At 31.9% G+C, this 71746-nt stretch overlaps 7 protein-coding genes and 3 non-coding genes across 11 annotated transcripts in view; 3 read left to right on the top strand and 7 right to left on the bottom strand.

Annotated features, from left to right (window-relative positions):
• LOC133691296 (lysine-specific histone demethylase 1 homolog 3-like) overlaps window positions 1-5613 on the bottom strand; it is an 8942-nt gene extending 3329 nt beyond the window's left edge. The window contains exons 1-4 of the mRNA XM_062111741.1: window positions 5445-5613; window positions 3185-5231; window positions 2263-2404; window positions 1-2122 (exon numbers count right to left, since the gene is read on the bottom strand). The exon at window positions 1-2122 is cut by the window's left edge and continues 197 nt beyond it. Coding sequence (XP_061967725.1) covers window positions 1-2122; window positions 2263-2404; window positions 3185-5124 — 4204 coding nt within the window. The 5' untranslated portion in view covers window positions 5125-5231; window positions 5445-5613. The remainder of the gene's footprint in view (window positions 2123-2262; window positions 2405-3184; window positions 5232-5444) is intronic.
• A 15169-nt stretch (window positions 5614-20782) lies between these two features.
• Window positions 20783-24198, top strand: LOC133691519 (aldehyde oxidase GLOX-like). Of its 2 annotated transcripts, XR_009841702.1 has the most exons (3): window positions 20788-22629; window positions 22852-23016; window positions 23856-23991. XR_009841702.1 is itself a non-coding variant. In XM_062112057.1 (2 exons), the coding sequence occupies exons 1-2, from the start codon at window positions 20960-20962 to the stop codon at window positions 23986-23988; spliced, it is 1803 nt and encodes a 600-aa protein (XP_061968041.1). In that variant the 5' UTR covers window positions 20783-20959; the 3' UTR covers window positions 23989-24198. The 2 variants fall into 2 exon arrangements, 1 of the variants encoding a protein (XP_061968041.1); XM_062112057.1 differs by lacking the exon at window positions 22852-23016 and having other exon boundaries at window positions 20783-22629; window positions 23856-24198.
• A 1555-nt stretch (window positions 24199-25753) lies between these two features.
• LOC133690767 (histone H3.3) lies at window positions 25754-26757 on the bottom strand. Its single transcript, XM_062111031.1, has 4 exons — window positions 26598-26757; window positions 26357-26433; window positions 26188-26278; window positions 25754-26095 (listed from the first exon to the last, which is right to left on the bottom strand). The coding sequence occupies exons 1-4, from the start codon at window positions 26667-26669 to the stop codon at window positions 25925-25927; spliced, it is 411 nt and encodes a 136-aa protein (XP_061967015.1). The 5' UTR covers window positions 26670-26757; the 3' UTR covers window positions 25754-25924.
• A 5276-nt stretch (window positions 26758-32033) lies between these two features.
• LOC133692267 (protein BASIC PENTACYSTEINE6-like) lies at window positions 32034-35291 on the top strand. Its single transcript, XM_062113084.1, has 4 exons — window positions 32034-32191; window positions 33495-33544; window positions 33728-33902; window positions 34029-35291. The coding sequence occupies exons 3-4, from the start codon at window positions 33834-33836 to the stop codon at window positions 34968-34970; spliced, it is 1011 nt and encodes a 336-aa protein (XP_061969068.1). The 5' UTR covers window positions 32034-32191; window positions 33495-33544; window positions 33728-33833; the 3' UTR covers window positions 34971-35291.
• Window positions 35292-37210: 1919 nt separating this feature from the next.
• Window positions 37211-37295, bottom strand: LOC133693037 (small nucleolar RNA R38). The gene has a single exon (XR_009842050.1). It is a non-coding gene; the product is annotated as a small nucleolar RNA R38 (small nucleolar RNA).
• An 89-nt stretch (window positions 37296-37384) lies between these two features.
• LOC133693047 (small nucleolar RNA snoR20a) lies at window positions 37385-37472 on the bottom strand. The gene has a single exon (XR_009842060.1). It is a non-coding gene; the product is annotated as a small nucleolar RNA snoR20a (small nucleolar RNA).
• A 70-nt stretch (window positions 37473-37542) lies between these two features.
• LOC133693045 (small nucleolar RNA snoR64a) lies at window positions 37543-37619 on the bottom strand. Its single transcript, XR_009842058.1, has one exon. It is a non-coding gene; the product is annotated as a small nucleolar RNA snoR64a (small nucleolar RNA).
• Window positions 37620-39979: 2360 nt separating this feature from the next.
• Window positions 39980-46784, top strand: LOC133692263 (uncharacterized). Its single transcript, XM_062113080.1, has 16 exons — window positions 39980-40438; window positions 40536-40597; window positions 40691-40758; window positions 41886-42007; window positions 42330-42435; window positions 42562-42613; window positions 43191-43308; window positions 43417-43447; window positions 43548-43571; window positions 43727-43851; window positions 44357-44438; window positions 44826-44948; window positions 45032-45085; window positions 45199-45268; window positions 45846-45879; window positions 46137-46784. Exons 1-16 carry the CDS (start codon window positions 40240-40242, stop codon window positions 46487-46489), a joined length of 1623 nt encoding a protein of 540 aa, XP_061969064.1. The 5' UTR covers window positions 39980-40239; the 3' UTR covers window positions 46490-46784.
• A 159-nt stretch (window positions 46785-46943) lies between these two features.
• LOC133692264 (cytochrome P450 83B1-like) lies at window positions 46944-49512 on the bottom strand. Its single transcript, XM_062113081.1, has 2 exons — window positions 48571-49512; window positions 46944-47832 (listed from the first exon to the last, which is right to left on the bottom strand). The coding sequence occupies exons 1-2, from the start codon at window positions 49462-49464 to the stop codon at window positions 47191-47193; spliced, it is 1536 nt and encodes a 511-aa protein (XP_061969065.1). The 5' UTR covers window positions 49465-49512; the 3' UTR covers window positions 46944-47190.
• A 19987-nt stretch (window positions 49513-69499) lies between these two features.
• The window catches only part of LOC133690592 (cytochrome P450 83B1-like), a 2350-nt gene continuing 103 nt past the window's right edge, over window positions 69500-71746 (bottom strand). The window contains exons 1-2 of the mRNA XM_062110816.1: window positions 70911-71746; window positions 69500-70321 (exon numbers count right to left, since the gene is read on the bottom strand). The exon at window positions 70911-71746 is cut by the window's right edge and continues 103 nt beyond it. Of these exons, the coding sequence (XP_061966800.1) occupies window positions 69674-70321; window positions 70911-71746 (1484 nt within the window). The 3' untranslated portion in view covers window positions 69500-69673. The remainder of the gene's footprint in view (window positions 70322-70910) is intronic.

The raw sequence follows: 71746 nt of genomic DNA, 5'->3' as shown, positions 1-71746 counted from the left end.
TGGACAGCTCAACTGCCTCAAGTCTCTTTGTTATGTCTCTGACTTCATCCCGTTCAACCTCTGAGTGTCTCTGTGCCCCCTCCATTGCCTCTACTTCTGCTGTATAATCAGTTCCCATACTCAATATGTCAATTATACGCACTGCCTCCCGGAGCCCACTCATCATAGCACCACCAACCGTGTCTGGATGCTCCTTGCAGGTGGCTTCACCCGCAAAAAAAACACTGTTCTCAACAGGCCTGCCTAATATATCATAGTCTTCTCCAGATGATCCAATGGCAACATAGGAATAAGCACCGTAGCTGAAAGGATCCCTGCCCCAATCAGTCACCACTGATGCAACTGGATCAGGTACCAAAGACTCCCCAAAAAGTTTACGAAGAACCATTAGTGCATGACTTACATGATCAGATGAGCTCATTCTTTGGCCATCGATCGCTGCCTTGCCAACTACTAGGGCTATAAGAACAGGAGCCCCAGCAGTTTTCTTGACATTCCAAAACATAAAACAGTGACCCCTCTGGTCAGTTTCCTCAGCAGTCGCACCGAAGTAATCCACAGAATCATCCCAGAAAACAACTGGAAATTCAAGGACCACTTTATTAAGAACTCCAAAACCAAGTCGCTGAATGGAAGAACGTTTCCATTGGGGTAATGGAGGGGAAAACTTGATGGTTTCTGCTTTCAGGCACCCAAGAGGGACAGTAATCAGCACAGCATCTCCCAAAAACTCACTGCCATTCAAGGTGCAGACTTTGACTTTACTCCGATGACTTTCGTTTGCTCCTGCATCTTTAATGCCATATGAGATATCTGTGACAACATGGTTCAAGTGAATGTGAAGTCCTTCCCCAAGAGCCTCGACAACATTACTGTAACCTCCTTTTATCATACAATGAGCTCCTCCAAATCCTCCATAAACATCATCTTGATTCCAGTAGGGAAGAGAAACTTCCTTGAGAGAAGCAGCACAGCCATACTCTAAATGAGCAAAATGCCAATCCATAACCCTCCTCTCAAGGGGACTCAGAATCTCCTCTTTGGAACTCCTCTCATGAGCTCCACCATCAACACTACAAGTTTTCGAATCATATAATGTATCCACTGCAATTCCTGATTCAGTTTCATCAATAGTGGGTCCAGGATGAGCCATGCGACGAGTCTTCAGTGCATAGTTTAAACCATCCTCCAGAGACATTTTCATAGCATGCTGCCCTTTCTGAGCAATAACCAATACCATGTCATCAAGAAGACTGTTGTATTCAGATTCCAATTCTTCATCCAGATCTGTAGGAACTTTTTCTCTAGTCACAACATCATAAAGAGGACAATCACTATTTAGCAGAGTCAGCTCAAGGCCCAACTGAGCACAAATCAATGAGGAAGGGTCTGGTCTTCTTTCAGTAGTCACATCAGCCTCAACTCCAGTTATAATACTAGCCCCAAGATCTACAGGGACCGAAAGAGAAGAACGATCTGTATAAACACGACCACCTATTCTACTTCGAGCCTCAAGTATAATGGCAGAAAAACCCTGACGTTGCAAGTGACGTGCAGCAGATAAGCCAGCAGGACCAGCTCCAATGACAATTATTTTCTTTCTGTCTTCAGAATCACACAGCAATTTATGACTTTCTCCTATATTGGCACAAGAGTTAGATTTAACACTCTGCAAGTCATCCCTTAACTCTGGGGTTATGGAAGTGACCACCGTTCTGCCATCCAGCATTGTGCAAGATGGATCAGTACTCAAAGGATCCAAGCTGGCCAGTCCATTAGGTAACTTTGAATTGCTAGCACTATTTTGCTGAATACCAGCAGCTGGTAATTCTTCATATTCCATGACATTGGGTAAATCTGGTGTCATTGGAGTAACAAGCTCCCCACTTTTCAAAGCTTTTGATGCCAGGTCTTGATTATCCACTGAAACTCCATTTTTTGGCTCCAAGGAATTTTCAGAACTTTTAACCTGGCCAAGGATAAAGGAGACCCCATCCTCTAAATCAGCTACTGAAGCTCCAGAATTTCCCTCAAAAGTTTTTTTTTCAACAAGTTTATAATTGTGATTGGTACTAGGTTCTGCTCTCTCTTTCTCAGAAGCAATTCCAGCATTTATATAGCCCTGTCAACACAACATGAGCATTTATATGCCAGACATGATGTAACTGAAACCAAAAGACCAGACATTTATTTATTTATTTATGGGGAGGCATCAGCTGTGAACGTGCATGGAAGAACAAAATCAAAAGTAGCATAACTTACACTATGATCAAGAAATCCATAAATTTGCCTTATTAGAGAAGCTCGAGGTGATTCATCCTGGGAAGGTATCTCAGTGACTCCACAGTCTGCAAGAGGCAATATACGGCTAATGTCTTTGCTCCAAAGACACAATATTCGATTCCTGGAACACACCAAGGCAGACGAGTAAGCAATGGGAAGAGGGGCACAGTCCATAGTCCACTATGGGTAACCATAAGCCATCCCAAGAACATGTTGGGGAGAACAAGAAACTAGGAGGGTGACTAATTCTAGTTTTTGAAACAGGAAGACTGTAAAGAGCCAAAATATTAAATATAATAACCACAACATCGATGCTCTTAGAAGCTATGCTATAAAAACTGCAAAGCAAACTGAGATTATCATGATATTTTATTTCAAAGAAATAGGAGTCTAGCAATTGGCCAGTCTATGATTGCAATATGCTTTCTTAACAGAAGGCACCTTCCACTGGATATAATAACTGTCCATAAAATAGCATGTCCAGTTCAAACATACTATTGTATAGAGCAAGAAATAGCAACAAGTGAAAGATGGACACGTTGTTGACTACGTGTATATCCCAGCATATTCCAGCACATAAACAGGAATAACACACCAAGATTTCATGATCTTTTGCTCTTGTTGGAATGATACTTAACAGTTGATTCATAAGAGGTGGAGGGTGGCTATTAGTTGTGTATGCAAAAACAACGATGTAAAGCATACACGGAAATAATCAATGCCACTGAAACATAAAAGGAACCATCGGTGTTCTGTCAACTTGCTAACACCGAAAATAACAAAAGCAGCTCTTCCAAACTGTAACTGGAAACAAGAAAAGGAAAGAAAACACAAAAAGAAATCTGTACCGGAAATGTAATGTATGCAATGCAAAGCTTGATGTCAAAAATAAATAACTAACCTGCACTCCAGATATTCTTGAAGCCCACCTTTGCGCTTTAAGACCTCCTTAAATTTTATCTTTTCAACTGGACCTGCTGCACGGGCTTTCAATCCAGCTGAAACTGCTGCAATCCCGCCATTTTCAGCCTCCACACTATTTGAAGAGGAATCAGACTTCTCTCTGGTTCTAAGAGATCGGTCACTTTCAAGAGCATGGTCATTTTCCAGAAATTGTTGCTCATTTATCAGAATCTCCCAATCAGCATCCCCTTCATAAGCCATGTCTCCAAGTCTACGTTTTTTGGCCTTCCGCACGGCACGCTGGACAGCTGCTAAGTGACCATCTTTAATATCAGAATCTGGCACCAACACTGCATCTTCCAGATAACTTTCATTTTCTTCAGGAGTTACAGATGGAGGAGACAGCCCATTGGCCTCTTCATTGATGGACAGATAATCTAAGGAGTTCCCATTGTGGTTTGTGTGCAAAGATTTATGGACCTCCCCGGATATTACAGTGACAGGAGATAACCTACCATCAGATATTTCAACATTTTCCTTTTTAGGAACTGAATCAAGATCCTGCAGTTCATTTTGACTATTAGGGCTAGAGGAAGCTGAAATTTCTCTTCCGTCTGAAGATAACGAAATTTGAGGTTCTGCATTCGATATGCATGCAGCTGAAACATCCTTAGATTGTTGTTCTACTGCATTCAAGGAGCTTGCTTTACTCACAGAACAAAGCCTTAACCCATTCTTTAGAGTGTGTGTTTCCAAGCCGTCATTATGTCCTGAAGCAGAATGACTTTCATTCCAAATCCTATCTGAACTACAAGGTTCCACCATAGGTTCCTCTTGAGTATTTGAGATGCAAGGGTCCTGCATTTGTTCATCTTCCATCACCTCATCCTGAGATGAAAATGCTGGTGATACAGGTGCAGAAACCTCTGCGGTAACTTCTGAAGATTTACCGTGTCTCTTGTCATCGGATTTCATAGTTTCATCCTTCGTTGCAGGGATCCATTTAATTCTATCAGAGTTCTCATTTGTGAAATAGGAAGTTTCACAAAACCCATTATCAAGCCTCTGGTTTTTCTCATGCAAAATTTGTCTAGAGCTAGAATCTAACAAACTCAAATCAGCAACTGTGTGAAAACTGTTTTCAGCTTCCAGATCTTTGCAGACCACACTTGAGACAGAACCTGATCCAATTGTCCTCGCTGCCACATCCTTTGAACCCCCAGAACCAACTCCAGATCCAGGGCTCAACCTGTCATCCAAACACTGAACCCTGTTAATTTGTTTAAAACTTGAATTTGCACGAGACTTCCTTGCCAAACCCGATTGCTTCTTCTGAAAAAAGGCTGATATCGAATCTTCCAACTTTCCATCCAAAGGCTGATTTGAACTCTCACCAGGCAACCAACTTTCCTCTCCTTGATTCTCTAATAAAGCACCCTGGGATTGCAAACCCTCCAAAACATCATCACCCACAACATCACCCCCAGTTCTCACTCTCTTCCCATCAATCCACACTTTCCTCGCCCTCTCCTTGCATTTTTGTTCTTTCTTCTCCACATTCACATCCAATAACCCATCATCATGACTAGCACTTACAGATCCCAAATCCTTCTTAGGACCTTTCAACTTCTTCTTAAAACTCGCAAGTGTATCATCCATCCCCCCCAGATCCTCATCCTTAGCTTCCCTAACTTCAACCTTCTCCAAACCTACCTTAGCTTTTTTAGGGTTTCTAGGTCTCTTCAACCTGAACAAAGACCCAATAGGCTCATTATCATCAGAATCAATACCAGCCTCAATTTTCTTCCCCAAGAATTTCTTCTCCTCTTTTTCCATCTCTCTACTAACCCTAGGTTTCAACAAATTCTGTGACAAACCCTTCTGTAACCCTAACTTAACTTCCAAATCATTACAATTTGACAAATCATCACTTTCCATTTCTCTATTATCAAAAAATTAAAGCTCATATTTTCCTCAATTAACAAACTAATGCCATCATTAACTTGCCAAGACAAAGCAACAATCCAACCACGACATATCAAAACCTAAACATCCAAAAAAAGCAACAAAATTAGAAACATAATCTCTCGAATGCAAGTAATTATCAACAGCCTTCCCTTAGTCTAAGCAGAAAAATTAACGAGATTAACAGAAAAGGATGAAGGATTTTGAAGCGAGTGATAAACAGTGCTGCGTGTGGAGAGTGGAAAAAAATAAAGAGAAGCGGGGAGAGAGGGTGAGGGGGAGGGAAATCAGACCTGAGCGAGTAATGGACCTTTGACAGGGAGGAGGGAAGTAGCGGTAATGGATTTGGCGAGGGAGAGTGAGATGCGTACGTTAGCGTTTAGTTTTTCTTTTTCTTTTTTCTTATGTTACTGGAATCGGGGCTTCATATACTGTGCCGCGATATTAAAGTTCGCGAAGGAAAATAACAACAATGAATGCCGAGACGGTGAGTTTTTGTTTTCGTTCTTTCTTTCTTTTGTGTTTTTTGGGGACATTACGATTGGTGTGTTGAGGGACTTGAACTTGGAAATTAGTATGGGCATTTGGATTGTTCTTTTTTGCTTTCCATGATTCCTAATGTTATTCCTTCTATTTTTTCCAACTTTTTTTATATTTTCTTTTTTATTTTAATATTTTACTAATAATTATAATGCCTAATTTAGAGTTTTATCCAATTCAAGACTCAAATTATAAATTTATCAAGTCAAGTCAACTCATGGTTTGTTGAGTTAATTTATATTTTTTATTAAAATAATATTATTTTAAAGTTTTTTTTTAATAAAACCTCAAAAACAAAATAAAATAGTTTGGGTCAATAAAAATTAATTCAAAATCAAACAAGATCTAATCTAGACTTCGAGTCAAGCCTAAAGCAACCGTGGACATATTGACCGTTCAACCAAGTTTCGTGACTATACTTGTGTTGGGTTTTTCAGTTTTTTTTTATATGTTTTGCATTTATTTTTAAATAATTACTGTGCCGCTTGTCTTGAGGTTTTGAAGAAGAAATTGTTAGCAGCGTGGAAGAAATTTTTAGCAGCGTGGATGAATTTGGGCGGTGGTTGCCAGGGAAGTGATGGATGATTTTTTTTATAAGTGTTTTTTATTTAAAAATATTTTTTATAATTTTTTAAATTAACATATTAAAATTATCAAAAAAAACTCTAAAAATATATCAGTTTAATAATATTAAATATACCTTTAAAACACCATCTCATTGTACAATTTCAAATAGCAATTTTTTTTAAGATCAGTGGGTGTTTGAGTTTTATGTACTTCTTAATTGCTTTAAATCTTTAAAAAAATAATATGAAAACTGCTGCTCCCTTCTAACACAGTCCTTTGCTTGAGCATGATTTTATATCAATTTAAATACAACCTCAAAATGCTCACTCTAAGCACGGTAAAAATCTGATATAAATGTTAATCTATGCTTTTACGCACACTAATGCTCAGCATTCAGGTATAGAAAGATCATAATCTAAATAATTATGTAATTTATAAAGCAATTTATTTGATATGAGAAGTTTATAATATGCTCCAAGCTTTATGATATTATTAATTGTCTATCATTTATCAGTTTTAATTTTGTAATCCATTGTTTATTTCGAGTTCAGACGTTTATATTGTAAAATAAAGTACAATTTTCCTACAGTAAAAAATTATTATTATAGCCTGACTGTCATCATATTTATTGTTCCGTGTAATATTAAGATGTCAAAATCTTATTGGAGAAAATCCATGGCCACATGCCCAGTTCTAAAGGATATGCCAGCTTACTCCAGTTCGGTATTAACACATACCCCGTTAAGTATGGGTTGGATATTGTAATATATGGTAATTTTAAAAGTATTTTTTATTTAAAAATATATATTAAAATAATTTTTTTTATTTTGTTATTATTGATGTTAACATATTAAAATCATTAATATCAATTTAATATTTTTTTCATGCGAAACGTGCTTTTAAAACACTTAATTTTAGTTTGGTTGTTTTTTTTTTGTTTTTTTTTGCTCTTTTATCGGATTTTTTATAATTTTTAATTTTATCTTTTAAATCAAATTTATGATTTTTGTTATTTCGATGACGACGACAACAATAATAATAGTTATAGTTTTTATTTTATTCTTTAAATTAATTTTGTGATTTTTTTTCAATAATAACAATATTTATTTTAGTTTTGTCATTTTTATTTTTATTTGTTTCCTTTGCCTTTTATGAGAGTTTTTATAGTTTTTAATTTTTACCATTCAAAACAAGTTTATAATTTTTATTATTTCAATGATAATAATAATAATAATAATAATAATAATAATAATAGTGATGATCATTAATAATGATAATTGTTGTGGTTGTGGTGGTAATAATATTAATAATAATGGTGATAATAATAACGATACTAATAATATTATTAATAATACTACTAATGATGGTGATAATGTTGGTAATAGTGGTAATAATAATAGTTTATTGTGATAGCGGTAGTGGCAATGATAATAATAATTGTGACAATAATTGTAGTAGCAGTAACAACAACAATAATAATAATAGCAGCGACTACAACAACAATATTAATAAAAATGATAATAATAGAAACTATAGTAACAATAATAGTAAACCTATTAGTTTATCATGATGGTTATAGTTGTTACGATATTAATGATTATGGTGATAATATTAATAGCAATGATATTATGATAATACTATTAGTGACAGTTAAAATATTTTTAGTAGTGATATTAGTGGCGACAACAATAATAACAATAACATTAATGCTATCAATAGTAATAGTAATAATATAGTAGTTGTGGTGGTAATAATAGTAAACAATAACAGCAATAATATTTGTAATAGTGGTTGTGATAATAACATCAATAATAATAATTACAATCATGATTGTAATAACAATAAAAGTAGTTATAACAGTAGTAATAATAATGACGAGAACAAGAATCATAACAATACTGGTTGTAGTGACAATAATAACAATTACAACAATAGCATCTAATAATGATAACGGTAACAATACTAACAATAATGATAACGATATTGTTTAATGATAATAGTAGTAATGGTGATAACTGCAATGATAATAATAGTGACGATAATAATAACGATGAAAATATTAACAATTATAATAATAACAGTAATATTTTATTATTCGATATTAGATTTGTTGAAAATTGAGTTTTATTAATTTTTTATGCATGATATTCCAATATAATATCTCAAATTACGAGTCTGAAAAGTTGAAGTGGATTGATATCTTATTTTATTTATTGTTTTATTATTATTATTTTAATTCTATCATTTAATATTAATTTTTTAAAATAAAAAATGATCATCTAGGTTTCTCTTGTGTATATAATTATGAACTTTTGCTAGATAAATATCTAATATCAAAAATTTAAAGATCTATTTTATTACCCGGATTTATAGCATTGCAAAATAATTCATGCACTCTTAATATTTTTTATGTTTTTTAAAACATGACTCAACCCACCCGTGGCAGAACACGCGTAAATTAACTAGTATTACCTTAAACACGGCTTGAAACACGTAAAAACAAATAAGATGTGCACAATGAAATTCAATCGGTCCAAAATGTCTAAGTGCGTGCTGATCCCTCCTTGTGCAGCCGACATGCCTTCTGCTTCATAAGCGACACGTTATTTATGTCTAGTAGATGGCAATAGATGCTCTAAAATTCGGATGATTGTAAAACTTTGAATATATTTAAATAAAAACATTAAGTATTAATTAGCAAGACCCGTTTAACATCGTAATATATTGGTTGTTTTTTTAAATATTTTTTATTTTAAAAAATATTCAAAAAATATTTTTTAAAATTTTTTATACTAACACTTCAAAATGATTTTAAAACAAAAATAAAAATAAAAAAAACAAAGAAAAAAATATAAAAATATTTTTTTAAAAAAATACTCTTGAAATATAAAAACAAACGGCCTTAAGTATTAAGTATATCAAGCTAAAAGATATGAGAAAAATATTATTTCATCGCGCTCATTAGCACTATGAATTACAATGATAATTTACAATATTGTTTTTTTTAAAAAAAAAATATTTTGATATTTTTTTCCTCTTGATTATTGTTTTTTTTTTAATTTAGTCATTGTATAATGTGTATATTGAGATTTAGAATTGATAATTTATTTTAATTTATTTTTTATATGATTGTCACGATATCAAAAAAATATCTCAATATCGGATTGATATTAGAAAAATATCTCAATATCGCAATATGGTCTATTTTTAAAAAACTTCAGTTAAATTTTTTTTTAAAAAATAGGCTATTAAAGTTTGTGAATTGAGTTTCGTAATTTGTTTTATTTTATTTTATATGAAGTTATCATAGCTTTTAAAAAAATCCAAGTATTGGTTTGACAATTGATTTTGCGATTGTTTATTTTTGTTATCATATAGTGGAATAAATAATATTTTTTTAAAAACAAGCTATTAAATATAATGGAGGATGAGATCGTGATATGTTGGATCAACCTATATCAACTCTTAATTCAAGTCATGAGATCGTAATAACCCTTTATAACATAATTTTAAACAGATTAAGAAGCTGGGTTTGAATCAATCAAATATTATAGGATAAAAATGAAAAATAATATTTAATTTTTTCTAAAAAACAACTCAAGTAAATATAGAAAAATATCAAGTTTACGACTCGAGTCATGAAAATAGAACCTCCTGTAAAAAAAAAAAAAGTTTGATCATAAAAAACTCATTGTCAAAGTACAAAATTAAGAAAAAATCAATTAAAAAAACAAAGAAAACAACTTGAGTAAATTAGGTTGAATCTGCTAAATCCACAACCAGAGTCATGCAATCAGAATAATTTCATAGAAAAAACCATGTTTTTTTTTTAAAAGGTCAAGAAAAAAAATAGCCATCTCACTATGATCTAATTTTTTTTAATTGATGTATGATGTTTTTAAAATAATTTCTTTAGACTTTAATTTTGTTTGAATGAAGGTACAAAAATTTAAATTAAAACCCTTTAATAAAGGAGGCTTAATAGACTATTTTCTAGGCCCAAAGCAAGGACAGACTTGGGCACCTGCCCATTTAAATTATTTATTTTTTCTTCGTTGGGTGAATGTCGCTTTGTTGGCCTAGCCAATTTTTTTTAATAAGCGATGCAAATAATGTGTTGTTTGCATTTTTTATTTTCAACGGCTCTCCCAATAAAAAAACTGGGTTTAATGCATTTAAACAACAACAATAAAAAATCATTGAAAAAAATAAAAATTAACCAAAAAGTCAAAATTTTCTCCATGTTGGATCTACTTTTTCATGCCATCAGATGGCAAAATACCACGCAAGCTAAAATACTCTCATCAAGTAGAATTTATGAATATCATAACCGATCTTTTTCATGGTTAGAATTGATATTAATAAGACAATAATAACTCTTTTTATCATTAAAATCCAACAACCTTTATCTCTCATCTTTCTAACCATGGGGTGACAAATAAAAAAAAATAAAGTCTTGTATTATAATTAAATTTTATAAATCTACAGGGACTGAAAAGGTACCATTAAAAAGGTAAATGGATGAAAGTGAACTTTGTTGCTCAAACTTTGAAATACCTATTTATTATTCTCGCTTAACAATTTAACTTAACTTGATCTTAGACCTGGCACTAGAAGAGCGAAATAAATAAAAAAAAATTTGTAAATAATAAGATTACAATGTTTTATGAGTTTTATTAGGAGATTCACAATGAATTTTGAATGATGAATTCCCCACTCCTTTTAAAATCTTGCTAATAAGATTCAAATCAAGAATCTTAATTTCACAAGCATAGAAATAGATATCATTCTTTTATAAATGCAGGAAGAGAAATACAATTTTAAGGGATATTCAATTTTAAAAAAGGAACTATCAAAACTGGATCATGGAGCTTTGGCAAGTGTTACAGTTGAATGGAGGCGTGGAAAAAATAGGAAAACACACAGGTATAAATTTGTGAACATAAAGGAAAATACAACAACTCTGCTGTTTCTTCATGGGCCAGGTATTAGTCCAGTGTTCCCTAAGGCCCATTTAGAAATGATCTGCCATGGACAAGCTAGTCTATGATCCAGGCCGAAAAATGAAAGCCCTTTTTGATCTTTTGTTCTAATGTTCACAAATGTTCTCTGCTTACGGAAAAATCCACGCCGAAGGAGAATTCCGTGAAGTAGGTCATGTCCGATCACCGTTATCAAATCCATAGAAATCTGATAATTTGATAGATAATATATACTTTAAAATTACACTAAAACTTTTTTTTAAACAGTGAGGGCAAAATGCCCTTTCTAGTAGAACCAAAAGCTATTTATTTAAGCACTTGCGAATTTATTTTAATGCATGATCCTATAAGAAATCTGAAATTAAATAAGCTTGAGCTACTGTACACTCCGACCACGTGCAAGTGTGATCACCTGTGTACCTCGAGTTGTCAGGCTTTTCTTTATGATTTATTTTTTTGAAAGTAACTGCTCAACTGTGTGTGGTGTTCATGACTGTGTCCATGAAATAAAAGAAAAAGAAAAAAGAAGCTGTTCATCTGAGCACCAAGGAGAAGAAGCAATTTGCAAATTATTTATGTAATTCATAACGCGTGCAAAGAATAGATGATATCTTGGAAATGTTCACACAGACAATATTCTGTTTTCTTTTCGGCAGGCTAAAAGATTCGGGGTTGAAAACTTGAAATATCGCAGCTAAAAAAAAGAAAAAAAAGGAAAATAGTAAGCTTTCTGACATGACTTCTCTTTTATTCTCCTATTTTTGAAGTCCACAAGACAGCAAATACGCGTAGAATGCCAGGAGATCTCAGATGATCTATTTTTCCACTCCAGGACAAGAAATATGTCTAACCAGTACTAAAATGGTGGCAGACAAGTATGGTTTTTTCTTAACCTTATCGTCACCGTTGTGACAACTGACGGATTGTTCGAGCAGGGAAGGTTATCATGAGAAATTTCTGGTAGAACTTTTAATTGGTATAGCTTTTGCTGTGCTCTGAGGCACAAATGAGCAGTTCTCTGCTATTAAAAACCTAACAAAACGTCTGAAAACGCAAAGGATATCTCCCTGTAGCAAAGAAGGCACTTTATCGTTTAGAACTTGGATCTTTATCGTTTAGAACTTGGATCTTGGATCATGGCGTCGAGCTAAATATCCTTCCTCCACAACACAAACTTATTTAGCATTTCAGCTGGATACACTCTACCCGGAACGATAAATTTGGTGAAAAGCAACTTGAAAGCTAAGCCATCACCGTGCCTTAATTATAAAATGTTGCTGATATGAAAAAATAACCCCTTAAAAGAATTCCCAGAAATAATATGAAGCTAGAGAATATGGTAAGTCGGTTGTCACTGGATGTCATCATGATAATTCAAGTCTTTAATTCTATCTTGTAGCCATAATCAAATCTGGAACAAAAACTAAAATGCAACAACTGGCAGGTCCTGGTTCGGTGCTCACTGAGGCCCATCGCAATGACCAGCCATGGCAAGCTAGGTCATCATACTTTAGGCCTTCCCTTCTCGATCTTTTGTTCTATTAGTTCGAAAGGTTTCCACTTCCTCTTGAGCAGATAGCCAAAATCCCAAGGGTGTAAAGGAATTCTATTGTCCGGTCGAATGAGTAAAGAGGGATTCCCTTATAATAATTTAATTTAATTTCGCCAAACAAAAAAAAAATGATAATAATAATAATTATTATTTTATTTTATTTTATCTTATTTTATAATGCATCTGGGAAAAGACTAACACATTATTTTTATTATTTATACAACGAATGCCAGACTAGATGATTGCTCGGAAAAAGTCACAACAAAACTTTGCCAGGCTACGGATAGAATATTTATAATCACTTAGAACATTACACTTGATTGAAACATTGTAGCTCAAATAGAAAAAGAACGAAAAAATTGATTGAGGCGACTTCTGACAGAGTATACAATACGCGTAGAATGTAAGGGGACCCGAATATCAATGATCTGTTTTTTGTTTTTCCACTCTATGCTTTTGTTCTGGGACAGTGGTTTGAAGTATTTTTTAAAATATTTATTTTTGTTTATATATATATATATTGATGTTAATATATCAAAATTATCAAAAAAAATATTAAAAAAATCAATTTAATATTTTTTTTAAAATTGAAAAAACTTTTAAAAAGCAAATAAACACGATTACATATTCACTCCCAAACACCTCGTAACACAGTAAAATCCATGCCAAACCAGTACTAAAATTATAGCAGACAGGTAAGGTTTTAACTTCTCAAATGCTATGGTCTTTGACTTCGCAGAGTAAGGAATTAAAGCTTTATCATGAGAAAGTTCCGGTGGTGAGCAAGAATGCATCACTTATAATCCTTTCTAATTTGATTAACTTTTGTTTTAATTTCAATGAAGCATGAACTAGTAGCCGTATCAGCATTATGGGTGTTTCACCGTGCTGCCAAAACTATTTGTCTGAAATTTAAATTTTTTATTTTAAATTAATTTTTTTATATTTTTAAACCGTTTTAATATGTTAATATTCAAATAAATTTTATTATAATAATAATAAAATTATTATTTTAATATATTTTCAAACAAAAAAAATATTATAAAATATAATTCTTCCCTCCCCGCGCATTAATTAAGCTGCCGAATTCCTCACATGTGAATTAGCACATTGTTCTAGGACCACGGCTGCATTGATTTTAATAGTAACAGGTATCTGTAAACCAATTGCCATGACTATGATATCTAGCTACCTAGAACGTGCTTGCTTGTCTGCTGCTGGACTGTAGTGTATCCTTCAATTATGATATAGCTTTTTATCTAATTTGTTTAGTAACGGGGCAAGCAAATAATACACGATACATACACATCAAAATATTTGAAAATATTAATTTAAAAATATTTTAATTATTTTCAAAAATATTTATCACATGTGAAAACAAATAAGTACGAGATTCAATAGATTGCTGGCAGCAGAGTCAAACAGATTGACAACATCGATCGACCTTCCACTTCTTTTCTGCCAATCCTTGGTAGATAACACGTCGAGGATTGCAAACCAACTGAAATGTTGCCAACAACGTAGCCATTGGCCAGCAAGGAGCTGCAAATTATCGCCTTCAAATCAAGAAGCTATCTAATCCTGATTAGACACCGATTTTGAAAGGGAAGCAAATTATAGCCTCATGTTTATGTTCACTTTGTTTGATTAATCTTATATTAATAAAAAAATATCCCATGAGGAATTTGTCAGTGTATGCTTTGAGGGGATCAAAATGTCCACGCGTTCAAAGAAACAGGTGATCAAGGGGGCCAAGCAGATTTGGGAGAGATATAATCCAATCAAGCAACGTACGTGCAGCATTGAATTTGATTCACATGCTTGCATGATAATTGAGAGAGATGTGAGAAGAACAATCAATGGCTTACTTGATAATTGAGGCTGTCGTGAAAAGAACAGCTAATGTATTTTAGTCAGATTAGAAATGAATAAGCTAGGAAGATGTTGGCATATAATGGGATTTTTTTATTATTATTGAAAAGAAATCCCTTCAAAGTAAAATGAAAAATAATATCCCTTTAACTATCATTTATCACAAGGTTAGCAAAATTATTGAGAAAATAGTATTTACAAATAATATCTGGATTTTGATGAACCTCGAATTTAATTTTTTCTTTTATTGTTTATCTATTTTTCTAAAAAAAATTAGACTCGGAAAACAATTACTCATATTTATTTCTCTAACATTATACAATTTCTTAATATAAATAAATAAATAAATATAAAAAGAGTTTAACGAACTACTAAATCCAAACTATACATTTAGGGGTGACTGGTTTTTTCCCTGCCTCTTGTTAAATAATTATAAATTTTAGCTCCTTTTAAATTAAAATCTTTTTCTAATTTCATCTTCAAACCTGATATCCTGGATCCGCACCTTCACATGTGTGTGTGTATGCCGCATTTTTTCTTAACCTTTTTTTTATTATTATAAAAGTCAAACCGGTGTAAACTTATGAATTAGTGTGGAGATCTTGGAGCAGTAGTGTTAAGATTTGCAGTCCTTTTTACTTTATTAATTCTGTCTGCAAATGTTTCAGGAAAACAAGTTTGTCTGCAGCTGCAAGAAGCATAAATCAGAAAGAAAAAAAAAACGAAGAGATACCTTAGTTAGCTAAAAGACCACCTCGTCAAGGATGGAGGAGCTCGTGTTCTTTACAGATTGTCATTACAGCTAGGCTAGCAATGCACCGAAAGAGATTCGACAAGCCTTTGATAAATACACTTGCATAAAGGGAAACTTTCCACCCAGATCATTCCTTCATTTCTTGGTCGACAAGTTTTGGTCTCCATTTACTTAGTCGAAGGACCCATGGATTTTGGGAACCAATTCTATTTCGCAAGAATAGGACCGCATGTGGGATCGAATCTGACAAGCAAGCAAATTTATACTTGTCAGCTTCAGTACGGGTTTTAATCCGGAAAAAATCCGAGTTAACGAGTAATCGAATCAGCTCACAACCTTGATGGATAATTCTTTTTATCAAAATAAAATTATTTTTTTATATTAAAAAAATATTAATTAAACACACATTTTCTCGAAAAAATAGCTGTAGGATGAAAAATAAAAAATAAAAATAAATATTTAAAAAAAATGATTAAAAATAAACTAGACATGTAATGTGACAAGTTATTTAGGTAATGTTTGAGAGTATGGTAGCGGTTGTTTTTTATAGTATTTCTTGCTCGGAAATACATGAAAATGATATTTTTTAAAAAACATTATTTCTTACATTATCACATTAAAAAAACTAATTTCAAGAAAAAAAATAAAAAAAAATCATGAAATATAGTTCCAACAGTGGCCCTAAAAAATCAATAAAGTTTATATCTTAAAGTGTACTGTGAAATGTGAATTATTAAACATGCGTTTTCGTGCTTAGAAGAGGTTTTGGGATTGGAGTAGAATGTGTTTTTTAAAATATATTTTCAGTTAAAAATATATTAAAATGAAATTATTTTTATTTTTATTTTTAATAACAAAATCATTAGAAAATATTATAATTTTTTTTTCAAGTCAAAAGTATTTTTAAAAAATATCTAAAAATATAAGAAAAATCCATGAGAAACGCCTTAAAATCTTCAGTAAAACGCAACTGATCACTGGCTCCATGATTCATGTGGATCGAAATCCAAAAGGTCAGACATACATGCCCACGGTACAATCTGTTTTTCATTTAGAGCACCTGCACTCCATAAATCAACGAGAAACTAACCAAAGACCCATCACCACAGAAGGAACAAAAACAAGGTTAATTTCCTAGCATGCAAATAAAAATGCTTCGTCTTGCGATTTGTCGGGGTGTTTTAGTGTCCGTTTAAAAACATAATTAAAACATGTTTTTTAAAAAATTAATTTTTTATATTTTTAAACCTTTTTAATATATTAATGTCAAAAATAATTCTTAAAAAATAAAAAAAATATTATTTTAATATATTTTTAGGTGAAAAACACTTTGAAAAATAATCGTTACCACACCCCAAACACCCTCTTAATATATATATATATATATATATATATATATATATATATATATATATATATATATATATATATATATATATATATATAAAGACAGGTCGATAATTTACATGAAAGAAAACATTGAGATTTTTTAACATCGGCCAAAATCTGGAAGAACAAGCTAAGGTTGAAATTTAAGATATCTTTTAAACCTAAAATTTACCATCATTAATTATAAAAACTGATGACAATAATCAAACTTGAAACATTATAAATAAATAAATCCTTTTTTTATCATCTAAATCAGCTAATGATAGAAGATTACCAGCGAATATTACCAGAATCATCAAGCGTTTTGACTGATTTACCTTATCCTTTGTTTTCCTTTACCATCCCTTTTGTTTCCTTTACCTTCTAGAGGAAAAACAATTCGGACATGGAAAGCACCCCTGCTATTGTTCGATGTAATCAAGAACACGACTCTTTTCTTATTCTTCGGATCTTGATAAAAAAAAATACGACTTTGAAATGGAAAGGCCAACAAATAATACGTACGGATATGTATTGTACACGTATGAAAAGGGCCAGCGTTAGAGTTTTTTTCCCTAGAATTATGCCTTTGAGGTTGTTAAAATATTATCTTAAAGTATAATTTTGCTGGAAATTTTATATTAATTTAGATGTAAATCCTAGAAATAGATGGAATTTAGAAGGAGAGGGAGAAAGAAGATAGAGTTAAAACCTTTAAGGCAAATCTTAATAATTTTTATCTAACTATATAGACCGCATCAATTTTATCACCAAATAATTTTTTATATCAGTTTTATTTCTAATTTTTTTTTAAAAAATCAATTAAGGACTTTTATCCATTTTCAAGACTTTTCGTTCAAATTTTACTTTTTATTAGCAAAAAACAATGCTATTTTATGGGAAAAATAATATTTTGAGAATAAAATCATTATAAACAATAGTTTGGGTGTAAAATTAAGACTATGACAATAGTTTGAGGATATATATATATTTGAGGTTTGCTTAAAAATCTATTCAAGAGATCGACTAGATGTAAATATTCCATTATGATTTTCCTTAAAACCATAGATTAATAAATATGGGCAATTATCCCTTCATCAAACTAAAACTCCTATACCATTAATTTTAATTTTATCTCCAAATAACTTTTTGTATCAATTTTATCTCTAAACTTTTTTAAAAAATAATTAATTAAGGACTTTTTCCCATTTCTATCAAAATTTTATTTTTTTTAGCAAAAAACAATGTCCATTGAGTATTTATAATAGAAGTTCTTAATTATCGAGAAATAAAAACAGTTTAAAGCTAAAAATATTTTAAAAAATAGTTTTGATCTAATTAAAATCAAGACTAGGACAATATCCTGATGACATTTTGAGACTTGGTGTAAATATTCTATTATAGTTTTCTCTCATCTTCGTGCCGTATCGGTCTGTCACGTATGAAAATGAAACTCGTAACTATAGAATAAATATCGGCAATTATCAATCTGAAACTTGTATTATTCGCCGTCAAGCCTTGTTCTTTATGATGAAGGACAAGACTTTGAAATAAAATATTCAACAAGAAATGTTCGTATTTATTATTGAAATTAAAAGGGGCAAAAGAGAAGCCATCAGGCTGTTGGAAATTAGAATATTAAATACACAGTTTAGGAACATACGAAAAGAATATAATACTTCCATATCATCAAGGACGTCAAACAAAGAGTAAAGTAATATGATAACTTGGAATAAGGGATTTATTTCCCTGTAATTTCAAGTTTAAATTCTGTAATTATCAATATAATAATTATTAGAAAGTTACAAGATTATTAACTTTAAAATTTATAAAATTTATTCAAACACTTACATTAATAAAATAAAAAAAAAAGTAAAGTATGCACAGGCAATTCCACAGCTACAAACAAAAGAGACTGCCTCCTTGATCACTGCACATTGATACCGTAGCAGCCTTCCCCTGGCCTGTTATCGAGATAAAATGAACACAAAGAAGAGGCACGTTCATGAAGCGAATTCTATACACTTAGAAAAAAGAATTTGCTGCGAAGAAACGATCGAGATTTGCTGGAAAAAAGAATGGTGAAAAGGCAAGAGAGATACCATTCGATAGTTGCTGTTTCTGCTCAAAGCACCTTTCCTGCACGAGTGTTACCAGTTCAAAGCTTTAAAAAAACTTCTTGAGGCAGTCTTCGAGCGCGTGGACCCAGTTCGGATCACTTGAGAAAGATGGGTCGGAAGAATCATTTATTTATATGGGGGATTTCGACAACTCTTATTTAAAGTTTATTTTGTCACAAATCACACTCGAATCTCAATCCAAACAACTAAGCAACTTTCATCATCTCATGACATCAATTCAATTTAGAAATTTTATAAAGGCCAGACAGATAGTAGTTAATGTTTTCCCACTGAAAACGAAATGAAGTTTATTAATGTTCGACTTTTAGGACGAGGATAGGCCATGATTGGAGTCGACAAAGGTTCACTACGAGCATATTGGTCAGACCCGGCTCGGGTCTAACTTGGAAAAATGCTTGTATTATTACATGTGAATTATATTTATCATAAGAATATCATGATATTTAAAAAAAAAAACACTTTATTCATGCAAAGATTTTGATTAATTTTAGCAAGATCAACATAGTTGAACTAAATTTAATTGGGTCAATATCTTATATAGTTCAAATTAAAATCTAATTCTAATCAAGTTTTAAATTATAAGTTTTCTGGATTAACTTATCATTTCAATCAAGTTTAATAATTAATAGATCAATGTATTTCATGCTATAAACTTTTTTTTTATATATAAAGTCCATTACTAGAAGGGACCAAGAGAAAGGAAGTTCATTATAGAAGCTCATCAAAAACCAAATCTAATCCCCCTTCTATTTATACTCACAACATGAAGGTCTGACAAAATATCATGCCCACTCCCCCTTCTATTTATACTCACAATTGAAAATAACATGTGCTAATATCATTTTACATGAATAAAACCTTGTAAATTAAATTATAAAAGATATGCAAAAGTAAATACATCTCTATTAATTCCAAATGAAAACTAATATTTAAAAAATAATCCTCTTTTTTTCCTTACAGAAACCCTATTATTTTTTTAAAAATTAATATAGTTTGATCCCGTACACTGAATCTAATTAATGCTAATTGAAACTCATGACAATGTATTTAAGAAGAGCACCCTACTATCTATTAGGGTTGTATGTTATACTCCCTACTTTTTCTATTTTTTTTCTTAAAAAATTATTATAGGATTAAAACATTCAAGTATTTTTCTAAATATTATCTATTAAAGTTCATTTTGAGAGGGATAATGTATTTTTAAAAAATAGAAATAAAAAAAATAATGATATAACAAATCAATATTCAAAGACCTTAATCTTTATGAAAACTAAAATACGACAATATCTCTATCCCAAGAAATTATTGACTTTCTATTTTTTTTTCAAAAATTATCACATGGTCAAAACATTAAATATTTTACTGAAATACTACTGATTAAAGCTCATTAAAAATTATCATATGGTTAGAACATTAAGTATTTTCCTAAAATTAATACTAATGATTAAACTTCATTTTACGAGAGATAATATATTTTAGAAAAAATGATTTAAAAATGGTGACATGACATATCAGTTAATAACCATCGTAAATTAAGAAAAATTAATGACAATATCTCGTCTTTAAGAGATTTGTAACTTTCTATTTTCGTGGATCTCAAATTTTTTTTTCCCTAAAATACACCTGATTAAAGCCCATTCCACTACCACTAGAAAAAAAAAATAGAAACATATGTACGAATAAAAATTATGATACCATATATTAATTAATTAATTAATTACATTCTTATAATATATGTGTAAATTCATGACAATCTGTTATCTTTCACCGCTTGCCTCTTCAATTCAGGTCCGATCCCAAATACACCCTTCTGCTCATCTCCAACTCGATCAAAAGTGGGGTATCTTGGCTTTCAAACAAACTCATCGTTTTCACTGAACAGATTACCACCAGAATCATATCCCACGCGATATCAAAGCGTGTGGTAACTGGTAATCTCTCAGTTCAGTCCAGGTCCAGACAACCTTATTATTTATAAAAACACCCCACATCCGACCAAACCATCATAACTCATCACCACAGACAAAAAAACATGTCCCAGCCATCAATGCCTCGTTATACCTCGATAATTTTCTTCCTCTTCTTGCAACTGTTCTTTGCTGCTCAACCATGCCACCGGACAGTGACCTACGCTGCTGGCGGCGGCCTGTGGCAACTCTTGCAAAATAGCATTGGCATAACAGCGATGCATATGCAACTACTCAGCAATGACCGTGTAGTAATCTATGATCGAACTGACTTTGGCAGGTCGAATCTTTCATTACCAGATGGAAAATGTCGGAATGATTCAAGTGAATTAGTTATCAAATATGACTGTACTGCTCATTCTGTTGAGTATGATGTTTTGGCTAATAGATTCAGGCCACTTATGGTCCAAAGTGATGTTTGGTGTTCTTCAGGGGCTGTGGTCCCTGATGGGAGGCTGATTCAAACCGGAGGTTTCAATGATGGTGAACGTAAGGTCAGGATTTTTTCTCCATGCAATGGGGCTGATTGTGATTGGGAAGAAGTTGGTGATGGTCTTAAGGCAAAAAGATGGTACGCTACCAGTCATATACTGCCAGATGGTAGGCAAATTATTATTGGTGGCAGAAGGCAGTTCAATTATGAATTTTATCCAAAAAGTTCTGCCCCGAATGTTTACAGTTTGCCATTTCTGATGGAAACTAATGATCGTGGCATAGAGAACAACTTATATCCATTTGTTTTTCTCAATGGTGATGGGAATTTATTCATTTTCGCCAATAACCGAGCTATACTGTTCGATCACAAGACTAATAAGGTGGTGAAGACTTATCCCGCAATACCTGGAGGTGATCCACGAAGCTATCCAAGCACAGGCTCGGCAGTGTTGCTTCCATTGAAGAATTTACAGGCTTCAACTATTGAAGCTGAGGTTTTGGTGTGTGGGGGTGCACCAAAAGGGTCTTTTGCTAAGGTGGAAAATGGTACTTTCGTGCAAGCTTTGGATACTTGTGCCCGGATCAAGATAAACGACCCTAATCCACGATGGGTAATGGAAACTATGCCTACAGCTAGAGTCATGGGCGATATGACATTGCTTCCAAACGGCAATGTCTTGATCATAAATGGAGCTGGAGCTGGTACTGCAGGGTGGGAAAAGGGGCGAGATCCGGTCTTGAACCCTGTCCTCTACCGGCCAGACGACGCGTCAGGGTCAAGGTTTGAGTTGCAAAACCCGAGTACAATACCAAGAATGTACCATTCCACAGCAATTTTGCTTCGTGATGGCAGGGTTCTTGTTGGTGGCAGCAATCCCCATATTGGATATGAATTCACCGGGGTCTTATTTCCAACTGAATTGAGCTTAGAAGCATTTTCTCCACCATATTTGGATCCAAATTTTGATGATTTGAGACCAACAATTGTCTCATCATCTGCTTCCGGAGGTAAAAACATTGGCTACGGACAAAAATTGCTGGTAAGGTTCAAAGTCACGAGCAAAATAGTAACAGATATGGTCTCGGTGACAATGGTGGCACCAGCATTCAATACACATTCATTTTCTATGAATCATAGATTGCTGGTGCTAGGGAATGAGAAAGTGACCGTTGTCGGCACTTCAACTTATGACATTCAAGTTATGACACCGCCTTCCGGTGATCTTGCACCCTCAGGTCATTACATGTTATACGTGGTTCATCAAGAGATTCCAAGTGAAGGCCTCTGGGTCAAAATTCTGTGAGTACTGTTCATTAAGAGTTATAGCTAGATTCATAAGCTGGTTTGGCCTTTTTCTTTAATCTGTACACATTTTGAGATAAGATTTGATTAATTGAATCTACACACATATAATTAATTTACAGCATTTTACTATTTTGGCCCCTCCCTTTCTTTGTCTCATGATTAATTTTGTTTTAATATCAATGGATTATACATCGAATAATCCTTTGTGGAAGATAGAAGCGTGAAAGAAAAATATATTCTTGTTAGTATTGAAATGGCAAGGTGGTAAGCAAAAAGCACTCCTCATAGCAGCAGTTACGTATAATATGAATTCCTGACGTGGGAAGGTATAAAGGCGCCTTCGATTCATGAGGAGGGTGAAGCAATGCATCAGCGTGCAAGGTATGTACAATATTGGTTCTGAGAATGTATGAATACGAATAAGATGAGATACTTGTACAACCGTACGTATTCGTTCCTTCGAATTGCATGAGAAAAAAAGGGGGGGAAGACAAGCACTGTTGAGCATAAGAGTATTGAATACAGGAGAGTTTCTTTTTTCTTTTTCCTTCACAAATTAAGGAGAAATTCAAATATGAGATCTTAAAGAGATTTATTGCTAAAAGATACAAGAGTCGTTCGGAGTCAGAACAAAACCATGTTTTGGGCTAATTTGAAAGTTCAATGGGTACAAGCTAGCTAAATGGCAAACCAAAGGCGATGTTATGACTAGGAATTCGTTTGACATTGTTATGTGATATGGTTTGAGATGTTTTATGCATGCTGCAACTTTAAAAATTGTTTGGTTTTCATTGTTTATGCCAATTAGCCATCAACTTACTAAATTACTTCCTTTAATAGAATCTATGCATATCTTGTAGGGAAAGAGGTAATTAACTCGTAACTGAGGAGTTCTTTTATACTAAACAAAACAATATTGCATTATTAGGACAGCATCAGTAGCATCCAGAACAATAATAACAATTAAAAAAAAAGGGGGGGCTAATATGGTTGAGGGGGCAAGGGAGGGGCAAATTTCTGCGGTGTCCTTTCTCTCTTTTATTTTCTCACTTGAAAATGTCCAATCCCTTCTTGTTTCTTAATGTATTTTCTAACCTCTCTCTCTCTCTCAGTCACATGCATGTTGTTTTGATCTGTTTTTATTATTTAAATCTTGACATTCTGATTCCAATGATATTAAGGTAGCTGAGTTGTCTTTATTACATTGATGTCTTCTCCAGTTGTAACTTTCATTTTGCTGGCGATATCTGCACCGATAGGACAAGATCACAGGCTTTGTTCATACAGGTCTTAGATTTGCTGTTAAGGAATCACGCGAAGGAAGGGACAATCAGCCATTATCTAATCAGCTAGCCTTACAAATCGTTTTATTTGAGAAAAATTGAAAAATGCTTAACACGGTGCGAGAAAATATGATGTTTTACCGATCCCTATATGTTGGATTTTTCTATCAGTTTGGCTTTTCTTGGTTGAATTCGACTCGATCATTTCTTCTCTTTCACAACGTATTGCAAATGAAAATTTTCTATAAAAGGAAATGCGACAGAGTTATTCATTTGGTTATTTGGTACATACTATATGATGTTAAAATTTCACTGTGAAAGCTTGACTTTTCAACTAAAGAACAAGGTTCAAGTGCTCCGACTAGAAGTCTGTTCAAACTAAACTTCAAGCCCGCTTGCGATCTAATGTAAATGTGCAACTGCCCTCATAATGCCAAGAGCAACCATCAAGAAGTTTTTGTCATAAGAACTTCTGGAATCGAGTGGTCCTGCTACAGAAGAGAACAGTTATCATCTTGCTGATTATAGTCCCGCCACCAGTGAGAAATTCAATGCGGCATGCACAACAGTACAAAAATGTGCAAAAGAATCAAAAACGAAAGAACAGCGACAGTTGGTGGAATTAAAGTGAATCGTCGCACGAGCCATGCAATGCAAACTCATGCTGGGATAGGTTCTAGTGGATGGCTAAATATGCCATTCACGTGAATCAAAGGATTTTTGATATAAAGAAGACAAGCAATTGACAGGACGGGGTTATTATGCGTCCAAAAGAGAGTCCATAGCTGTTGAAGATAAGCATGCTGGAGAGTGGATGTTAGTGGAGTTAGTGTGTCACGGGATTTCAGGACCTGATTCCAAAAGTTCACGGGCAGGTCTGCCGATAAAAAGATTGCAGTCCATCTTCAATATTATATTGCTGCTCGGCAAAACGGAATGAGTAAGTGAAAAGTAAAAACAAACACCGCCCGCCTTCATCAACCAAATCATTCTCCGCTCGGCTACTACGCAGATAGAAAGATAAAATCCCAACACCTAAATGAAAAAAAGCTGTGAGCTCATACTGGCCATGGGCCAACCTCATTGGAAGTCCATCTAATTTACATAGGCCTAACATCGAGCCTCCTTTCAAAATGGACTCACCAGGCCTTAGCTTTAATCGACCTGGTTCGCCAACGAATTCTAAATCGGTAACGTGATCAGAGAGGCGCGGCAATGGAGAATTGGTGACACAGAAGTTGGGTATTGCAAAGGATGGAAGGCGAGACCACGAACTGTGTTCTCAGGCTCTCTAAAATCCAATGCTTCCATAAATTGTTGGAAGACTTTCAAACATAAAATTTCTCTACAATAAGTCCATCCGCATCCCGTTTCGGTATCGGACTGGACCACCTTTCATCTACTGAAACCTTGGGGGTTTAATCCCGAGCCGTAATGGAGGCTTCCAATCATTATTTTAAGAAGGACGTCCTCCTTGACTCTGGAAAATCAGTTCCTCTACAGGTTTAATATGACGGCGCAGTGCATTATGTCCTGACGGGCATGGCAAGGCCGAGGAAAACCCTTGCCAATTCCTGGCAGATTACATTGCTAATAGAGCAGCACTAGCAGACTATAATTTTACACTCTAAATCATCTGTCCGATCAAAATGTTGGGTTCAAATTTCTGCCTCATCATATTTTATGCTGGCTATGTAGTGTAACAGATCCTCAGCTTAACACAAGCAAGTTCAACAAACAAACACTTTAGAAATGGCAAATACATTAGGAATTTAGGAGGACCAACCACTCCAGACAGCAGCATAACTAACTATCATGAACAACACCCAACAATATAAAAGAACCCAAATTAAAGGTCGAATTCACATAAAAACTTGTCCGCTGTACTTCAATTAACCTTTCCACAATAGTTTAATAGTATCGAAACCCTTCATTGAATTGAAGCTACAGAACCTACACTAATTGTATCAAATCCAATGAACTAATGCATCCAATCAGGGAAAAACTTAAGCCCGTTCACCGCGGATTCGCCTAGCGAGCTGGATATCCTTAGGCATGATGGTGACTCTCTTAGCATGAATAGCACACAAGTTGGTGTCCTCAAACAGACCTACAAGATAAGCCTCGGCAGCCTCCTGAAGTGCAAGCACAGCGTGGCTCTGGAACCTCAAATCAGTCTGCCAGAACAAACAAACACATAAAAACCAATCACCAGGTGCACAAATTACTTAGATAAAATCAATTAAACCACTTAAATCAGTAACAATACCTTGAAGTCTTGAGCGATTTCACGAACAAGGCGCTGGAATGGCAACTTGCGGATCAAAAGCTCAGTGCTCTTTTGGTACTTTCGGATTTCACTGTTATGGAAAGAAAGTTGCAGTTAGGGTTTCACAGAGATGAGATACGAAACAATAAAAAAATTAGGGAAACGTTACCGTAGAGCAACAGTTCCAGGGCGATAACGGTGAGGCTTCTTGACTCCTCCAGTAGTAGGAGCAGATTTCCTTGCCGCCTGTATGACATCAATTAATTACCATTAATCGAGCAAATTAGGGACATGGCAATTAAAATTAAATCGTGAAACCCTAGGTTTGGAAAGAAGGATACTGCATGGACTAATCAAGAGCATGATTTTAATGATAATTAAAAACCAAGGGAAACCCTAATGATACGTACCTTGGTGGCGAGCTGCTTCCTCGGAGCCTTACCGCCGGTTGATTTGCGAGCAGTTTGCTTTGTACGAGCCATTTTCTTTCGAAATCGCGAGGGATGAAAAAATTTGCCGTTTGACTTGGTGACGAATGCACAGGATTGGATTTATATAGTGGCAAAATGGAGAATTAAAACTAGACGAACGGCTGTGATTTGTTTATCTTATTAATCGACGAGGATCACCAAAAGCGAAATAGTTAATTTGATTGGTTGTGGTTTGCAAAAGACGATTGCCAGCGTGGACGAGTTGTGTTTCTTTTGTGAGATAAAACCCAATGATTCAGCTTAAACCATGTCGAAGAATTAGATTGTTCGCCAGTGGTAAGCAAGGTTGAATTTCGTTTCGGTAGGTGTTTTATTTTTTTAATTAGAATAAAATATTTTAGTTTTAAAGTGTTTTGGCGTGCTGTTTTAGGGTTGTACTGTTCATATATATATATATTCAACAAACATAATTTAAATTCAAGATAAATTAATTATAAATTATACAATACAAACACAATGCCAAACAAATATAATTTCAAAATTTAAAATATTTCTAAATAGTCAAGATTAAATAGATCTTTAACTTAAAGTAATTCAACTTCAACAAAATATCAAAATATTATAAAAGTAAAATGTTTTAACACAAATATTTTAAATATAAAGTTAGATCAATGTTATTAAGGCTAATAAAATCTAAAGCATCCCTTGTTTTGCTCAAATTCGTACAAAGTATAAACATGGAAAAAACAACATGAATATAAACCATATATATTAGTGATAAATCTAATTTTAAAAAATTAATATCATTGTTAATGAAAATAGTAATTATAATTTTCAATGTTATTATTAATATCATTGTTATAGAAAATATAATAAAAAAAGAGCTTTTTATAATTGGGTGGTTTAATTAATTAAATTGAATAAGGTTCAATTTGATTCAATGGCTTTTCAAGAGCGGAACGGAACATGTGGAATGGAACCGGAACGTTTCGGGCGGAATTTAGCCGAAAAATCCGGAACGGACCGAGATTTAAAATGAGATGAAATTTGTTCCGTTTTGTTTCGTTTTTTGAATTGGTATGGAATGTTTCGGCCATTCCGGGCGGAACGGAACGGAATTGACAACCTTGGTGCTAAGCCGCGATTTTCATCAAATTTTTTTGAATACATGAAAAAAAAAAAATCAATGTTGCTAATATTTTTTTAAAAAAATAATTATAAAAACTAAATTAAAATGACTTGACTATCGTGATAAACTCAAAAACAGACGGGTAAAAACATGTTTGTTTTATAAAAAATTAAAATAATATTTTTAAAAATAATATTAAAATGATAAAATATTGGATTAATACACGTTAATCTGGGTTAATTTACTAAATCTGCTATTTGAATTATGAAATCATGATAATCTCATTTGAAGTAAATCAAAATAAATTATAAAACGTAATTTTCAATCAACTTGATATTAAATAATACAATTGAAAAAAAAATGGCATCAGTTAATTTATAAAGCATATGACTCGAGTCATGAAATTAAAATAATATTATAAAAAGTAAATAAAAAAATAATTTGAGTTAACTTGTCATACCCGCGATCAAGATCACAAGATAACCCCATAAAAAATAATTTGAGACAAATTATAAAATATAATTTTCAATAAACTCATTATTTAATGTTGAAATTGAAAAACAAATCAATATAAAAACAAGACATAGTAAAACTATCTTAATTTACACGAGTTAACTCGCAAAACACATGTCTCGAATTATAAGACCAGGATAACCTCATAGAATATAAACCAAAATAAATCATGAAGTCTAATTCATAACAAACCCAATATTAGATGGTAAAATTAAAAAACAATTAACTAAAAAGAGACAAAAAAAAATTCAAGTCAACCAGACCAACCCGTTAAACTTGTAGCTTAAGTAATGAGATTGAGACAATCTTGTAAAAAACAAATAAAAAAATCATAATATCTAATTTTCAATCAACTTAATATTAAAAAAATAATAATTAAAATAAGAAAACTTAAATTAACTGAGTTGGTCAATTAATCTCGTCATACGAGTTACGAAACTAAATTATTTTATAAAAATAAATCACAATAAATTTTAAAATTAGTATTTAATAAATTAAATATTAAAATATAAAAATTGAGATAAATATAGATTAAAAGAAAACCTCTTCCTTAATAGTATTATGTGAAATGACGAGTAATAAAATCAATACCTCTTTTCCTTCATACTAAAAATTTGAAACAACTTGCTGTATACCAGTTTTTAAAACGACATCATTGCTACGATACTATAACTGTATTAATCCCAGGTTAATTTTAGTTTTTACTGTCCCCTAAATTATAATTTGCCCAGAACCCGACTCAGCTTATTTCTATCATATACGTGTTTCGTGTTATTACTCCTGTAAAAATATAATAAATTATTGTTTTATATGTATATATATTTTTATTTTTTAATATTATTATAAAAAAATAATAAAAGAATATAATAAATATTAACATAAGACTTTTTAAATAAAAAATATTTTTTAAAATATTTTTTTTAAAAAAAGCTAAACCAAATAGTTTTATAATAAGTACTTTTAGTTGAGGTTGATTTGGAAAAATATATATTTGGTTAAAATTGTGGTTAAAATTGAGGATGAATAAAAAATACTTTAATATTTTTGGTTAAGAATATTTTTAAATTGAGAATATTAAATAATTTTAAAAAATATATATTAATATTAATATTAATGGTTTTTAGTTTAAATATTATAGATTTAACTATTGCTACTGCTATTATATTATGAAATAAATAATACTTTATATAAAATATTTTTTATTGTTCCATTAAACTATCTACAATTCCATCATGCGTGAAATACATCCGAAAAGAACTACAGTTTTCACAATTTTTTTAAGAGCGCAACAACATCAGGTAAAATATAATCAGGAACAAAATTGGGATTGCGATCAAATTTCTACAAAAGCTATGTCATTAAGCGATCCTCGTCTAATTTATAAAATGTCATTGAATAATGTTTAACACTAGTTTTTCAAATAAAACATAATTAAAAATAAAAAATTATTTTATTTTATTTTTATTTTGCCAGGTCAGACCCGGTTCAATGCATTTTTAGCTTTGAACCGGACCCGGATCGGCGGGAACAACGAAGAATGTCTCAACTGTTCACGTGAACAGCGAAGCCATGCTCCACTGTTCAGTGATTCCTTCCCCACAAGGAGCAACAAAGTTATGCTCCTACAAAACCTGCGGCATAACCATATTTTTGATGGGTCCTACCAGCATAAGCTTGTGTTTTTTTCTTAACCAAACGATAATATATATGGCTGCAGGGGAACCTCACCCGCAACCACATTATGAAACGGTATGTTGTAGAAGAACAAATCCAATAATGAACTGATTAACCTCCAACTAGTAGATAATCAAATTCAATAGTGAACTGATTCTTTTGTTTGTTTTTGTGTTTTAAAAGTATTTTGAAAAGTATTTTATTTTTATTTTATTTTATTTTATTTAATATTTTTGAATGTTTTCAGATAATTTTGATATGTTAATATTAAAAATAATTTTTTTAAAAAATAAAATAAAATATCATTTTAATTTATTTAAAAATAAAAAAATATTTTTTAAAATAACCAACAATACATTCCCACATGAATAAAAAATCCAGTAGCGAACTGCAGGGTTTTTATTTTTCCTCCTGATGTTTCCCTTCAACCTTTTTGTCACGTCAAGATGATCGCGGCTGTTTGGCTCTTTTGGGAATTTTTGGCTAAAATTTCCGCTCCCCGTGATGGTCCTGGAGAACGAATTTGTTATCCTGTATGACAAATATCGGTGAGTTTGAAAAAAAAAAGTGGATTTTTTAAAATTCATTTTTTTATTAAGATGAAAAATCAATTTAAACAATAAAAATCAAATAAATTTTAAGGTCATGTCAGATATAAAAACAAATCCAGCCACTCTACGAAGTGTGGTTACGGTTGGTTTTCAAACTTTTTTTTATTTAAAAATATATTAAAATATTTTTTTTTATTTTTTAAAAATTATTTTTAAAATCAGTACAATAAAATAATTTAAAAATATCAAAAAATATTAATTTAAAACAAAAAAATAAAATAAAAAATATTTTTAAAACACAAAAATAACCACACAATTAGACAACATCATGCAGCTGATTTCTCTTTATGGCAGCTGACTGCTGCTTTGTTGCCCCCTTCTGTTTTCCCTTCTTTAGGCAGAAGTTATGTAAGTTTAAAAATGAAAATAAAATAAAATTTAATACAATTTTAAAAAATAATTACTCTCGAAAGATAAAAAATTACTAAAACCTACTGAGTCAGCTTAAACCACATCCTCCATGGAAGAAATTGAAACGACTTACTGTTTACCAGTTTTTTAAACGATATTTTTGCTTTAATATTATGACTGTATTAATACCTAATTAATTTTAGCTTTTGTTGTCTTTTAAATCATAATTAATTTATTCCCAATATATTTGTGTGTTTGATATTACAGTATATAGTGTTCCACGTTTAGATGGTTTAATTTGTAGAACGATTTTGTTTTCTTGCATGACAATTATCAGAGCAATCCCAGTGAATTTAAAGGGCAATGCCACTCTCTCTGTTGTGTGTAAATCCAAATATTACAGTATATAGTGTTTTTAAAAAAATTGATTTTTTAAATTAAAATTTAATATGATTTATATATTTTAAATCGTTTTGATGTGCTGATATAAAAAATAATTTTTAAAAAATAAAAAAACATTATTGACATGCATTTTGACACGAAAAGTTATTTAAAAAGCACACGCAATCACGCTGTCAAATACACTTGTATTTGTTTGTATAATTTAAAAGTGTTTTTAAAAAATTATTATTATTTTATTTTGAATTTATTTTGATATGTTGATGTCAAAAATATTTTTTTAAAAAATAAAACAGTATTATTTAAATAAAAATATTTTTTTAAAAATCATTAATATACACCCAAACACCGATAAAATAAATTCTCAGATCCCCGAATAATACTAGCCGTAACTTGTCGCAGCGAAGGAGGAATAAGTCAGGGGCATTGATTTTACCTGTTGTTATTGAGAATACGAGAGCAAGAAACATCATTGTCGTGTGTAATAAAAAAATGTTCAACGCGGTTCTGATGATGACAATCCCATGTACCCTGTATAGACGCTAACGGGGTAAAAAGTTCCGTGTTGGATTGCGGCCCAAATACTAAATGGACCAAAACGCAGTGCATTGGGCCTCATCAAACATGAACCGTTGGTAATCCCGCCTCAGTAACTAGTTTGTTTTGCCAGAAAATACCGTAGAATACAATGGAGACAAGATAGGTAGAAAAAAAGAAACAGAAAAATAAAATAAAATCAAAATATCAAGACAAGACAGACAGGTAAAACTACCCACTCATTAAGCAGCAAAGCAAGCAAAAATTTCCTTGCCTCTTCTTCTACTGTTCCTTCCACAGATTTGGCATCCTCTTCACGCTTAGGGTTTTCAATCTCTCTTTCGGCCTTGCCTCTTAAAGTATGCTTGGATTCTCTTACATATTCAATTTCATCTCTCTACTGTTTACTTTCTTTACTATCTGATTAGTCTTTGTCTCTTTTTACGTACCTTTTTGTTATGGCATTTCCGGTTCCTGGTGCTTGAAGTGGATTCTTGGTGCATTTTTGGCAGCTGTTGCAGCTTGTTTTTGTGTTCATTTTGTTTGATTTTGGGTTTTGATCGTGTTTAAGTGTGAAAATATGCGTGCTTCAAGGGGCTTGGTGGGTTTTAATTTGTGGGGTTTTTTGTGTGGTCAGTGTAGAAGTGATGGTCAGTGGACAGGCGGATTTTGTAAGATTTTTTTTTCTAAGGATTAATTCAATGTTTTGACGTGTTAGGCTCATATTAGCATTATATAATTAGAATTGGTGTTTGACCAGATGTAAGATTGAATCTTTGTTTAATTTCTGGAGATAATCAGGATCCCACTTGCTGATCTGTGTTTCAAAACTCAGTCTCTAGTACAATTCTTGTGTTTTTTTTCAATGAACTTTAGTTACCATGCTTGGCTATAAAGATGATACAATGCTCACTGTTAGGAGGTGCTTGTGATGATTTAGAATCATTTGGTGGGTATTGGGCAATTCTTCTGAATGCTTGTCACTTGGTCTAGTCTGTTTACTAGAATAAAGATTTGTGGCTTGTGGAAAGCTAGTCCTCCAGATGATGCTTGAAGCATTGAGGGCCAATGGTTATGGGAATAAGCGTGGGTGGAGTTCATGGTTTGAATTCAAGATAGGACCACCTCCTTAGTCCTTGCAATGCAGAACTAGGAAGAAACAAATTTACGCACTAAATATTGAACATGATGGCAATCAATATTCCTTGAATGGTCTTTGACAATATACGCACTCCTTACTCTGCAAAAGGACTTGTTTGATATTTGCATATTTCTGTTTTAATGTGCAGTTTTGTTGTGAATATGTGCAATTCTGCTTTATTAGTGTGCTTAAGTTGTTCCTGAAAGTGCCCTTCCCTCTCTCTTTCCCTTACAATCTGACAACATCATTTGATCCAACAAGGTTAAATAAAAAACATCCATGTGTAAGGCTATAACCGTGAGAGTGTGACGTTCCTATTCTGCAAGGTTAAATAACGTTAAAAATTATTTAACCTGATTTAAAAAGGTTAAATAATTTTTTCTGTTCTTGCATATTGTATCTTTGGGATGAAATTAAGATTGAAGAATGTTGTTCCTTGTACTGTAGTAAGAATTGTATCTTGTTGAAAGGTTGAGTTTATGGTTCTGTTGATATGAATGTATAATACGTTTAACATGCAGGAAAGGTTTGCAAGGGAATGGGTTTTTACTTGTGATTCGAATTGCACATGGTAATTATGTCACTACTCTCCTCATTCTCACCATTAGATCAGAATTCTCTTTCCCGGTTGTTTTTGCACAAGGTCTTCTTTACTATATATATATGTGTGCATGCGTGCGCGTGTGTGTGTGCGCGTGTGTGCAATATGCCCTGGAAACAATCTCCGAATTATTTTTCCTGCTTTGAGATACAGGATTTGTAGCCTGGATAAGCGATTCAATGCTCAATTGACTGAGCATTGCATGTACACTTGGGGTTTTTAATTGTTATCTGTAATTACTGCCAACTGTGAAGCTGATATGGATGATGGGGGGCATCGTGAAAATGGCAGGCATAAAGCGGATCAATACAAAACAGCTCAGGGCCAGGTATCCGAAAGCAACTTTCCGCTGACCATATGATAGCATGACTACAATTGTAGAGTATGTAGTATCTGATTTTTCTTACCATTTGCAGTTCTTATTATTCTTATTTTTTCCGTGTTGTCGTTGCAGTGGCTGATGCAACCACAGCCATCCATGAAACAGATCATGGCCATCATGGCTGAAAGAGATGCTGCCATTCATGAGAGAAATTTGGCCCTTTCAGAAAAGAAGGCGGCTATTGCTGAAAGAGACATGGCATTCCTGCAGCGAGATTCGGCAATCGCTGAACGAAATAATGCCTTGCTGGAGCGAGACAATGCTATCACTACTCTGCAATACCGGGAGAACTCCTTGCCAAGTGGTAACATAACCACCTGTCCACCTGGATTCCATAACTCGCGTGGGGTGAAGCACATGCACCACCAACAGCAGCAGCATACACATCATCTGCCCCACATGAATGAAGGTCCATATGGTACTAGGGAAATGCAGACAAGTGATGCTTTGCCAGTATCACCAGTTGCATCTGAGGTTGCAAAGCCACAGCGGGGTAAACGACCAAAGGATGCTAAGGCAACACCATCTAATAAAAAGACTTCAAAATCTCCAAGGAAGGTTAAGAGGGAGAGTGAGGACACGGACATGTTTGGGAAGTCACATGAGTGGAAAAATGGGCAGGATATGGACGGTGGAGGTGATGATCCAAACAAACAGCTGGCAGCATCTAAGTCTGACTGGAAGGGTCAAGACCTGGGGTTGAACCAGGTTGCATTCGATGAAACAACCATGCCAGCACCCGTGTGCTCATGCACTGGAGTCTTCAGGCAGTGCTACAAATGGGGAAATGGTGGATGGCAGTCTTCGTGCTGCACAACCACCTTGTCAATGTATCCTCTACCTGCTGTGCCCAACAAGCGCCATGCTCGTGTTGGTGGGCGGAAAATGAGTGGGAGTGCTTTTAGCAAACTGCTTAGCCGACTTGCAGCTGAAGGCCAAGATCTGTCAAATCCAGTTGATCTCAAGGACCATTGGGCCAAGCATGGAACTAATCGCTACATAACAATTAAATAGATGAAGCAATCTGCAAATCGATGGATAAAACATGGGAACGGCAAGTAGTCTTCAGTTAGCTGTATGTATCCGCAATTTTTCTTATCTGCTGTGGGATAATAATGATTAGATAACAGCCATAATGCAGGCTATCATGTAAGTGTCACCGACCACATTTCTTTCTCCTTCACATTGTCTTAATGTCATTGCTGACGTAAAGTGGGGGTGTACTTGTAGTAATTATCCTCTACCTCTAGTTAAATGTAAAGGGTCCTTCCTTTAAGCTGGTCCTTTAAGCTGGTGTTAAGCTCCTATGAATAGAAGTTCCATGTTATAACAGAATCGGTTATCTTGTTATTCGAAATCTTTTTATCTGGTATGGTTGATTGATCTTCTGAAATTTTAGAAGTTCGATAGACCAGAAGTTCTAGGAGAGGAGACATGGCATTCAATCTTTGCCAGGAACGTGAATAAATTGCCAGGAAAGTGAAAAAATTGCAAGATGAATTATCTGCATGAGGCTGACCATCCTTCTAAGTTGCTGGAAGTTGTATGGATTTATATCAGTCTATAATATCCACAAATTATCCTACGTATCTTATAGCTGCGCAATGAGTTTGTTGCTTTACATGAATCCAATTGTCAAGATATACGCGGAGGGTTATCATGGAGAAGTTAGAGACCACAATCATCCACCAAAAAGGTCCAGACTTTGAACTCAAAATGCCTCGATCTCGGCAGACATCATTATTACTAGCTTTTCAAAGGAAACTTCTAAGTGGCCACGGGCCAGACTGATGACAAGGATTTTGTAGTCGGGCTTAGGCCTTCTTGGATTCAAACTGAATTCCTACATAGTTTCGAAACAAAAAACAAAATGGAGCCTCATCCATTACAACAAAAACTAAAATAGTTGTGTTTCACTGTGCAAATTGTAGTAAAACTACCATGCTCTTGATTGGAAAAATGTTTTAGGGGCAAGCAATTTGCACACTGAAACTATGATTTTGTTTTTGATTGGAAAAATTAGTTAGCTTTGTTTTAGGGCCACCAGGTACTCATTAGTCATTAAAAAAAAACAGGGTTAAATTATTATTTTTTGCATTTTTATTCCACGGTATATTGTTACCCTTGACAACAAAAACATTAAGCTGACTTTTTTGCATTTTTATTAGTCATTATTGCAATTTTTTTTCTTCACTTTCCATGAGAATTCTTAGTTAGTTTTTCTAACTGAATTTTTAAAATTAAATTAAACTAATTTCAACTCTCAATATTTAACTTTTTATTCCATAATATATTTTTTAATTGTCAGAGGAGAGAATTTAACAAGTTACGGATTTAAAGGTTTAATTCAGTTTTACAAGGTTCGGACTTGTTTTTTTCTCAAAAGTTTTTTTTTAAATTTCATCATTTTTTTTTTTTTTTTTTTATAAAATTTATCCTTCTTTTAAAATTAATAAGGGCTGCTTAGAGTATTTTTTAGGTATTTATTAATTTTAAAATAAATTTTATTTTTAATTAAATATCTTGATTTTTTTTCTGGTTTCATTGTCAATATTTTGTTATTTTTAATTATACTTTTCACATGAGATTTTTTAGTGATTTTGAAAGTAATCAAGAGGCAACTATGATTTTTTTTCCTAGACCTTCGTAGAATCTTAGCTTTTTTTAAAAAAATATTTTTTAATCAAATTAAATACATAAAAGTACGCAGATAATCGATTCATGGATGCAATCAATACCAGATGCAGTCATTTCAGAAATCTTAGTTTTGAAAATGTTGAAATCACATAAATATTATTTTTTTACCGCAGCATAACACACCATCTATATCTATTGTTGAATGTCTATGAAAAATATTTCAATTATACGCGATTAGTTTAGTTCTTTCTTGGTATTCTCACTTCTAGAATTCAAAGTCATCAATGAGCACTTTCACTTGCCAAATTTCATATCCAATCCTTTGATCGCAGGCCACGGTTAACTGCAGTTGATTCGTTGAAATTTTCCAGGAATGCTTGTGGCAAGGCAAAAATCGAAACATTTCTGTTCAAAATGGCTTTAAAGAGTTACTGTAAATCTAAAGTTCAGCATTACATTGGAATTTTTGCGAAAAAGAGGATGACAAAAACTAATCTGCTGGCTAACGTAAAAGAATCAAGCAAAGAACACATAAAATTACTTTTTCCCCCGGTTAAACAGGCCAGTGATGGGATTAAAACAATTTATAAAAAAAAGCTTGTAAAGAACTCTACAGTTTTAGTGTCAGATTCAACAATAATCAGCATGGATGAATCAGCCAGGGATAACTGTTATTTTTTATGTTTCTCATCATGCACAAAACAGTAGAGTCCAGAGCCAGTTTTTAGTCTTCAAACAAGAAGATGGAAAACAAAATCTTGGAAACAAAATAAAAAACTAAAACTATTCAAGCCTCAGACCGTCCTAGTTCATGAATTTCAACAATTAGGCAGATCCATAGACCTGCTTTCAGTGAAAATCAGTAGTGTCATCATCGGCTGACGGCGCAGTAATTAAAAAAAACCCATGAAAGCTGAGACTTGAAGACATAAAAGCAGAAAGATAGAGAGCATCAGATCTTCCTATTCAAGAATCTAAATCATAAGAACCCAAATAAGAGTCTGAGCATTCAACAATTCAAAAGATTCGTCATTTGCCTCTCCAGATTGAAAAAACAATAAATTCAAGGAATTGTTTAAAACAATGCAAAAATTAGAAGAGGGGAAGATAGAGGGGGTTTTTGGTGAAGGTGAACGGCGGTTTAGGGCTGGGTTTTTTAGAAAGCTATCAGTGTCCCTTTTATAGAGGTTCTTCACTAGGGTTTTTTCTCGACGGTGAAATTAAATGGAGCCGTAAATATTATGTTATTGCTGTGTGATGGATCCAAGGTTTTGTCTGGTGACTGGAAGCCTGTGCGTTTAATTTCACGGGCTCATGGGTTCGTAAATCGGGTCCTGTATTTAGGCCCATCTGGTAAGCTTTATAAATGGAATGCAAAGGAAAAAGGAAAAATGGTACCTTTTACCTTGGCTTATTATAACCGTTTTTTAAAATGTTTTTTTATATTAAATTAATATTTTTTTTTAAAAAAATTAAATATATATATATATATATATTATAAAAATAAACACATATTTATATACAATTATATAGCCTTTGAATTATAAAAAATAGAATAAAAAATATTTTTGTATTTTAATTTGTTAATGTTAAAAATAAAAAATATTTTAAGATATAACTTTTATACAACGGCGCCTAACACTTATTAGCATTAATACATACAACTTTTGAATCAAAACAACTTCCTAGGGAAATAAAAGAGAAAAGCTTGGAAAAAACTTCATAGATTTAGTGCTAGATTTAACAACAATCAACACGGATTCAATTTTTTTTTTTTAATGTTTCTCGTCACACGCCAGCATAACAGTGTCCAAAGCCCCGTTGTAGCGACTAGTCAGTGCATCAATCTTGCACAATTATCTCTAATCTAGTCACGACAAGTCATTTTGATTGATAATTTTAACGATGTTTATGTTTTCATCCTGAAATTCTAAATTATCCAGGAGAAAGGTGTGATTTTTTTTAAAAAAGAACATTATAAAAAATAAACAAGTAAATACAAATATTACAGTAGCTTTTTAAAGTAAATAGAACCATTAAATAATTTAATCAACATCCATGCATGTCGAGATATAATACACTTAGAATAAAATAATCAGGACTGGTAAATTTAGAAAAGATTTGAGATAATCATTTAATAGTAGGTGGTGATAAAAACTTACGATCAAGATGTTTGTTCTTTCTGTGATCTGAGATTTGAGTCATGTGATTGCTAACATTATGACCACTGAAAACTTATATAGTTTTTAATTTTAGAACCAGTAAAATTAATCGAGATAAAAGTAAATTAGCTCGAATACTCGTATTAATAATGAAAAAAAACATTTGAGATTATTAACTATATAATTAAATATTAGTCTATTACCAGGTACAAAACAAAAAAATTTAAAGCTGGCTAGTTTTAAAATATTAAAATAAACTGTACTTTATCTCAAAAACATTATTTTCAATACTTCTTGAAGTGAAGGCTAGCATATATTCAAACTGTATTTATAAAAATCATCTTCCATTTTAAAAGCCAAGCGGATGGATTTTAAAATCACAACTAAATACTTTCTTCTGGCCAGGGGGCAAGCAAACTCTGAAATGGAAGACTGCTTATTCCTCTTAACTAAAAAATTCTTAAATATTTCAAAATTATCTAATTTCAATCATTTTATTTTATATATAATAATCAACTAATATTTAGCTACATAGTCAACAATATCAAATATTTTATATATAATAATCAGTTGTTTTATTTAAAGTATATTAAACAGCGACCTGTACGGATTTTAATAAAATCATTTAGCAACTTTATTTATTAAAAAACACAACTTTTCGTTTTTACTTGTTTTTTACCATGTTTTTTTTAAAGAATTTATGCATTTCCTTAAATAAAATATATATATTTTAAATTGTTTGATTTAAGTTATGTTCTTGATAGTAAATATAGTTAAAGTAATTTTACTAATAATATAATCTAACAATTCATTAATAAATAATTTGATGCCAGCCCCAGAGAGACAGAACATAGCAGATAACCGATACAACAGCCCTGTTCTCAACACGAAGAGAATATAAGTGTTTTTTAAGGTCGAGATAAAATAAAATTTTAAAATTGCGGGAATAGAAAAAAAATACTTAAGAAGAAAAAGAAAAATAAAATTACTCATTAAAGATATATTTGAAATTACAGTACTAATTATTTTGCGTTTGAAAATATATTAATATATATATATCTTTTAAAAAATTATTTTTAAGTATTAAAATAATTAAAAAATATTAATTTATAATGTATTCTTTTTAATTTTTTGTCACAAACACAATTGGATAACGCGCCCAATCACAACCTAAAACAACACTCTATCTCCACACTAACTAAATTTCTTATATTAATAAAAAGTAGCTCTTCTCGGGAGAACCAAATAATCCCTTTTTATCCCTTAAATCTTTCATCTCTCATGCGTCCATTTTGAAAATTAGGGTTCCCCTACTCTGCTTCTCTTTCACTCGCAAGCCTCTATACCCTAATCGCCCCGATCTCTCCAAGTAGCCGTTACCCCTCTTTCCCGCCAATTTCGCATCCGTTCGCCATTCTCCATTTCAAATACTAACCGTTAGATCTGCTCCTTTTAGTACCAACTCCTTTTCAAGCTCACCGGAAATGTCGACTGTCGAAGCGGAGAAGAAGGCAGAAGAGGAGAAGAAGGCAGAGGAGAAAGGAGGGGAGCTATTGTTCTGTGGCGCCACGTGTTGGGATATTATTGGTCGCAAGAAAGGCGCACAGGAAGGCAACTTAGTCTCACCTACTCGGCTCCGTCCTCTTGTTGGTGTCAATATCCGCTTCGTTGCCTCCGGTTCTGGTGAATGCCATTTCCCCAATTTTTTATTTAACACGCATAGCACATATAGATTAGCACCGTTTATTTGATTATATTACCGTGTTACTTTTTGGTGTAGCATCGTGTCACTGTGTAGCATTGGATGTTGAAGGGCGTTGCTACACATGGGGACGCAATGAGGCACGAGCCTAACTCATTTCTGAAGCTGTTTAGTAAATCTAGCAAGTCTGTGTTAATGTCAACAAACTAATGAATCTTAGCCTGTGTTTACAGAGGGGGCAACTGGGCCATGGAGACACGATTCAGCGCGATAGGCCAACAGTCGTTTCTGAACTTTCCAAGTAAGTTACTGGAGTCAATGCTATTATATTTGATTGGTTTATTCTAATATACATGTAGAAAGGATAGTTGTTTTGTATCTTTCGGTGGACTTCTAACTGGCATGCTTTTCTGTGCATTGAATGTAAAGGCTGTGTAAATCTTTTAGGTCTCAGTGTATTAGGCGTTCAATAAGCATGAGTGGAAGTATATCGAGGAGTTTTAGCGTCTTTTGCTGAGTTACTAAGCATTATAGAAGCAGAGATCGGTTTTGTACGGAGCAACATTGGAAAGATTTCTGAGTTCTGATGAAGTTTAGCCAGAGTCCTCGTGTCTTTGGTGCTGGGCGTGATCGTGGAGTCCAAAAACATGACATCATGAAGCAACAAGTGCTTCTAGACCTTGTTCTGTATGCAAATTGTTATGAGAGTATTGACTGGTCATGCTTGTTTGTCATTTCTTAAGAAATCTCTTAAGAAATTTTGTCGATGCAAAATAATTTTAGCCATGCTTATGTAAAACTCACAGTTTTGAAGAAAGGCTCGAAGATATGTGTGAACCTGTTAGTTATAGCATGAGGGAATGGTTAGTGCTATTTTGAAAGAGTTTTTTGAATCCATCGCAAGTTACCAAGATATTGACCAGTGGAAGAAGATGTTACCAGACAATTAGGTCTGATCCACTCATTTTCTAAATTTAAATTTGTGACTTCTGAATTAAGCTGAGTGATTTGGGAATAGGTGATTATTGTAAGAAGGTATTGTTCTTTAAAGAAGCTTGTTGTTTACCTTGCACTAATTCAAAACTTGGCTGAATTTGTTACCCTGATCCAGTAACCTGGTTGGCAGTTTTGAGCCTTGTTGCTATTTTGAATTGAAGTGTTTATAGAATTTTAAGTCACCACTCGGTAAGTGATATTTGACCACCCTGTTTCTTTGAAAATTCACTTGGGCTCCTGGATTTCTGTCTTTCTAATATTTTATTTTGTTCTTTGTTTTTGTCTTTTATAAAAAATGGACCAGGTCTGATAATTTGGACTAAGTGATTATTGTGAGCTTTTATCCTGAGAAATTCAAAGAAATCACTGTTTTGCTCTCCAAAGAAATGTTGATAAATATTTCAACTAAACCTTGTTGGTTTTTCTCTGAAGGTATAAACTCATCAAGGCTGGAGCTGGTAGGAGCCATACAGTAGTGGTTACTGAAGATGGTTTATCGCTTGCATTTGGCTGGAATAAACATGGGCAGCTGGGCTCTGGCTCAGCAAGAAATGGTAAATCCATCCTCTTCTAGATCGTGTTGAATGAAATTTCATAGATTAGATACTTTGATGAGGAAGTTTGCATCAAATTCCATACATGTTCAAATCATTTTCGATATTCTCATTGAAAGGTGTGAAATATTTGTTTCTTTTCTTGAGTGGCTTTGTATTTTTTTTTTTCGAAGTGAGAGGAAAAAGGGAATTTTGTTAATATGAGTTGTTTATTTTATTTAAAATTGTTAATTGGATATAGAGTGTTTGCTGTGTGTCATCTAATATGTTCAATTTTAGATATCAACCACCTAGATTACGCTTTTTCTCTACTTATTTGTAGAAATTGAGTCATCTCCTGTTCGCTGTCTCGTTTCTGATGTCAAAACTACTGCTTGTGGCGCTGACTTCACGGTGTGGTTATCCTCTGTTGAAGGAGCTTCTATATTGTATGGTTTGTGGATATGTTTGAGTTCTGTTTTTCTTGGTTGTAGTGCTGAACAACTTCATGGCTAATCGTTCTCATTTTACTCAGGTTAATTGCTGATTTGTGTAACTGTTCTTTTGGTTTCTAGATCTGCAGGCCTTCCACAGTATGGTCAACTTGGACATGGAACTGACAACGAGGTATGTTGGAAGCGGATCTTTCCTTGTATTTTCTGAGGATTTCATTAATGTTGAATAATCCTGGACATAGTCACTACGTTCTGTGGTCTGTAACTGATCTCATTAGCCACAATAAGCTATATAACAGTTTTGTATGGCTCCTTTGTGTGTGTTAGTCATATTGATTTCATGCTGGGGTACTTGAGGAAATAATAGAGGTGCATGGCACCATCTGATAGTGATTTTAGAGATCAAATCTTCAGACCTGTTTGCATTGCCATTGAATTGAATCTCCTAGACGTTTTCAAATTAGTATGTGTTTGCCTGTGTCCGGTTTGTCATATTCTGAGATGGCAGTTGTTTAGCAGAATTCCTGCTTCACAGCAGTCCATGAAATTTATTTAGTCCTTTTACATTAAGTGGCATGTCTGATTGATGTAGTTGGTTAGAGATGCGTTTAAATGTTTTGGAAGCTTACAAAATACATGGACTCTAGTTCATGTCTTTGTAAATCAACTAACTTGTACTTGTCAGGCAGATACACCTTGTCATATCATGACTTGCTTCTAGTCACAGATTTTAATGTGACTTTTTGCAGTACAACACAAAAGACAGCTCAGTCCGGCTAGCATATGAAGCCCAACCCCGCCCAAGAGCATTAACTGCTCTTGCCAGAGAAACCATTGTGAAAGTTGCATGCGGAACAAATCATACAGGTTATTATGCAATGCATTCTCCTCCTATTTCTCAATTTTTGTCATGCTGTCACTGACATACTTCCTGCCGTTGTTTGTTGCATTGACCAATTCATTATGGGTATCCAGTGGCTGTGGATTCAAATGGTTATGTTTACACGTAAGCATGTTCCTGCTTGATCCACTATATATACTTCATTTTGTTCCCATGAATCTGAAATTCACTTATACTTGCAAATTGTTTCTGTTGGTATGTTTAGGTGGGGCTTTGGCGGTTATGGAAGGTTTGTGCTGTCTTTGACATTGGTCTCTGTGAGTCATGCTGCTGTGGACGACTGAAGCATTTTGGACATCGATATTGAAGATTTTGAAATCTTATACACCACACAGTATCTTCTTTGCTATTTCACATTTGTAATTCCATGATTTTGCTTTTTAGGCTTGGACATAGAGAGCAGAAGGATGAATGGGTCCCTCGGCGTGTGGATGTCTTCTCAAAGCACAATGTTCTGCCTCCTGATGCAGTTATTTCAGCGGGTTCTGTGAATTCTGCATGTACTGCAGGTATCATATGTTAGTGACTGGCATGTTTCACTGAAATCTTTTTCAAGGGACGCTACAAACCATAGACTGGACCAACTAAAGGACCCAATAATTTGTCAAAAAAGCCCCTAAATTTCTTCTTTTCTTGATTGCATCACTTACTATTATGACTGTTATTAAGACTAAATGCCATCCCAAAAAATGGTGATCACAAAGTTGCTCGATACATAGTTAGAAGATGGATGCATGATCTAGAAAATGGCAATCAGGATTATATCAATACTTTTGAATGGAGATGCTTTTATGATGTCATAGTGCATTATTCAATGATTCATCAATTCGATGAAAGTTTTAGAATGGCTTGCAGGTAAATATCTAGGTTTATATATTACCAGAGAACTCCACAGGACCATAAAATTTGATTTACTATATAAATTTACACCTTACTAAGCTTTTCAAACTATTCACAGCCTGCTTGTGTTTGTAAATTTTCATTCCAGATATTTGATTCTGTTCCAATTTCCAGGAGGTGGACAGTTGTATATGTGGGGAAAAATAAAAAATACTGGCGATGACTGGATGTATCCTAAACCTCTCATGGATTTAAGGTTGTTCTCCATGTCATTGTTATATTACTGTTATTATTTTTAACTTTTGATTTATTATGATTTAATTCTTTTTTTTTGTCATTGAAACCCCACTTTCCTTTGCGAATCCCATTCTGTTGTTTTGTAAAGACATTGCCACGTGTTTGACATTGTTCTTTCTGGTTATCTGATTATAAAACAAATATTCTTCATGATTGCTGTTCTGTATTCTTATCATATTTGATTTAGCAATGCCTGCACAATAATATACTTGTGAATCCCTTGTGTATTTGAATATTTGATATAATGGCTTATATGAAGTTTTGGATCTTTCATTTCTCCAATAAACTGGTTTTGAACGATAAATAACAAGTATACATCCAATTTTTATTGTCTTTTTGCATACAGTGGTTGGAATTTACGTTGCATGGATTCAGGAAACATGCATCATTTTGTTGGTGCTGATAACTCCTGCATTAGTTGGGGTCATGCTCAAAATGGAGAACTGGGATATGGCCCTAGTGGTCAAAAGTATGTATTTTTAAACACTCAGCATTTCTTTGGTCCTTTATCTTATCGTTACATTTCACTTTATATTTATTCCTGCATTTCAGGTCTTCAGCAGTGCCCAAGAAGGTGGATATTCTGGAGGGCATGCATGTTATTGGGTGAGCTAATTATTATTATTGTAATTATTATCATTATTATATATGTGCATAGATAAACGATATATGCTTCAATTGTTCCTCTGGACTTGACAATGAAATTTTTTGCCTTCTAGTGTTGCGTGTGGCATGGGCCATTCCATGGTCATAGTTGACAGAATGAATGTTGGTGATCAACTTGATCAGGTAATAAGTTTAGAATTATAGTCTGCCTGCGATTGCAAGCTGAGTGCTCTTTCTGTGCCATTAGGTTCAGTGATTCAGTCTCTGGTTTCAAATTTATGGTTTGATAATGTTGTTTGCTCATTCTCTTATGTCATCAATAAAATAAACCCATTGTATGGATGCAACAAAAATATAACTGTGTTTTCTAAAACAAAAACAAAAAAAAAAGTCTATTTGGTGGAAAGTGGAAGCAAGATGCATGTTTGGAGTTCCAAACTGCTCATGTTTTTAGGCAATTGTCTTAAAAAGATAAATTGGTTCCAGTGATTGTCACAATGTCACTGGAGGACTGTTTTTATGTCCAAAACATAGAGTATCTGTATTGGATATCTTAGTCATGAATCCCGGGCAGTGACAATTGGCTCCCTCTAAAGTTTCTGTGTTTTGTTGGATATTTTGTGGTTCTTTAGATATGTTATAGGAGTTGGTGTGCGGGTATATGTCTGTGTGGGTGAGAGGGTATAAGTGTGTGTCTGTGTGCTGTTTGATTTGTGCTGATTACAGGAATACTCATGTCTAACACCTGTGGTCTTAACAGCTTGATGTCTATGATGGCAAAGCTTCTGGTGAAGGTATGCTAAATGTTAAATGTACTTTTATTGATTCATTTTGTCATTGGTAAATCCTCTACCTCTTTCTCAAAAAAGAAAAATGAAAAAAAAAGGCCTCTGCAACTGTTTGGAGCAGATGTCAATAAGTAGTTTTGGAAACCAGAATTCTGCCCTGCATGGGCTTACTTATAAGAGTTTCTATAGCTCCTCACTTGTGTGACTCGCCAGTGATGATGAGCTGTTGGAACTTGACCTGGTTATTTATTATTATTCTGCAGGCAGTGGGGAGCCTGAGCGTAAAAACCTTGTGAAGCAAAGTGCGAAAAAGGGTGTTGCCAAAGCTTCTGATAACTCCAGAAAGAGGAAGTCAAAAGATTCATCGGAATCAGAAGATGGAGAGAATGGTGATGACGAAAGTGATGCCAGTGAAGATCAAGTCAATGGCCAGACAGAAAAGAAGAGCAAACGGGGTGGAAAAGTTTCTGGCAGGGGTCAAAGTAAAGGTGGAAAAAAATCAACACCCGATGGAAAGAGTACAGGGCGTGGGCGGGGCCGCCCTCTATCAGGAAATAAAAGCACAGTTTCGTCTCAAGAAAAAGCTGGTAAGAGAGGAAGACCACGCAAGTCGTGACTCACAAATCTCGAGTTTCCAAGAGGAAATTTTGGTCTCTCAATGTAGAGAACTGTACGATCTCATACATTAACTGCTGTAATCTGCCTTCTTTGTTTTTTTAATTGCTTTATATTTTCAGTCTTCAATTGCCTCCACGGCTTTTCTGTTTTCTTCACGAAAACAATTTTTCCGGGTTGGTACTTGATCAGGCTTGGAGGACTAGGACAATTGTATGATTTGAGTGGCAGCTTGTACCAAAATCTTTATATAGAATGAAATTCCATCATCAAATCGTCGAGGTACCTTCAGCTAATTTGTCAGTCTATTTCTTCAATTGATCTATGTGCATTAGCTGGAAAGGCAGTACGATACAGCAACGAATATTATTATATCTACTCAATCCAGTGACGTAGCTTGCATTCATATCGAACAAAGGAAAATGGAGTTTTTAATATGAATTAATGCTCGGATATCAAACAATAGAAGGTGTAATCTTTTCATATTGCCATTATGCAGAATGAACATATGCCATCCAAGACATAGATCTTAATTAAATACAAGCCGTAATGCTTTTTATTGTATCATAAAAAACGATAGTGCACGATCAATACAAATATCCAGTGCCATACTTGATCTAATAATGGATCTTTCATTAATACATGTCTGGATTATGCTCCATTCTTTATTGTAGCAAGCCCATATCGAACAAAGGGAAACAGCTAATGAGCTGCGGTGGCTTTATGCCCCATTTCCCCATCACACACAAGCTTAGGCACAAGGCAGAGAGCATCCCTCATATGAGGAACAATACCGGGTAGCACATCATCCATGTCTATATCTTCCACCCCAGATGGCATTTCCCAGTCAAATTTATGAAGAAGATTCGCAAGTGAAAGCTCCACAGTGGCGAGTGCAATAAATATCCCAGGACAAATTCTTCGACCAGCACCAAATGGTATAAGCTCAAAATCATTTCCTTTCAGATCAATGGAACTGCCCAAGAATCTATCAGGATCGAACTCATATGGGTTCTCCCAAGCTTCGGGGTCCCTTCCAACAGCCCAAGCATTCACGTAAACTAAGGTCTTGGCTGGTATTTCGTACCCACCTACGGAACACTCCTTGGTTGTTTCTCTTGGGATTAGTAGTGGTGCTGTTGGTTGCAATCTCATGGTCTCTTTAACCACAGCTTTCAGGTAAGGCAATTGTTGAACATCATCTTCATGCACAAAACCTTTATTTCCAAATAAATTTCTAACTTCTTCTTGAGCTTTTCGCATTGCTTTAGGATTCTTCATTAGAAAGGTCATGGCCCAAATCACAGTAGCTGCACCTGTGTCTGTCCCCGCAACAAATATGTCCTGCAAGGACGCAAAAGAAAATTAAATGGAGAATAATACCGCAAAAATATATATTATTTCTTTATGCATTATTTACTGAGAACTAGTTGTACACAAGATTATTAAAGGATGTTTGGAATTGTAACAATGATTGTGGTTTAAAGTGTTTTTTGTTTAAAAATATATCAAAATAATATTTTTTTATTTTTTATAAATTATTTTTGACATCAATACATCAAAATAATTTAAAAATATAAAAAAAAATAATTTTTAGCAAAAAAAATAATTAAATTTGAGAGAACGTGTTTTAATCACGTTTTCAAATATACTTTAATCTTGAAGCATTCCATGACTTGATTAATTAAAATAATATAATTTTAAATTATTTTAAATTTAATATAGCTCTGACAATGATGGAATCTCAAGGTGAATTATCTCATCAACTATTACTTGGTTTTTTAAAAATCCAATCTAACCAAATCTGAGATCAATTAAGCAGGCATGAGCAAGTTTGTACAAGCCCGAGTTTCTTTTTCAATCGGTGGTCTACTTAGTTTTAGAGTGCACATTAATGGATTATTTTTTTACCTCACAAATATATTCTTTCCCTCATTTGAATCTAAATGGAATCTAAATCGAGGACTTAGAAATTGGAACATTATACTGTATAACAGTCATTACTTGGAATTTAGAATAAAAAAAAGGAATGAATATTGAATACAAGATGAAATTACTCGAGTTTAGGACTTATTAGATTACCGTTAGAATTGCTTTGATGTGATCCAGGGTTAGCTGAACTTTAAATGAGCCATCCTTGTATATCTGAAGCAAAAAATCAAGTATAGTACTATCCTCCCTCTCGGGCTTAGGCCTATCTGGATCAAGATTGTCATCAATGATTCCTTTGTAGAAAGCATCAAATTCTTTGAAACTCTTTTCCAGACGATAGGACAGTCCGGTTAGTTTATCGACGAGCCAGCCCAAGCATGGAAAATAATCCGAAAGGAAAAATCTTGAAGCCATAGCCTGAATTTCGTCAAGCAACTCTAGGAACCTATTTTTATCGCTTCCTCCAATTTCATACCTTTTTCCGAAGGCAACTCTGCATATTGTTGTGCTTGTGAGAGACACCAATTCTTCAGTCAAGTTGAATGGTTTAGAAGCAAGAGCTGATTTGGATATGTTTTCAATCATACGAGAAACCTCATCTTCTCTAATGGGACGGAAACTTTGTGCTCGAATTGAGCTAAAGACACGAACGACACATATTTTTTTCACCTCCCTCCAATAAGCTCCATATGGTGCGAAAGCCAAGTCTAAGCCATTGTAGGAAAGTGTTTTCGTGGCAGTCAAGGCAGGCCTGCTACAAAATTCGAGGTCATGAGTTTTCAATATCTCTCTAGCCATTTTGGCTGAAGAGACTATCAGGGCTGGCTTGAAACCTAGCCTCAAGTACATGAGGGGGCCATGTTTTTGAGAGAGTTTCCATAGATACTGATGAAGGTTGGAATTGCCAAGCTGGTGTAAGTTACCTATGAAGGGAAGACCATCAGGACCAGGAGGCAAACAGGCTTTTTTAGTGGTTTTGTTCTTGATCAGAAGAAACAAGAGGAAAACGGGGAGAGATAGAATTAGGAAGTCGGATAAAGCCATTGTGATTGATGTATTTTCTTTTAATCTTTATAGCAAAAGCTAAGATACCTCACAGATTCATTATGTACACTCTTACGTGGTTGTGGATTTCTATAATGAAATTAGTATTTTGTTTTTAATTGGCAAAATCATTTAATTTTGTTTTAAGGATACGAAAATATTTTCCATAAATTAAATTTATTAGTCATTACAATAATAAACAAGGTTAAATAATTTTTTTATATTTTTATTACATAGTGTAATTATTTTATTACTCTTAAAATCAAAAAAACATTAAATTTTAGTCAGGGACATTTTAGTTTATGACTTAATTTTCAATCATTTAAATTATTTCATTGCCCTTGGAATTTCAAAGGCTTTGTCTTTGATTTAAGGGTTTTTTAGTCTTTTATATTTAGTTATTTAATAGTTATTGAGTGTCATTAAATAGGGGCAGCAAGGTGAGCAAATTAAAAAAAAAACTGGAATCGCATGAACAATATCTGCCAAGTTCAGATGGCACATGCGACGCAATCCTGTGGCCAAAACCTTGCTTCTAATGCAGTGGTCGGAGAGTCTCGGCATCCCCTCCATATACAAGTGACTCATGTGGCAAAATAGTTACCGGTTTGACATGTGTGACCTTCTATTTTCTTTCTTTTTCCTTTTCTCCTACTCGATTTTTGTGCTGGTCTTCAAGAAAATCAAATCAACCCCTAAGACTTGTTATCATTAAAATTATGTCCCTATTCTCTTTATAACAATTTGTTTATTTAATATAATTTATGAAATTAAATATTTTTTTTCAATTTCATTCACAATAGATTTTTTCATCTGTCAAATTTAATTTTCATTCTTTTAATTACTATTTAGTTTATTTGAGATAGGTTTTGAAATTGGTTCTTTTTTGTTTTTTACAATTTCATCCTCCAACATTCTTTTTATTCACTTTCTATGGGATTTATATTTCTTTTTAAAATAACAAGGGTTGCCTTCGGTATATAATTTTTTTTTATCTTTGTTAAATTTAGCTTTTTTAAAAGGAATTTTATATTTTAATTAAACTAAATTTATTGATTTCATCCTCTGTCATTTAATTGGGCAGATGTTGAGCTTTTTAGTTGAGTCCATGTCTACAATTTAACTAGTTACAAGTTTGATAGATTAACCCAGATTTATGAGGTTTACATGAGTTTGCTTGGTTTTTTTTTCCCGGTTTCATCTACCAACATTTTGGTATTCACTTTCTATGAGATTTTTCTGCGGTTTTGAAAATAACTTGGTTTTTTTTATTCTTTTGTTGAATCTAGCATTTTGATTTTTTTTATTTTTTAATTAAATTAAATTAATTGCGTGAGAATAAGTATGAGATGCTCATTTCATGGGGTTTTGTCTTTGTATGCTTTTCGAGTCACTACTTTGATAGCACGAGCAATCTCTTTCCGTTTCTAAATTCTTAGATTTTTCTTACTCATTTTAAAAAAGTTGATATTGCATGAACATTATTTTTTATGTTGGTAAAAAATTAAACCAGCTCGCAGAGTCGTGCAAGACACACATACACACACACTAAAAGGTCTTGGCATTTCAATTTTAGCATTGAACAATTAAATGCCAAAGCCTTTTTCACCTTCCTCATCAAAATTTCTGAGTAATTTTTTTTTAATTTTAAACTTAGTTTGTTTTTTTAATTTCATCCTCCAACACTGAGTTTAATGGTATTGAACTTTATAAATTATTTCAATTTTATTTCTATAGAGTTATTCCAATCTCATGACCCGTGTTGCAAGTTTTACGGGTTAGTCATGTTGACTTGAGTTATTTTTCTCTTTTTTTAATTAATTGTTTCTTAACTTCATCCTTCAACATTGGTTTTGAATGAGTTTGTGCTTCATAATTTTTCTTAATTTGCTTTTTATAGAGTTATCTAGGTCTTATGATCCGGGTTTAACAGGTTAACTCAGGTTGACTCAACTCCGTTTTTTAGTTGAATTTTGTTTTTAATTTTATTATTGAATACTATGTTGATTAATAATATGATTTAATATTATTTTTTATTTGTTTTCTATAGAGTTATTTAGGTCTTATGATCTAGGTAATGAATTTGAAAGGTTAATTTGAATTAATCCAAGTAGGTTTAATGTGTTGTCATTTCAATATTTTAAAAAAGATGTTGTCTTGATTTTTTTCGAGTCAAATTTTATTTTTATTAATTGTTTGAGTTGCTATTGAACCTGTAAATCAATAAGATCAATCTTCATAAAATTTCATTATTTTTTTCCTAAAGAACACACTGACAAATATTTTTTTTATATAAACAAAATGTAATTGAACCTTTAACATATCACGAACATTAATCTAACTAGCATATTGGCCTGCGCTCCGCGGCGGGTCAATAATAATTTTTTTATAAAATTTAAAAAAATATTAAGAGTATAAAAAATATTTTAAGTGTCTTGGGTCTGGCGGCCAAGCAAGACTCAAGAGACTTGGGTCTGACGGCATGACAAACCTAAAAAACTTAAGTCAGGTGGCCACGCCAGACCCAAGCTAGTTGGGCCTAGTGGCGAAGCCAGACCCAAGAGACTTGGGTCTGGCAGCCATGCCAGAATCAAGAGACTGAGTCTTTTTGTTATATATTTTTTTATTTGTTATAAAAAATATTTAAATTACCCTTAAAGTATCATAAACAGAAATGATAATTAATTATTTTTATAATTTTTTTTTAATTTTTCTAAAAAAAACCTCAAAACTATCCTTGAAGTATCCTAAATAATTCTTTTTATAATTTGTTTTTTTTTATAAAAAAATATATTTAAACTACCATTGAAGTATCATAAATAAAAATGCTAATTAATTTTTTTTTATAATATCTTTTTCTATAAAAAAATTAAAACTATCTTGGAAGTATCCTAAATTATTTTTTTATAAATATTTTCTATTTTTTATAAAAAAAACATTTAAACTACCATTGAAGTATCCTAAACAGAAATGTTAATAAATGTTTTTAATAATTGTTTTCTATTTGTTTTTATAAAACATAGCATTTAAACTACCATTGAAGTATCCTAAACAGAAATACTAATTAATTTTTTAAAACAAATTTTTATTTTTTATAAAAAAATATTTAAACTACCCTTGAAGTATCATAAACAGAAATGCTAATTAAGTTTTTTAATTATTTTTTAAAAATATTTAATCTACCCTTGAAGTATCATAAATAATACTTTTTTTATAATTTTTTTCTATTTCTTATAAGAAAAAGCATTTAAACTACCCTTTAAGTAACCTAAACAAAAATGCTAATTTATTTTTTTAATTTTTTTAATTTTTAGAAAAAAAACATTTAAACTACCCTTGAAGTATCCCAAATAGAAATCCTAATTAATTGTTTTATAATTGTTTTTAGAAAAAAAACATTTAAATTATCCTTGAAGTATTCTAAACAAAAATCCTAATTATGTTTTTTTATATAATTTTTTTATTTGTTATAAAAATATATTTAAACTAACCTTGAAGTATCCTAAATCTAAATGCTAATTAGTTGTTTTTATAATTAATTTTTTTTACTTTTTATTAAAAAAACATTTAAACTACTCTTGAACTATCATAAATAGAAATACTAATTAAGTTTTTAAAACAAATTTTTTATTTTTTATAAAAACATATTTAAACTACCCTTGAAGTATCATAAACAGAAATGCTAATTAGTTTTTTTTAATTTGTTTTAAAAAATATTTAAACTACCCTTGAGGTATCATAAATAGTGCTTTTTATAAAGTTTTTCTATTTCTTATAAGAAAAAACATTTAAACTACCCTTTAAGAAGTCTAAACAGAAATTCTAATTAATTTTTTCTTTGTGTTTATTTTTAGAAGAAAAACATTTAAATTACCCTCGACGTATCCTAAATAGAAATCCTAATTAATTGTTTTTAGAAAAAAAAACATTTAAACTATTCTTGAAGTATCTTAAACAAAAATTCTAATTAAGTTTTTTTTATATAATATTTTTAATATGTTATAAAACAATATTTAAACTAACCTTGAAGTATCCTAAATCGAAATGCTAATTAGTTGTTTTTATAATTATGTTTTTTATTTTTTATTGAAAAACATTTAAACTACTCTTGAATTATCATAAGTAGAAATACTAATTAGTTTTTTTTTATAATTTTTTTAATTTTTCTATATAAAAAAAATTAAAACTATCTTTGAAGTATCCTAAATAATTATTCTTATAATTGTTTTCTATTTTTTATGAAAAAAACATTTAAACTACCTTTGAAATATCCTAAACAGAAATGCTAATTAATTGTTTTACAATTTGTTTTCTATTTTTTATAAAAACAAATGTAGTACTCTTTGAGTATCCTAAACAGAAATGCTTATTAATTTTTTTTATTTTTTTAAAAATATTTCAACTACCCTTGAAGTATCCTAAATAATGTTTTTTACATATTATTTCTATTTCTTATAATAACAAATATTTTAACTACCTTTGAAGTATCCTAAACAAAAATGCTAATTTTTTTTTTATAATTTGTTTTTATATAAAAAAACATTTAAACTACCCTTGAAGTGTCTTAAATAAGTTTTTTTATATAAATTTTTTCTATTTTTTATATAAAAAAATTAAACTACTCTTAAAGTATCCTAAACAGAAATCCTTATTTTTTTTATAATTTTTTTTTATTTAAATGGATATGATGACCATGCCAGACCCAATAGCCTTAGGTCTGGCGGCTGTACCTTGACCGAAGACATGCCATTAACTTTTGAAATAAAAAATAGAAAAGACAACGTCCTTATGGTCCTTTGAACATCTACAGTATGGTCTCAAGTACAAATACTCTATGTCTACAGTGTGGTTTATAGTGCAAATACTTTATATACACAGTAGTAGCACAATGATTTTTCCTCACGTTTTAAAATACAGTATAATGAAAAGTTATAAATATAGACCCGTGAGCTGTTCTACCTTAAACCACCACATCAACTAATCTATAACAAGAGAAAAACATGTGAGGAAATGGTGAGGTCATTGTCTCTCATCGGTGGTATTTGAGAGTGTGGTAGCAGTTGCTTTTTAAAGTGTTTTTTGCTCGAAAATGCATCAAAATAAAGTTTTTTTTATTTTTTAAAAATCATTTTTCTTTGAAGCAAAGAAAAAAATAAAAAAATTTCAAATTTTTTCAAAAACACTTTTGAAACGTAAAAACAAACAGGCTCAAGTACCAGAGTCCATATCGAACTGCTTTTTGTGTCTTAATATACTTATATTATCCTACGCTCTATCACGTGTTGGATCAATTTTTTTTTAAAATGTACAAAAATTATTAAGACTATGAATAATTTTTTAATAGTATTATTAAACCTGATCAAGTGGGTTAATTTTAAAACCTCCCGACTCAACTCTTTGTCTAACTAAAGTTTTTAATTAAACCGTATGAAAGGTAGCTCACCTTAAATCGATCGATTTTATAGGTCTAAATGCAACCTTGATGATCGATAAAACCATAACTTAGCTTTTAAAAAACTTAAAGATGGTAATTTTTTAAAAAAACTATTGAGATAATGATTGATCTCGACCCTCTGCGACTTAGGTCATGTACTTTATTGGATTTAATAACTTTTTTGCATAATTTTTTTTGTTTAATTGTATGATAAAAACAAATGCTCATAAAATTGAGCACTAACCTAAAAAAGAAACTTATTTGAGACAATTATCCCTTGAAAGCAAACAAAAATTAATAATGCAATCTATTTTCTAACCAATCAAATATTAAATAATGAAATAAAAAATTAAAACAATTAAAAGATCAAAAACAAAAAAAGTATATCCTATTGGTCGGTAAATTCGTCAAACCTGTGAATCGGGTAAGCCGAGTTTGTACATCAAACTTGTGAACTGGGTTATAGACTCCACTTAGATAGTAATTTATTTTTTCTTAATCTATTTTTTATTTAACTATATGATAACAAAAATAGATGATTGTGAAATCAAACACCAACTCAATACTGAGAATTTTTTTAGATCACGATAATCCTATAAAAGAAAAAATAAAACTAATTCTGAAACTGAATTCCTAATTAACCCAATATCTAAGGATAAAAAAAATAATTTTAAAAAGTCAAACTTGCCAGACCCACGAACCAAGTTAATCAGCCAAACCTATGAATAGGTACATGAATTTTATAAAGTTTAATAACATAACTTTTTTCTAAAACTATTTATTTTAACTATATGAGAAAAAAATATGCTATAAAAAAGTCAAGTTTAATTTAAAAAAACACTCCACCAAACTCGTAAATCAAGGCAACCTGAGTTACACTAGTAAACTTGCAAACCATGCTAACTTTATAGAAAGGTAAAACAAAAAGAAACAAATTTTGAAGTCAAATTCTCAATCATCCTAATATTAAAAGATGAAAAAATCATAACAAAAAGAAAAAAGAAAGAAAGTAAAACATTGTAGATTATTATTATCATTCACAATGCAATATATATGGGTGAATAATGGTTTCTTCACACTTTTTAATTTTTGTTACTTTATAAATTTAATAACATGACTTTTCTCTAAAACTATTTTTTTTAATTATATGAGAAAAATTAGACTATAAAAAAAGTCAAGTTCAATTAAAAAAAACAACCCACCAAACTCGTAAATCGAGGCAATTTGGGTTACTTTGGCAAACCTGTAAACCATGTTAACCTTATATAATGTCAAAATAAAAAAGAAGCAAATTACAAAGTTAAATTATCAACAATTTCAATTTTAAAAGATGAAATCGATAAAAATACAATTGAAAACAAATCATAACAAAAAATAAAAAAGAAAAAAAGAAAAAGAAAAAGAAAGTAAAACACTATGGATTACTATTATAATCCACAATGCAATGAGTTTTAATTTGTTTTACTTCATAAAGTTTAATAACATGTTTTATCTTTAAAACTATTTTTTCAATAATATGATAAAAAAAATACACTATAAAAAAGTCAAGTTCAATTAAAAAAAAAAGCACCACATCCATAAACTTGGACAACCTGAGTTATCTCGACAAACTCGCAAACTACGCTAACCTCATAGAAAGACAAGTAAAAAGAAAAAAAAATTACAAATCTAAATTTTCAACTATCTCAATATTAAAACAGATAAAATTAACAAAAATAATTTTTAAAAAAATCATAACAAAAAAAAACAAAAAAACCATCTGTAAAAATAATAATATGGGAAAACACTATAGCAATTCATAATATTCTATGAGGAAAGCTACAGTGCTTTCCCCACATTATTTAACTTTTCTTATAATGTGAACATCTTAATATTTATTTTGTTGTCTACATAAGGCTTGAATTTATATGAGTTTTTTAAAAAATAGAATATTTATAATGTGACCTAGTATGAATTGATCAAAAACCTTAGTCAACTCGTAACTTATGATAAAACCATGTCAAAACCCAGGTAAAAAACTCATTGACTTTTCTTTTACATTTTTTTTTGTCAAAACAATGTTTTTTTGATCAATTTTGCTTAAAAAAGATTAGGGTCAAGCTTTTGACCTGTGATCCAATTAAGTTTTAAAATTATGATAATAATCATTTTTATTTCTTCAAAGTTTAGTTAGATGATTTTGGAATTATGAGTTTTTTACAAGGATATTTTAGGGATAACAATAAAAAAAATATTATTTTTAGAGACATGTCCTTTTTGTACTTTCTATTTTAAAAATACTTAATTTTACTTTCTATTTTAGGGATAAATATTATTTTTTTGAGATATTTTAGGAATTATAAGTTTTTAGACCAATTAAAATATATTTTGTTATTAGAAATGGAGTTTTAAAGGTTCATGTGATAATTTGTTTTCATTATTGTTTTTCAATTTCTTATTAAGATAAGTTCTTGTTTAAAAACAATACATACGATAAAAAAAAATGAGAACAAAAAGAAAGAAATGAGTTAATAAGGTACAAGGTTTTTTAAGAAATGGTTACCTTTTTTTCCTTATTATTAATAATTTTTTTTTATATTGATTTTGATTGATTTTAGTTTTTTTTATGCAATAAACGACATTGCCAAAAACAATATTTTTTTTGAAAAACAAAATACATTAATAAGGAAAAGAGAATTCATACTAACATATCACATTTTTTTTATAATATTTAAATTATTATTTTTTTACAAAAATCCTTTTTTATTGCCACGTAATCAAATAAAAAATTCAAGAGCAAAGTTGAATTTGGATACTTGTCAATGTACTCAATTCCTATATTGTCACTTACTTAGCTTCTTGACAGCTACAAGAAAAACGTACATTGAATTTGGACCCAAGTTGATGTTAAAAGACTGGCAACTACATGTCAGGTTTTGGATCTATGCAGAACGCAGTTGCTGAGTGGGCCATTTTTCTTTTGGACAAGATGATTGGTGGTTTTTCTGTTCAAAACCACATAATTTCTTGAAAGCATTTGAATTTTCTTTTTTCTTGACGAGCACATCATCAATGTCTATATCTACCCTTTTCATAACATACACTAGCAGAGCCAGAATATTTTAAATGGGAGAATAAATTAATTAATAAATATTATATTATATAGATATATTAAAAATTAATTTGAAACAAATATATTAATTTATATAAAATAAAATTAATTTAAAAATACTTTTAAAATAAAAAACTTACATTATAATTATTCTTTTTAAGTTTTTATAATAACAAAATTCAGTTCAGTTACATAACAATTATAAATTAAATTCATAATAAAATAATTATTAATTCATCAAAACTCATTTCACATCCCATTGCCATATTGCATGCTGTACATAATGCATGGACATGGATGAGTATTGATAGTTTAAATTTATAATGATAGATCATTTTTAAAAACAAAAAAATATTTTTTTTCTTTTTTTCTTTTAAAAAACTAACTTTTAATTTTGTAAATATCAATCTTTACTCACTGACAACAATTGAAATGAAATGTTTGCTTGTTCATCTCGTGAAAAATTTAATTTCATATCGTAACTAATTCAATTCAAATTGATATAACCTTTAATTAATTCAAAATAATCAAATCAATATCTATTATTCAAAAATATTTCAAAACTATTAAAAAAATTAAAGGGGCAATTGCTGGTCACCTAATATATTGGTCATTAGAAACCCTAATTGGTATCATAGTTTAGGAAAGGGGACTGATTGCGTAAAGAAAATGTATTAACACTGATTAGTACTTAAAAGTGCATTTTTATCAAGGTTTTATATTATCATTTTGCACTTGAAGTATCAATAACTCCTTAACTAAAACATGTTTTATAATAACATATCTAATTATATAAGATACCTTTAATTTATGGTAAATGTTCATCTTAAATGTAGGTCTATCATATAAATGAAAGAATTGATTGATGAGTTGAAGTACTGAAATTGAAAGGACAAAGAGATGACCAAACTTAGAAAAGAGATGCTAGTGCAGTCCAAACTGGAACACTGTTCGGTAATTGGGTCATATCTGGAGCTGTAGATCTTGGATTTAGGTCCATTTTATATGGATGGAAAGATAAGACATAGGCTTACAACTTTCATATGGAGCCCAAGATTTAACAAGGTCGTTTTCAAGTCCAAATTATAGCAACAAAGAAGAAGTCCGAATCTGTCCTGCAGCCCAGACACTGTTCAGTGTTCAGCCCATATCTCAAGTTCTAGAAGTCCAAATGATCTCAAATTTTTACCCTGGAAAGATGAGATAATTTCATAGAACTTTCATGATTTAAGTTTGTTCAAATTTTGACGTCATCAATGACGTTTTTGGCAGACAAGAAGATAAGAATTGTCACCAAGTCAAGATGTGGCCACCCACTCATCAATTAGTCAACAAATCAATAGTTCTGAATTTTGGCCTATAAAAGGAGGCATTTGCCATGTATTTAGGCATCTTGGTTTTCAGATCAAGATCATGCTCTTGCTCTCTTTTTATATTTTGTAATGCTTAAATTTTGCTTATATTAATTTCTTGCTTATGCTTTTCATTTCCTTTCCTTGTTTATTTATGTTTCTTTCTTTCATTATGTTTAGCTAAGTTAATTATGTCAAGGTGAAAAGGGTACACTAATGGTGTAAGAATAAGTATAATATAAACTTAACACGGACCTTAATGTTGGATACTAACATGCTTTATATTTATTATCTTGTTCACTTTTAATACTTTGGTTGTTAAATGGTTAATCTAGATTTATGTTGTGTAACACTTGGTACAACAAATACTTGACACTTTCATAGCCCATACTGTATGGTATAACCGACACTTGAGCTATGAAAGGTACTTGATTTGTTGTTAACATAAGTTATAATCATGAATGCCTGACAACATTTACAAGTATTAGCATTATTCGAATAAGATAACTAATGTAATCATGTTAACAATTTATAATTCGATTGGAACCTCCTTTGTGTGTGGTTTCCAGTTGAGTAATAAAAAGAGTTTATACTATACTTGTTTGAAATACCATTAGTAGATCCTCTAACCTTGACAATTATTTTTATTATAGTTTAATCCTTACATCAATATCACATCTCAAAGCTCTCTTTATTATTACTATTATTGTTGTTGTTGTTGTTACTATTGTTGTTGTATTATTGTTGCTTATAATTTATACAAGTAACCTCCCTGTGGTTCGATCCTAGTTTTGCCGGGTTATTTATTACTTTGACACTCCTGCACTTGAGAGAAGACATCAATCTTTTGGTCGTGTCAAACACCCCTAATACACCTTACTTGAGATAAACTGCATTGTTTATTTATCTGATATAAATAAAGAAAAAGTCTTTCTCAGTAAGGAGGTCCTTATCTTATTAGATTAAAAACATAACATAACCGTTTTAATGTTAACAAAAACAATTATTTTTTATTTAATATCAGGAGTATTTCTTACGTATAAGTTCATAATCTCGCGTATTAAAAGAGCAAAATAATTTTATTTTTTTGTATTTTTGAAATGTAGGTCAAAATTATTTGGAAATTTACTAACTTATTGTAAAATCCATGCAATATTTTTTAAAAAAACATGTCAAAGTATTTTAGATTTTATAAAAAATATTTAAGTAAATTTAGTATTTTTAGCCATATGTAAGGAAAAAAAAATTCTTAGGTTTTGTTTGGCAAAAACTCATTTTTTCTTTGTAATAAAACTACCAAAAATAAGTTTAAAGAGTGTTTGCCAAACACACCCTTAAACCTAAAAACCCTTTAACAAAAATTATAGCAAGCCTATTAAGCCCTTTGACCTACTTTTTTTTTTTTACCTAACCAAATCAACTCAAAAGTTTTTATTCGACCATAAACCAAACTAAAATTATAGTTTGATCCGAAAAAAAAAGTAAAAAAACAAATTAAATACCTAAAAAACACAAAAACTCAAAAATTCTTGAACAAAATGGATCAAGCATAAAAAAAATTAAGAGCATCCAAAATGAACCCAGCAATAGGGGTTCCAAATCGGACCAGATTTGGTCATAATGAAGGCACATACATGTTGAAAATCATGCAAAGATCAATAATCTAATATCCAATTACTTTAATTATCACTAAAATGTCACAATTGTATCAAAATGAGTTTCGGTTCTAAATCAAAACCATAGGATTCAAATCCATTGAAATCATGTTATTTATGCAAATAAATATTAAATTACTGGTTAATCATGCATGAGAAAGGGTTATTGGTAAATAAATGAAACAAAACAAGTTAAAATCATGTAGTTAAGGCAATGTTCTTGAGAAGAACAAATGAATAATATTCAACGAGAACCCAACAATGTGGCTCTCAAACCAGACCAGACATGGGTAAACCAAATGCATATATATGTTGAAAATCATGCAAGAATCAATAATCTAACATCCATTTACTTCGATTAGAATGAATTATCATGATTAGAAAAAAAGCAACACATCTTTTTTCTTTTTAGAAGCAAAAACTACAATTTTATTACGTTACTTTATCATATCATTAACTGTTTAGCTTAAATTAATATTATAATTGGCTACAAATAAAAAATTTTCACATAATATAAATTGAAACATAATTTTTAATTTAATTTAATTAATTACGAGTGAAGCTGAGAAGAGAAAAGAAAAAACAAATTTATAAAGTATGTTAATTAAAAAAAACTAAGAAGAGAAAAGAAGAAGAGAGTAGAAGACATATTTGCGCATGAAGGAGAAGAGAGGGAGTTAAAGAGAGAAAAGAAGGAAAGAAAGAGATGTTGGTGTTTTTTACATAAGGAGAAGAGAGTAGAAAAGAAGAAGAAAAAGAGGTGCATCTGTTATGAAATAAGAGATTTTGGTCTTTTAATTGAGGTATTTTATTAAAGGTTTTACCGACAGATAAATAAATATTAATATTTTAATCATTTCATCAGTGATTTTGTTTGTAATATTTTATTTAAAATTTTAATTTAATAAAAAATTTTCAAAAACCTCCCAAATATCACCAACGACTTTTCAGTCTGTTGGTGATTTTGTCTATAATATTTTATTTAAATTTTCAATTTAATCAAAAATTTTCAGAAATCCCCTAAATATCACCAATGACTTTTCAATATGTCAGGGATTCCATCTGTAATATTAATTTAATCAAAAATTTTCAGAAACCTTCCAAATATCTCTGACAACTTTTTAATGCATCGATAATTTCATCTGTAAAGAACAATAATTAACAATGCAATTAAGGAGCGAACATTTCCAAAGCTCTCGGGGAAATATTGAGATATTAATTCCGCCAGTGATCCTATATGTAACTAACAACATGAACAGTGAAATTGAGAAGTGAACAATTCCAGAACTCTTTGGAATATACCGACGGAATTAATTCGTCGGTGATAATTTCTGTAATTAACAGAATGAACAGTACCAGGGAGAAGGGAATAGCTCTAATGCTCTCTGAAATATATCGACATATTTATTTTCATCAGTGTAAAATAGTTTCTATTGCTAGATTGTATTTGTGTTTTTTATTTGTCCATCCTGCAAATTCTTAAGATCATAGAAGCACACACAACACAATAACATCAATTATGTGTATAATATTAAAATCACATAAAATAAATGTTTCATTGTCATTTAATAATAAATTAATATCATTATCATTACATTAAAGTTAATTTCATCCAGAAATATTACATTATAATTTATAGCATTACGCATTTGTGTTATGCAAATTAATCAGAATTGTCTTCTTCATCATCATCTCCATCTCCATCTCAATATTCTACGTTGATTTCATCGCTATCATTATCTTCATTGATTTGTATATGTTAGCTAGTTCTCAAAATATCATTTAACTCATCAATGTCAACAACAATAAAAATGTCCACTAATATTTTTTGGGATTAGATATTGCATAGTTAATAAAACCCTAAACCTCATTACAATAATTCATCTTATGCAACTCTTCAGGTAAATCTTGATACATCCATGAATGATCATCCATTACATATATCAAACCTATATAGAATTTTGATGACAATATGTATTAATTAATTACGTGAACTAAATAAATTCGCAAACATTGGCTTAATTCAAACTTATTCAATCTATTTTAATAGTATTCTAATTTATTATCAATTATCTACATAAAATTATATTTCTATACATCTATCAAAAATTTCAACTTAACAATAAAATTGACAAAATATAAAATGAAGATGTTAAATAAGTCATTATTTATTTTATCACAAAACATTTAAGTCACAAATTCGAAATGAATTTTATCAATTTACAAACAAATATAATTTTATAAAATCTCAAACAAACCCTAACATGTACAAATCATACTTCGATACAACAAATTTCTATGGGAAAAAAGCTATATAACAAGTAAACACAATTTTAAGAGTTAAAACTAAATATTATCGATGGATTTACAGACGTATGATTAATATCGTTGGTAATACCATCTATATAAATAACATGTCATCGTACTTTTTGGCTTGTTTTAATTCATTCTTTTTCTAATGTAATTCCATCGACGTATACCAAGGAAATATTTATATCAGTGTTTATTAATGGATATAGTCTCTTGATGTTTTCGTTTGTATTTATTAATTTTCTGACAGTGATTATTACTTACAAATGAGAAATTTTCACATGATATAAATTGAAATATAATTTTTAAAAATTCAAAATTACTTCCAAAAGTATCAATTCATTTCATCAAATTAAATAAACTCATAAGCACTCAATTCCATCAACTCGTCAAAGAGAGAAAAACCGTAAGTCCAAATTGAATACAATCCCAAGATCCCATTTAAATAAAAATTCAACATGAAACTAATAGTATAAAGTCATAAATGTTCTTACAATTCTATTCTACCAAACTTGAAAATGAAAAAAAAAACATCATAGAAAATTATTAAGCCTTGTTCACCAAATTTAGGCAAATCCATTAAATATATTCATGCGATATTCCGTTTCCAATTTGATTTGGACATTCACCCTCCTTTTCCTCCTCATCAATCATTTACATTGATAGTAATGCATTCCTGTCCCTTCGTAACTCATTCTGTTGAAGTAAACAAATCACCCATATAGTTTTATTATTATTATTATTATTATTTGAACATCATGACCCTAAGGTAGGAAACTTGTCCAGTACGACCAGATAATTTTCTTTTTCTTGTCAAAGACACTGTAGACCATGTTAAATATAGCAAAAAATTAAATTATGTAATTCAAACATGAGTAAAAAAATTAGAGTTAAACCGATATGACAGATCGATTAATTAATAAGTTCAAAGATAACTTGGATGACTGATTAAAATATAGTTTAATTAAAAAAAATTAAGATGATTTTTTAAAAAATAAATATTGAGATGAGAACATATTGTATCTACTCGAATCGACATGGATTAATCTTTCAAATTTGTGATTTAGGTCATGAGACATAATAACCCTAAATAAAGCAAATCAAAACAAAATATGAAACTCAATTCTCAATAAACTTATTGTTGAACGATGAAATTGGAAAAAATCAAATCTAAAAAAAAGAACACAAAAATAACCTTTCAAAACAAAATTACAAATTTAAATAAAATTATGAAAATACCATTAACAATCTCGCAATGTCTTTCTAATTTTTTTATTATCATAACATTTTAACATGAGATATAAAAATATATCAATAACTCCTTGTAAAATTTTAATCTAATTTAACGGCTGGATAGATAGATAAGATTGAAAAATACAAAAATAAAAAACACAAATTATTTAGCTGGAATGAATGGTGAAAGTAGAACTAACTGGAATTTGGACGGAATTTATGGAATAAGCCAAAATTTTGAACAAGATGAAATTTATTCTAATTTATTTTATTTTTTAAACTAGAACATAATATACCGGCTATTTCAAACGAAAAGGGTTGGAATTGAAAACCTTAGTATGTACGTAGTAGTATCGTTCTCTTCGTATAAGGCATGAGGTTTGAATGCAAGATTTCTATATAGTATCAAAAATAAACGGCGGATATTTATTATGAGTTTATTGAACAGCCCTAGAAAACGTACAGGGCTCATCAAATACGCAATAATCATGTTATATATGGATCAATTTCAAACACAGGCTATTGTTATTATAATTGCTGAGGAAAAATTTTAAGTCAAAACATGAAGTAAATATTTTCAATTAAGTTGGTGCATATACACGAATAAAATGTTCGAAATGAAAGTTAATATGATAGAAATCTATTTACATAAATATTCTTTTTTGTCTATTGCACTGTGTAGGAGTGTAACTGGACTCTGTTTTTTTATAATTTTTTAGTTAATGTTGATAATTTTTTCCATAATTTATTGGTTCATATTATTTTTTATTTATTCTATTAAATACATGCATTAATTTTTTATTTTTCAATTATTTTTTTATAATATTATAATAATTTTATATTAAAAATTAACTTGAAATTTCATGTAAATTACTTAGCTACTTGACCCAATTGTTGATGTTAAGAGACTGGCAACTAGATGTCAGGTTTTGGATCTATGCAGAATGCAGCTGCTGAGCGGGGCATTTTTGTTTTGGAGAAGATGATTGGTGGTTTTTCTGTTCAAAATGTTGACTTTAAAGAACAACGCATGGTGGATGATTGGTGGTTTAAAGAACATGTTTGAAGACCAAGAGTTAAATCATCAACCACATAATTTTCTTAAAAGCGTTTGATTTTTCTATCTTCTTGACGAGCACATCATTCACCACAGATGGCCTTTGAATTTTCTTTTTTTCCTTTCAGATCAATAGAACTGCCCAAGAATAATCTATCAGGATCGAGCTCATATGGGTTCTCCAAAGCTTATGGGTCCCTTCCAACAGCCCCTGCACTCACGTCTTGGTTGGTGTTAAAAGAAAACATGTTATTTAGTATTTAGATAGTTGCTAATTAAAATATTCATTTAATTAGTTCCTTTCTTGTTAGCTTAATTATATTTAAGTATATTAATTCTCACAACTTAGTGTTGAGCTGTTGAGCTGTCTACCTATGCAGACCAAATCAATCTGTCCTTGCTTGTCTTGAGCTGTCTACCTATGCAGGATTTCTTTTTTTCTTTGCAGGTTGTCTCCTCTATTTCCAGAGGAAGAAGACGATGGCCAGAAATGAAAAACGGCGCCGTTTCTGGACTGGGCTGCCGTTTTTCAATCTGGTCCTCCAAGTGACAAAAACTCTTAATCTAGCCCCTGGGAAGAAATGCCGTGCCTTTTACAAGATGATCCCTGAACCTTAATCACTTATAATTTCAACCTTAAATAGCTGAGAGATTTAATATTTATTCAATTATACTCCTGATTTTATTAATTAAACTAATTTTAAGTTTAATTAAATCTTCAAACTTATTTGTTATTCAATTAAATTCTCTATATTATTAATTAAATTGAATTAAAATTTAATTAAAATCTCATACTTATAAATTATTTTTATTTTTAAAAAAATTAACTTTCAAATTATAAATTCAATATAATTAATCCCCTAAAGTTTTTCATTTGTGTTATTTCGATCCAAACTTTAATCTTTCATTTATTTTATTTGTTTATTTTTTTTTAATTTTATGTTAAAAATTAGATTATGACATGATCTCACCTGTTTTTCATTTATTACTTACCGGGAGTAAGAGGTAGTAGCCTGTATATAAACCTTTTTTTCTCTCCGATTCAACTTTTACTTTTGCCAAAATTTTCCTATTCCTTCCTTGATTTAGAAGTCTTAAAATGAAAGCATACGAGAACAAGTCTCTTCGCAAAGGAGTTTTTCCTTTAGATAAACATAATAATCTTCATCTTTTTTCCTGCTTTTCAAAAACTTCTTGAACATTTTTATGAATGACTTCTGTAAAAGAAAAAAAAAATGCGTCTCCTAAATGAAATTCCAGTTTCAGACCTGAAACTGGAATCTCTAGTCGAGCATAAAAATGGACCCTAGATCCGAGAGAGACGCTTCTCAACCTTCCTCCACTAGAAGGGGGAGAGATAGTAGTTCTCAAGAGGTTTCATACCTCAGAGGACAGGAAAGGTTACCAAGGATTCCTCCCGATGAGGCTGAAAGCACTGTTTCTTTTGACAAGTGTCCATGACCACCTCTAGACAACCGGGGGATTCTTCTTGTTATTGTCTTATGTATGTCGTTGATGCTATGATGTTTGTGCTGGGATGAACTACTAGAGCTACATTGGAGATCTCTCATTTTGGATTCATGGAAATAAGCTATGGGAACTTTGAATTCATTGTTGACGCTTTGGGAGTTGCAGAATATTGCTAGAAATATTTGAAGGAGAAAAGTAAAAATGAAAACATAGAAAGCATGGTGAAAAACCAATCTCATTTATATTACATTACTCTTTTTAAAAAAGAAAGTCCCTATAAACTTGAATTTAAATTTACAATACTCTAAACATATATTTATATAATAATTTAGAATAATTCAAGAGACTTAAAAGATAAATATATTTTTAATAATTACATGCATATACTTAGGAGAACTAGAAGAACTAAAAAGCAATTTGGATGAAAACTACAAAATTAATTCCAACAAATATTTCTTAAGATTCTGTCGAACTGATTAAACTTCTGGGAGCCATACAGAGCTAATCCTTAAGAAGCCGATTGCTATTGGTATTGTGGAGAAGGAAATGGCTGAGGCTGGAGATTCGATTGTTTCAAAATTATAGTCTAGTCATTTCCTGGGCTAGTTTGTTTGCTTGGGTTCCTTCATTTTTTTCTGCTGTATCTGTTTTTCATGGTGACGCTTTGGGTTGCTTATTTTGCCATCTCTTGGCTTAATCTTGTTTGCTTATAAAAAAAATATATAAAAAAAAGCAGTACGACACAGCAATGCTACAACTGCTAACTTCCTGGTTCACTTTGTTTCAGTATCTTGGTCGTCAGTTAAAATCTCTCTTCAAATTTAGAGCTAGCTTTCGCAAATCTTTCCATATATTGACTAGAAGCTTGCTTTAAGCCATATATTGACTTGTGTAGCTTGCATACTTTGGACTCCCCCTGTTTGGCAAAGCCAGGAGGCAAAGACATGTACACTTCTTCATCTAATTGGCCATGAAAAAAAGCATTATTCACATTCAATTGATGAAGATCACACTTCTTTACTGCGACAACTGCTAAAAGGGTTCTTATAGTGGTGATTTTAGCCACAGGAGAAAAAGTCTCGTAGTAATCCAATCCCTCGCACTGATTGTATCCCTTGGCAACTAACCTGGCTTTATACCTCTCCAAAGTCCCATTAGATTTTAACTTGACTTTGTAAACCCATTTGCACCCAATAACATGCTTGGAAGCAGGGAGATCAACTACAGTCCATGTATCATTTTGTTCAAGTGCTTTGATCTCATTATCCATAGCCTCACGCCATTCCTCATGTTTAACAGCTTGGATATAAGATATGTGTTCAACAAGTGCAGAGACAAAAGACTAAATAATTTTTGAGTAGAGGAAAGATGATCATATGAAAGAACTGAAGAAAGAGAATAAGGAATACCTGAAGCTGTAGACGAAGGTGCAGGATCTGAAGTGGAGGTTGCAATATAACAATGATAGTCATGCAAATATCCAGATGTGTGTTTTACCCTAGAAGACTTTCTACTGGGTTGCAGTGTTATTCTGAAGCAGATGGTATACATGGTTTTGTAGTGGGATTCATGTTTCTTGAACTAGAAGGTGAATCATTGATGGAACTCAATGGAAAAGAATTTGTAAGTAAGGGATCAAGTAAAGGAATAGCTGAGTCATGTATTGGAATAGGCAAAGGTAATACAGAATCATTAAGAGATATAGGATACGTGAGTGCAAAAGAAAATATATTTTCGTGGAACACAACATCTCTAGAAACAAACACAGTATTGAGACAGTATTGAGATGTAAATCATAGAGTTCGTAACCTTTCATGCCAAAGGGATAACCAAGACATATGCATGGCATAGCTCTAGGATCAAATTTATGTCGATTTCGAAAAAGAGTATTGGCACAATAGAGACAACCAAATACTCGCAAATGAGAATATGATGGAGGAGATTTAAACAAGGTTTCATAAGGAGATTTATTGTGCAGTAATGAGAACTGATGAAGAGGATGAAGATGCTTTATATTTTCAGTCTTCAATTGCCTCCACGGCTTTTCTGTTTTCTTCACGAAAACAATATTTCGGGGTTGGCACTTGATGAGGCTTGGAGGACTAGGAGAATTCTATGATTTGAGTTGCAGCTTGTACCAAAATCTTTATATAGAATGAAATTCCATCATCAAATCGTCGAGGTACCTTCAGCTAATTTGTCAGTCTATTTCTTCACTTGATCTACGTGCATTAGCTGGAAAGGCAGTACGATACAGCAACGAATATTATTATATCTACTCAATCCAGTGACGTAGCTTGCATTCATATCGAACGAAGGAAAAGAGAGTTTTTAATATGAATTAATGCTCGGATATCAAACAATAGAAGGCGTAATCTTTTCATATTGCCATTATGCAGAATGAACATATGCCATCCAAGACATAGATCTTAATTAAATACAAGCCGTAATGCTTTTTATTGTATCATACAAAACGATAGTGCACGATCAATACAAATATCCAGTGCCATACTTGATCTAATAATGGATCTTTCATTAATACATGTCTGGGTTATGCTCCATTCTTTATTGTAGCAAGCCCATATCGAACAAATTAAAGGGAAATAGCTAATAATCATGAACTGCGGTGCCTTTATGCCCTATTTCCCCATCACACACAAGCTTAGGCACAAGGCAGAGAGCATCCCTCACATGAGGAACAAGACCGGGTAGCACATCATCCATGTCTATATCTTCCACCCCAGATGGCATTTCCCAGTCAAATTTATGAAGAAGATTCGCAAGTGAAAGCTCCACAGTGGCGAGTGCAATAAATATCCCAGGACAAATTCTTCGACCAGCACCAAATGGTATAAGCTCAAAATCATTTCCTTTCAGATCAATGGAACTGCCCAAGAATCTATCAGGATCGAACTCATATGGGTTCTCCCAAGCTTCCGGGTCCCTTCCAACAGCCCAAGCACTCACGTAAACTAAGGTCTTGGCTGGTATTTCGTACCCACCTACGCAACACTCCTTGGTTGTTTCTCTTGGGATTAGTAGTGGTGCTGTTGGTTGCAATCTCATGGTCTCTTTAACCACAGCTTTCAGGTAAGGCAATTGTTGAACATCATCTTCATGCACAAAACCTTTATTTCCAAATAAATTTCTAACTTCTTCTTGAGCTTTTCGCATTGCTTTAGGATTCTTCATTAGAAAAGTCATGGCCCAATTCATAGTAACTGCACTTGTGTCTGTCCCCGCAAGAAATATGTCCTGCAAGGACGCAAAAGAAAGTTAAATTGAGAATAATACTACAAATATATATATATATATATATATATATATATATATATATATATATATTATTTCTTTCTGTATTATTTACTGAGAAACTAACTGTGCACAAGATTATTAAACCTGTCTCGGCTTAATCAATTAAAATAATACTATTTTTAATTATTTTAAGTTTAATATACCCTAACAAGATTGATCGAATCCTAATTTATCCTAATTTGAATTGCCGAGTAATTTAATTTGACCAAGTCAATTATTACTTGATTTTTTCAAAATTCAACTTAACCAGATCTTAGATCAACCTAGCAGGCCTGACCAAGTTAGTACAATCTCGAGTTTCTTTTTGGCGGTCTACTTGGTTTTTGGAGTGCACATTATCGAATTATTATTTTTTTACCTCACAAAAATATTCTCTCCCTCATTTAAATTTAAATTGAATCTAAATCTAGGACTTAGAAATTCGAACATTGTACTGTATAACAGTCATCACTTGGAATTGAGAATAAAAAAAAGTAATGAACATTGAATACAAGATGAAATTACTTGAGTTTAGAACTTATTAGATTACCATTAGAATTGCTTTGATGTGATCCAGGGTTAGCTGAACTTTAAATGAGCCATCCTTGTATATCTGAAGCAAAAAATCAAGTATAGTATCCTCCCTCTCGGGCTTAGGCCTATTTGGATCAAGATTGTCATCAATGATTCCTTTGAAGAAAGCATCAAATTCTTTGAAACTCTTTTCCAGACGATAAGACAGTCCGGTTAGTTTATCGACGAGCCAGCCCAAGCAAGGAAAATAATCCGAAAGGAAAAAGCTTGAAACCATCGCCTGGATTTCGTGAAGCAACTCTAGGAACCTATTTTTATCGCTTCCTCCAATTTCATACCTTTTCCCGAAGGCAACTCTGCATATTGTTGTGCTTGTGAGAGACACCAATTCTTCAGTCAAGTTGAATGGTTTAGAAGCAAGAGCTGATTTGGATATGTTTTCAATCATACGAGAAACCTCATCTTCTCTAATGGGACGGAAACTTTGTGCTCGAATTGAGCTAAAGACACGAACGACACATATTTTTTTCACCTCCCTCCAATAAGCTCCATATGGTGCCAAAGCCAAGTCTAAGCCATTGTAGGAAAGTTTTTTCATGACAATCAAGGCAGGCCTGCTACAAAATTCGAGGTCATGAGTTTTCAATATCTCTCTAGCCATTTTGGCTGAAGAGACTATCAGGGCTGGCTTGAAACCTAGCCTCAAGTACATGAGGGGGCCATGTTTTTGAGAGAGTTTCCATAGATACTGATGAAGGTTGGAATTGCCAAGCTGGTGTAAGTTACCTATGAAGGGAAGACCGTCAGGACCAGGAGGCAAACAGGCTTTTTTAGTGGTTTTGTTTCTCTTGA

This window comes from Populus nigra, chromosome 4 (assembly GCF_951802175.1).
Source record: "Populus nigra chromosome 4, ddPopNigr1.1, whole genome shotgun sequence".
NCBI lineage: Eukaryota > Viridiplantae > Streptophyta > Magnoliopsida > Malpighiales > Salicaceae > Populus > Populus nigra.
This window is presented reverse-complemented; position numbering and strand designations above follow the sequence as displayed.

Bases quoted from the DNA above. Each gene is read 5' to 3' on its own strand.
- LOC133691519 (XM_062112057.1), top strand. From the start codon at position 20,960: ATGTCCCAGCCATCAATGCCTCGTTATACCTCGATAATTTTCTTCCTC. The intron at 22,630-23,855 runs GTGAGTACTGTT...TGTCTTCTCCAG, and splicing joins GGCCTCTGGGTCAAAATTCT to TTGTAACTTTCATTTTGCTG.
- LOC133690767 (XM_062111031.1), bottom strand. From the start codon at position 26,669: ATGGCTCGTACAAAGCAAACTGCTCGCAAATCAACCGGCGGTAAGGCT. The intron at 26,434-26,597 runs GTACGTATCATT...GATGTCATACAG, and splicing joins GGAAGCAGCTCGCCACCAAG to GCGGCAAGGAAATCTGCTCC. The intron at 26,096-26,187 runs GTATTGTTACTG...TTGTTCTGGCAG, and splicing joins AAATCGCTCAAGACTTCAAG to ACTGATTTGAGGTTCCAGAG.
- LOC133692267 (XM_062113084.1), top strand. From the start codon at position 33,834: ATGGATGATGGGGGGCATCGTGAAAATGGCAGGCATAAAGCGGATCAA. The intron at 33,903-34,028 runs GTATCCGAAAGC...TTGTCGTTGCAG, and splicing joins ACAAAACAGCTCAGGGCCAG to TGGCTGATGCAACCACAGCC.
- LOC133692263 (XM_062113080.1), top strand. From the start codon at position 40,240: ATGTCGACTGTCGAAGCGGAGAAGAAGGCAGAAGAGGAGAAGAAGGCA. The intron at 44,949-45,031 runs GTATGTATTTTT...CCTGCATTTCAG, and splicing joins TATGGCCCTAGTGGTCAAAA to GTCTTCAGCAGTGCCCAAGA. The intron at 45,880-46,136 runs GTATGCTAAATG...ATTATTCTGCAG, and splicing joins TGGCAAAGCTTCTGGTGAAG to GCAGTGGGGAGCCTGAGCGT.
- LOC133692264 (XM_062113081.1), bottom strand. From the start codon at position 49,464: ATGGCTTTATCCGACTTCCTAATTCTATCTCTCCCCGTTTTCCTCTTG. The intron at 47,833-48,570 runs GTAATCTAATAA...GCGTCCTTGCAG, and splicing joins ACATCAAAGCAATTCTAACG to GACATATTTGTTGCGGGGAC.